This window comes from Pseudorca crassidens, chromosome 10 (assembly GCF_039906515.1).
Source record: "Pseudorca crassidens isolate mPseCra1 chromosome 10, mPseCra1.hap1, whole genome shotgun sequence".
NCBI classification, from domain to species: domain Eukaryota; kingdom Metazoa; phylum Chordata; class Mammalia; order Artiodactyla; family Delphinidae; genus Pseudorca; species Pseudorca crassidens.
This window is the reverse complement of record NC_090305.1, coordinates 22287356-22355859: the sequence shown is the minus strand read 5'-3', so window position 1 is coordinate 22355859 and position 68504 is coordinate 22287356. Positions and strand designations below refer to the sequence as shown.

Here is a 68504-nt window from a genome sequence, read left to right as displayed (position 1 = left end):
TGAAAGCTTCCTGAAAAATCATGGATCCTGCTTTATTTGCCTATTGTCCTTGGCACCTTGATAGGTGTGTGGCATATGTGGGTGGGTCCCCAATAAATATTTGTTGAGTGAATGCATGTTTTGTTTTGTCCCTTCTGACAGCACCTCCTGCCTTTGTCCCATCTTCTCCCACACAGCCTGGGTCCAGATCCTCAAGGTAGATCTCAGAGGCTAAGAATGAAGAAAAGAAACACTGGATGTTATCAATGTCCTCCAGCCAAAGACCCCCAGAAACACACCTGTAGTTGAACAAGTTGGGTTTATTACTCTTGGCATCAAAAGAGAATGCACACCATAGGGAACTGTAGAACATCTCAGTAAGAGAGTGTTAGAACGAAAATCTATGATAGGATTTGGGCTTTGGTTAGGTGATTTGGGGGAGGGTCTGAGGAAGTAGGGATTTGCTCTGGATAGAATGCTGTCAGAAAGCAGGGTAGATTCTATGACTATCTCAGTCAATCCTCTCTACAGGGAGGGGAGACCAGAATGAGGGTAAAGAAGTAGCAGCATTTTTTTTTTTTTTTTTTGGCCAAGGGAAGGTGTGTTTGGTATTTTGTGGGTGGCATAGTGACTGTTTTTTCATCTGTGCTCGGATAGAATTACGAGCTGGGCTTGCTTTGTCTCATATGATTTCAGAGTGAACTTGTCTGAGGTCATTGTTTTGTAAGATAGTTTATGCCTAATAGAAGAATAACATGGTTTACCTGTGAGTGTCAAGCCAGCTTCTAAACGTCAGAGGCGGCTCTTTTGTTCATTCTCCATGTTTAGGTGGGGAATTGGGCAAAGGATGAATTAGTGGGGCTGGGGCATGTGTGTTTATCTTTGCAGAATCCAGTTCAATGCAAGAAACTTTTCAAATAGAGCGAGGCTTGAGTTTATCTCCAGTGTCCAACCCCCAACTCAGCCATATGATCCCACGTCACAGGGCTGACACATTCAGCCCTTACGGTCATCAGCCCCATGGCCATGGGAGGGGACTGGTAACCGCTGGCACTGGTGAAGCTGAGTCCTGATTAGGGAGGGGCCGGCTGCCTTGGCTGGCCTGGGCTGCGACCTCTCCCGACATCCTTCATTCTCCCAGGACAGAGACTCTGCAGTTGTTTCCTTGGCCTGGCTGTTTTTGCTTGTCATCCTGCCTGGTATCACAGCCTCACAGTTACTCCCCTACCTATTCATTTGAGCCCTGAGGAAAACTTATCAGACATGAACTTTTTGTTGGTTTTGTGACAGTGGCCTCTGACCAGACAGGTTGAACTCCCTGGACCCCAAGGGGGCCTTGTTGTCTCTGCTCCCTGCCTTTTGATGATCTCACTCATGCCATCAGTTTCTGGTATCCAGTGACTCACTGCAGATGCCTGGTACCTGAGTTCTCTGGGGATACTCTCTAAGGACAGGCGGGCATGAGGCTGTGACCTTGCCTCCTTCGGTCCACTGCTCCTGTCTGTTAGTGAGTCCTCTTCCCCCACAGAGCCCTTAACATCTCCTTCCAAACAACAGCTACGATGCTGCTGCCTCCCGCCTCCTGCCTTCTTGAGGCCTTTCTGCCAAAGACGGCACCTCTCCCGTTAAATGTTCCCAGCTTTCGCTTTCACTTCCCTTTGTCCTGCTCTGATGCTTGTTCCTTCTCTTCCTTCAGGCTCAGTTCTGGTTTTTACCAGTTGTGCTTGCTTGCTGTAAGACTGAACAGATTAATTAAGTCTCTGGGATTCAGTTTTTGCGTCTGTAAACTGTGGGTAATGATAATTACCTCTTACTATTGTTGTGTGATTTAGTTTTTTTTTTTTTTAACTACACATATAATTAATGTATACATTCACTTGTAAAGAGTTTAAACCAGACCGGTAGAATGAAAGTCTCCTTTAGTCAGTGTCCCCCTAGATCCTAGTTAGCTGTGGTCCTTCAGGACATTTTTCTGTGCATTTACATACATATTTAGGTGAATGTGTGTGTATATATTTTTAAAACAGGTATAAAGTGAGGATGGTGGGGATGGTGAGGATATCTGTTTGTGGACCAAATGAGGTTGATGGTTAAAAAAAAAGCTGTGTCGGGCTTCCCAGGTGGTGCAGTGGTTGAGAGTCCGCCTGCTGATGCAGGGGACACGGGTTCATGCCCCGGTCCGGGAAGATCCCACATGCCGCGGAGCGGCTGGGCCCGTAAGCCATGGCCGCTGAGCCTGCGCGTCCGGAGCCTGTGCTCCGCAGTGGGAGAGGCCACAACAGTGAGAGGCCCGTGTACTGCAAAAAAAAAAAAAAAAAAAAAAGTTGTGTCTTTGTAAAAGCAAATCAAAAGATCATGCCTAAAATGGAAAAAGCATGCAGTAATAATATAATCTTGTTTACAGATATGGAGACAAATACCAAAAAGCAAATCAGCTAAAAGAGTTGAAAGTGGTGGATATGGGTGGGGCTGTGAGTTTTTCTCATTAACTCATTGTTTGCCTTTTCACGTGCAGGTATAACTTCGATCACACTCCCCCAAAATAACCTGTGTTCTGTGTTCCTTGTTTTTTTTTTCCCTCAGACCAGTTCACACACTTCCTTCTTCCTCCTCCTCTCCATTCCCACGCTCCAGCCTTGTACAGCCCTCGTGGTCTCCCTCCCCGCTCTGGTCCATTCTCCACCTGCAGCCAGAACCGCCTCTGTAACGTGCTTCATCAGGGTGTGTTTCTCCCCACTTAAAAATTCTCTGAAAACAAACTAGTGGTTACCAGTGGGGAGTAGGGAAGAGGGAAGGACAAGATAGGGGTAGGGGATTCAGAGGTACAAACTGTTATGTGTAAAATAAATAAGCTACAAGGATACATTGTACAGGGATTGTAGCCAATATTTTATAATAACTATAAATGGAGTATAACCTTTAAACATTGTGAATCACAGTGTTGTTCACCCTTAATTTATATAATATTGTACATCAACTCTATCTCAATTTTTTAAAAAATAAAGAAAAAATGTCTCTGAGACTCACCTAGGAGAGCAGGGTTAATATTAAGCCTTTTGCATGGCAAGCTCCATGTCCCTCTCAGCTCCAGCCCCAGGCACGAAAACATCGGTACCATACACAACATCAAGGTTAACTACCTACCTTTCTCCAGACACACCTTGTTCTCTTGGGCTTCCCTGGCTCTGTACTCCCTGTTCCCTCTGACCAAAACTTCCCTGTGTGTCTTTAGTATGGATCATAACTCATCTTGCACTTTTATATTTTAAATTTTTTAAATTAATTTTTATTGGAGTATAGTTGAGTTACCGTGTTGTGTTAGTTTCTGCTGTACAGCAGAGTGAATCAGTAATACATGTACATATATCCACTCTATTTTAGATTCTATCCCCATATAGGCCATTGCAGAGTATTGAGTAGAGTTCCCTGTGCTAAGCAGTAGGTCTTTATTAGTTATCTATTTTCTATATAGTAGTGTGTATATGTCATTCCCAGTCACCCAATTTATTCCTCCACCCTTTTTCTCCCTGATAACCAGAAGTTTGTTTTCTACATCTGTAACTCTATTTCTGTTTTGTAAATAAGTTCATTTGTACCATTTTCTTTTAGATTCCACATATAAGCGATATCATATATTTGTCTTTCTCTGTATAACTTCATACAGTATGACAATCTCTAGGTCCATCCATGTTGCTGCAAATGTCATTATTTCACTTTTTTTATGGCTGAGTAATATTTTATTGTATATTTGTACCACATCTTCTTTATCCATTCTTCCATCAATGGACATTTAAGTTGCTTCCATGTCCTGGCTATTGCAAATAATGCTGCAATAAATATTGGGGTGCATGTATCTTTTCAAATTATGCTTTTCTCCGGATATATGCCCAAGAGTGGGATTGCTGGATCATATGGTAGCTCTATTTTACCTTGCACTTTTATTTTATTTTATTATTTTATTTTTCTGGCCACACCACATGGCATGTGGGATCTTAGTTCCCAAACTAGGGATTGAACCTATGCCCCCTGCAGTGGAAGCATGGAGTCTTAACCACAAGGCCGCCAGGGAAGTCCCCTGTCTTGCACTTTTAAGCTATGGATCTTAGAGATCTTCACAAGTCACTCCAAAGAGCTCTTCCACATCCTTTTTAATAGCTACATGAATTGCATTAGATAATGTATGCGAAACTGCTTTGCATGCTATCTGGCACATAGAAATTCTCAATGAATGTTTCTTTACTTCACTTAAGTTCCTATTACTCCAGCATAATGGAGCACTCTCACTTTCCCTTAACTGTATAGTTGTGAGATCCCTCATCAACCCTGACAAGAGCTATGCAGTGGTTTTTATTTTTGTCTTTCAGTACCTGGTTTATTTTACTTATCATAATGTCCTCTAGCTTCATTTCTGTTGTCACAAATGGCAAGATTTTCTTCTTTTTTATGGATGAACAACATATATTCTTTATCCATTCATCTATTGACAGACACTTAGGTTGTATCCATATCTTAGCTATTGTGAATAGTGTTGAATGTGATGAAGCTATCTCTTCAAGATATGGATTTCCTTTCCTCTGGATATATAACCAGAAAGGGGATTGCTAGATTGTATGATAGTTCTATTTTCAATTTTTTGAGGAACCTCCATAATATTTTCCATAGTGGCTGTACCAGGTTACATTCCCACCGACAGGGTTCTCTTTTCTCCACATCTTTCCCATCACTTATCTCTTGCCCTTATTTTTTATTTTTTTTTTTTGCCTCACCCTGTGGCTTGCAGGATCTTAATTCCCCCACCAGGGATCGAACCTGGCTCCCCTGCAGTGGAAGCACAGAGTCCTAACCACTGGACTACCAGGGAATTCCCTTGTCTTTTTTGGTTTTCTTTTTAAATTTATTTTATTTATTTACTTTTGGCTGTGTTGGGTCTTCATTGCTGCACGCAGGCTTTCTCTAGTTGCGGTGAGCAGGGGCTACTCTGTTGCGGTGTGCGGGCTTCTCATGTGCAGGCTTCTCATTGCAGTGGCTTCTCTTTGTTTATGCAATGGTTTTAAATAGATCGTGAATTAAAAGTTACTGATCTCCATCCAATTCCCCTCATATCCCTCCTTTGTTCTCTTTTAACCCACTCAACTCCTTGGAGCTCTCCCAGACACTGTGTTGGCTTGCCTATGCCTCAAAGGCCCTCTCCCACCCGCCCTCCCTCCATCCACTGGGGAAATATTTCCCTTCTTTCGAGACCAGACTGTATCACTTCCCCTGTGAAAGCTGCTCTCCCCCAGAGAAGAGCCCTCAGTCATCTGGGCTGCCTTCCTGTCCCATTTGTACTGCTCACATTACTCCTCAAATAGCTCAGCCTTTTAAAAAAATATATTTATTTATTTATTTTTGGCTGCGTTGGGTCTTCGTTGCAGTGTGCAGGCTTCTCATTGCGGTGGCTTCTCTTGCTGTGGAGCACCGGCTCTAGGCTCTCTGGCTTCAGTAGTTGTGGCTTGTGGGCTCTAGAGCGCAGGCTCAGTAGTTGTGGCACACTGGCTTAGTTGCTCCGCAGCATGTGGGATCTTCCCGGACCAGGGCTCCAACCCGTGTCCCCTACATTGTCAGTCAGATTCTTAACCACTGTGCCACCAGGGAAGTCCCTAGCTCAGCCTTTTGAAGGCAGACTGTCTTAGCATCTTCAGGGCTTAGCACATTGCCTGGCACATAAAAAAGTCCCCATAAATATTTGTTGGATAAAAACCTTCAACTTCCTGAAAGTCTAATCTCTCTTTTCTATATAATATGCCACATACAGAAGCAGCAGCACTTTTAGTATAAAGGATAAAGGAGACCGTTCAGAGTCTTAGCTGTGTGATTTGGGGCAAGTCACATGAGCTCTCTGAGCCTCAGTTTCTTCATCTGTAAAATGGGGGTAAAGATATCTGCTTCATGAGGATGAAATAAATTAAAATATATAAAAAGTGCTCTAAAAAGTAACAAGTATTATTATTGTCCCTTCTCCAAACTCATCTCATTTCCAACTTAGTTCTGACAAATCTTCTCCCCAGGTCCAGTCACTTCTGTGAGAACATCTCTCTCCCCTCCATCTCTGTTCCCCATTCATTCCTGGTGCTATTGTTTCACTCTCCAGTCCCCTTCATCTAAGTTGATGGGCCCTGTTCTCCACTAATTCCTCCTGTGACTTCTCTGCAGCCTTTGCCTTTCTCCTCTTACGTGTAAATGAATCTTTACAGCTTCCTCGGAGCCATCCCATGAACTTTGGTGGGGTCATTTTCCTCCACCTCCTGGAAGCCCCTCCCTGTCCTTCCTGCCACACACACCACCCCTGGTGGGGGGCGGTCGGGGGGCCGCCGGGCGTGGCCGGTGGATGCCTCTACCAAGCACTGGTTTCAAGACGCTCGCAAAGGTGCTCAGAGATGGGAGATAAAAGGGTGCGAGATGCCACGCTCTACACAGGGACGGGTTTGATGAGGGAAGCCGCAGAGTCCCCAGATCCCGAAGTCAGTTTTCCTCCCAGGGACGCAGGGCAGGGCAGGGCGGGACTGTGCAGCAGGGGAGTGTTGAGGGAGGGGGAGGAAAAAGGAGTACATCTGAGGCTCTGGAGGAAGTCAGAGGGAGAGGCTCCTGAACTAATTGGCAGGCTGGATGCCAGCAGCATGCCAGTGATGTTTTGGCGACAGGTCACCTGGGAAGAGGAAGGGAGGGAGGGACAGTCCATCATGTGGGTCAAGACCTGAGAGGCACGTGAGGCTCTCTCAACAGCTCTCCATCTCATTAGCCTTTTCTAGGTCACTCCCTGTGTTGCTGTCTCCCTCAAGGGCGCCCCTACTCTGCCTCACGCTTGCTTTCATGTTTCTGACTTGGTCTCTGTGACTCATAATCCATGTCTCTGACTCTCATTGTGTCTCTGTGTCTCTGTCCCTGGGAGTCAGGAATCAGGGTTCTAACACTGGGTTGGGAGAAGAAGCCCTTGAATCCCAGTCTTGACTGGGCACCTCGGCAGCCTTGACCTTGGGCAAGCAAGGCTGGGCCCTGGTTTCATCCCTGTAATTCCCCTGGAGCGGTTAGTGAAATTTTAAAAATAATAAGAAGCTTTAAAGATTATAAATTTCTATATAAACATGAACTATTCTTTTTGGTTCTGTCACTGCTCATAATGTCATACACTTACCTAGGGCTTGATGGAAGAAATGTTCACATGTTGAGGTATGGGGAAGTCACTCTGGCTAATACATGATTTGCTTGGTCATATGTTAACTAGAACAGCCTGTCTTACAGCCTGTCAAGCATGCATCTGCTTTAACCATTAAGGAAAAGAATGCATTTAATAAACAAAAATGGGGCTTCCCTGGTGGCGCAGTGGTTGAGAGTCCGCCTGCCGATGCAGGGGACACGGGTTCGTGCCCCAGTCCAGGAAGATGCCACATGCCGTGGAGCAACTAATCCCGTGCACCACAACTACTGAGCCTGCGCTCTAGAGCCCACGAGCCACAACTACTGACGCCTGCGCGCCTAGAGCCCGTGCTCCGCAAGGAGAGAAGCCACCGCAATGAGAACCCCACGCACCACAGAGAAGAGTAGCCCCCACTGGCCGCAACTAGAGAAAGCCCGCGCACAGCAACGAAGACCCAACACAGCCAAAAATAAATAAATAAATAACAAAAAAAACCTTAAGACTCTGCATATCTAGTCTCTGCCTAAGTTTTTATCCACCTTATACCATCTTTACCCCCCAGCTCCCCATGCACCAGCTTTGGGTTTTTGTTTGTTTGTTTGGCCATGCTGCACAGCTTGTGGGATCTTAGCTCTCCAACCAGGGATTGAACCCATGCCCTTGACGGTGAAAGCGCTGAGACCTAACCACTAGACAGCCAGGGAATTCCCCCAGCTTTGTTTAAATTAGCCCAAATTGTTCTTGCCTTAGAGTCTTTGCAAAGCTGTTTCCTCTGCCTGGAACGCCCTTCCCTCCTCTCTGTGCCTGATGAACTCTTATTCATCTCTCAGGTCTCCTCTTAAATGTCATCTCCTCAGAGAGGCCTTCCTCAGCCCCTCATCTAAATTAGAGCCCCCTGCTGTCAGTCTCTGTGCTGGATCTTTATAAAGTTGCCAGATTTAGCAGGTACAAATACAAGACACCTACTTGAAATCTGAATTTCAGATAAATAATGAATTTTTTTTTTAGGATAAGTATGCCCCCAAACATATTTGGAAGATATTTATATTTTTTTAAAATTAATTATTTACCTGAAATTCAAATTTGCTTGTATTTTACCTGGCAACTCTAGATACGTGGATTGACTTTATTCCCATTCTATCTGGTTGGACAGTAAAAAACTATTTCTCAGAGATTTTTGCAGCTAGGGTTCTGGACATGAATTAAGTTCGGCCAATTAGATGTGTTTGTTCTTTTTTTCCTAATTTTAATTATTTATTTTTTGGCTGCATTGGGTTTTCATCGTTGTGCGCGGGCTTTCTCTAGTTGCAGCCAGCAGGGGCTACTCTTCGTTGTGGTGTGCGGGCTTCTCATTGCGGTGGCTTCTGTTGTTGCAGAGCACGGGCTCTAGGCGTACGGGCTTCAGTAGTTGAAGCATGTGGGCTCAGTAGTTGTGGCTCACGGGCTCTAGAGAGCAGGCTCAGTCGTTGTGGTGCACAGGCTTAGTTGCTCCGCAGCATGTGGGATCTTCCTAGACCAGGGATCGAACCCATGCCCCCTGCACTGGCAGGTGGATTCTTAACCACTGCACCACTGGGGAAGTCCCAGATGTGTTTGTATGAGATTTGAAAGGCAGAAGTGAAGTGGAAGCCATTTTCCTATAGCAGATGGTCAGGTGGACAATCTCCAATAAACATGAGAGGTGCATGGGAGTAGGACACTTGGGGCAGTGGCTGCTATGCTATCAGTAGCTGCAGCATTTCTCGCCTATGGTGATTGACCTTGAAGCCAAGAGTCCAGTTAGGACCTAATGACTTTTAATTCTCCAGGCCTTTCAATGATTTTCTTGTCAATTACTTCCCTGTGTTAAATCTCTTGCTACTTAAAGTACCTAGAGTGATTTCTGCTTCCTGTACTGAGGCCTTCCTGGTACAGTTCTCATCACCCTGTACCTTCCTTCGTATCACTGTTTGTATACATTGTGTGATTATTCAGTATCTCTCACCCTCAGACTCTAAGCTGCCTGAGGGCAGTTGTGTTATGCCCACCATCACACCCCAGTGCGGCTGTGAATGGACCTTGTCATTTGCTCTTCCTATTCCTTGTCGAGCTGGGCCCCAACTCTGGGCATATACTGAGTAGTCAGTTAATACCTTTTTAATTGAAATGAGTGTCTAAGAAACAGGAAGCAGTTTGCTCTTGCGCTCTTGAAGGATGAGGTCCACAAAGGCTTCCCCACTTACCAGTTATCTTGGACAAGTTAGGACACCCCCTCTAGGCCTCAATTTTCTTATCTGCAATATAAGGGTTAAAGCCCCTTTCAACTCTAATATTCTACAAATCTCTGATTCTTTGAACTCTGTAATATAGGCAGGAATCAGAGTCAAATTAGCTACACTTGGTGCACTGTACAGGTTAATACACTGTTTGTTTGGAAGACTCATTCTCCCTGATGGGGAAATGGGCAGGAAATGAGATGCTCATCTTGAATACGTGAAACAGGATGAGAGTTAGAAAAGGAAATGGAAAGAAAAGATGACTAGGACAAAGTGAATGTCTTAAATACATAAATTGGACCATGTAAATTCCCCTCTTAAAGCCCTTCAGTGGCATTGCACTTTGTAGAACAAAACTCAACTTCTTATCCTGGTCCCTAAGGTCCTGCACAGCCTGGCTCTTAGTACCTCTCCAATCTCATTTTAAACCATTCTCATCACACCTCATAGCATGTGATCTTCATCCAGATCTTTCCTACTTCAGGGCCTTTGCACCTGCTGTTCCCATTGCCTGGAAAGCTCTCCCCCAACTCTTTTTACTGCTGGCTCCCTCTTATCAGTCAGGGCTCAGCTCAAATGTCACCTCCTCAGAGAAGCTTTTTCGAACACCCTTTTAAAAGCAGTGTGCACCTCCTACAGTTAATTCCTTGTATATTACCCACTTTATATTCTCCAAAGCACTTATCTTGTTAATTTATTTGTTTACTTGCTTATTAGTTAGTCTTTCTCAATAGGATCTAAATTGCCAGAGGGGGACTTCACTGGTGGCAGTGGTTAAGAATCCACCTGCCAATGCAGGGCACATCGGTTCGATCCCTGGTCCAGGAAGATGCCACATGCCACAGAGCAGCTGAGTCCATGCACCACAACTACTGAGCCTGCACTCTAGAGCCCAGGAGCTATAACTACTGAGCCCAGGTGCCGCAACTACTGAAGCCCGCGCACCTACAGCCCGTGCTCCACAACAAGAGAAGCCACCGCAATGAGAAGCCTGCACACCACAAGGAAGAGTTGCCCCCGCTCGCTGTAACTAGTGAAAGCCCGCACGCAGCAATGAAGACCCAACGAAGCCTAAATAAATAAATAAAATTGCCAGAGGAAAGGGACCATGGCTGGCTTGTTCACCACTGTATCCTAACTCCTAGAACAGTGTTTGACATACAGTAGGTGCTTAGTAAATAGCTCTTGAATGATTAAATGAATGGATGAATAAATGCATGGCTCTTAAAGGAACACTGCTAAAGGACGGGGGAATAAGAAGGCTTAGGGAGCACTGAGAAGAGAAGAATGATTAGCAAATGTTTAAGGGGGAATTTAAAGGATAGATAAAGTAATGTCAGTGACATTGATGGGGGTTGTCAGAAGGAAGGAGAATAAATGAGTATCCAGAATGAACTTGAGGAGGGGCAACATCTTGGAGAAACTGTTAGCCTTAAGCAGGGATTTAAAGGGAGAGGGACAAGGGAGGCTTACAGGAGGGAAAATAAAGTCTCAGAAGAGACGAAGTAATTTTTAAGGGAAAGAGCACAGAATTTGGAGGCAGTAGATCTGCATTTCAGTCCTGGCTCTGCCTCTAACCAGCTGTTTGAGCCCAGGCAAATCCCTTACCGTGCTGGAATCCGACTCCTCACTGTAAAATGGCTGGACTCTCAACCCCGCAGCTGTTAAAAGGTTAAACAAGAGACCAGGCAATAAAGATGACAGTCCTATATAACCTTGGTCACATTTTTGAGCATCAGGATTGTTTGGTTAATCTGGTCAAATCCTCGTCGTCTATCTCTATCTTAAGTTCACCCTTCCTGAAGCTGCCCTGAGCATCAGGGGGTGTTTTACCCAGAGTTCCTGGAGCCCTTGAACAGGAAATATTCCTATTCCTATTCCTAATAGAGCTGTGCTCTATTAGGACTTTCAGTTCTGTTAAAGCACATTGTAAACAGCAGTCTTTTTAAAAAAAGAGTCTTTCTGGAAGCAATCGAATTCGAAGAAAATCTTTGGGAAGGGGAAGAGTAAGTGGGAATTGAGAAAGAGTAATGGTCTCCTTCATTTGTGCTTCTTACCCCTGGGCCTCTTTTCCCACTTCCAGTTTTTTCCCCAAAGATGCTTCACATTCTTTGTTCAGGCTTTTTCATTTGTCTCCTGCTCAACCCAACCCATCCTTCATTTATAAGCCACCTCCTCCAGGAAGTCTTCCTGAAATCGTTTTCACTCATTCTCTGATCTGTAAACATAATCCTCCACTCACTCTTCTCCCCTCAGCACACCTTTGCAATTTGGTAATGACATATCTTGGTTGATGATAGATATACCTTGTTTGCCTCATCCCACTCCCTGATTCAGTAATGGCAGATTTTGGATGATGATGGATACACTTTACCTGCCTTATCATACTTCCTAAGGGCAGGGACCTTGGTTGGCTTGTCATCAGTCTCCCAAACACCTTTTCATATCTACCTCTCCCTCTCCAAGGCTCCCAAAGACTTGTAGGCTCTTTATTATTACCTTTTAAAATATTTATTTATTTGGCTGCGCCGGGTCTTAGTTGCAGCACGCGGGATCTAGTTTCCTGGCCAGGGATAGAACCCAGGCCCCCTGCATTGGGAGCACAGAGGCTTACCCACTGGACCACCAGGGAAGTCCCAAGACTTGTAGGCTGTTTAAAAAGATGGGGATGTGACTGATATGGGGAGAGATAAACTGAAGAATAAACAAAAAGAGAGAAAAAAAGGAAGCGATGGAAAAGAAATGAGGGGATTAGGTAAGGCCTTCGCACCTCTAGCATCTCCAGTGCCATGCATGGGTGTTTAGTTGCAACATTCCACAACACCACAAGCAGACATCCTGGAGAGAGCTGGAAAGAGGTGCGAACAGTTATGTGGGAGACACCTACATTAAGAAGATGTGGTGCTAACAGAGAGGCAGGATCCAGTCACGGTCAACTAGAGCAAGCCAAGCCAAGCCAAGCCAACACACACTAAAAATCACCTCCACCCACCCAGCTCTCCGGAGATAGAATAAACCCAAGGGGGAATTAGAGGATCAAGTGCAGAGTTGATGGAGATTCTGGTGAGGGAGGGAGACAGTCATGAGAAGTGAGACATTTCCTGGCAACGTCTGTTTCCAAATGCCTTTTCCCTGCACTACATGTCCTAAAATCATTAAGTGTGAACTCACAGCAACTACTGCTTAAAAGCTGAGCTAAAGCATTTTTAGCAGGAATCCTCATCATCTGGTTATAGAACGCAAGTTTCAGCTGGATCATGAACTTCTTGAGCCAGACTGAACACCATGTCTCACTTCATATGAGCATCCCCCAGCACTGGGCCTGGCGTCTGCCAGTGAAGAATGACTGTTGATTGAGAAGGGTAAGAATATCTGTGTCTGTAATGGACACCAAGGGGGAAAGAGGTCGGGGGGGGGATGAATTGGGAGATTGGGATTGACATATATACACTAATATGTATAAAATAGATAACTAATAAGAACCTGCTGTATAAAAAACAAATAAAATAAAACTCAAAAATCTAAAAACAATAAAAAGAATATCTGTATCTGGCATTTAGAAGATCTAAGCAGAGTCAGTCAAAAGATCCTTTCGCGTTGCCCTGTTGGTGATGGGCAGTTCAATGACTGGCTATATATTTATGGAGACCGTCTGTGTGCCAGGCACGGTTCCAGGTTCAGGGAAAACAGCAGTGACCAGGCTAGGTTCCTGTTCCTATAAAGCTACCTTCTGTTGGATGGAAACAGATCAAACCAGATAAATAGATCATTTCAGATAGTGATAAATACCATGAATCAATATATCTGGGTAAAGAGACAGTGAGCACTTTGGAGGAAAACTACTTGAGATACAGTGGTGAAAGAAGTCTCTCTGAATATGCTACCTTTGAGCTGAGACCTGAATGAGAAGGTGGAGACAGCCACGGATATTGCTAGAGGAAGGAACATGAGTGCAAAGGCCTGGCGGTAATGTCAGTCTTGTTATGCTCAAGGAACAGAAAATATAAGGCACTGCAGGTAAAGCATAAGGAGCAAAAGGGGGAGGGGAAGGTCCACCTGTAACCTCAACATGTAAGACAGTGGGTCTCCCCTTGGTTAAACATTGGAATCACCTGGAGAGCTTTTAAAACTCCTGATTCCTGGGACCCATCCCCAGAGATTCTGTTTAATTGATCTGAGGTGTCTCCTGGGCATCAGGAGTTTAAAAGTTCCCCCAATGACTTTAATGTGCAACTAAGGATGTGAACCATCGACTAGGACTTGAAGGTCATAGAAAGGCTCTTGGATTGGTGACGATACAAGGTTCCTGATGAGACTCAGAGGCATTTCTCTGATATTCCAGGCCCAGATCCAGAAAGAACCCAATGTCCAAGAGGCCTTGGGGTGGGGATAGAGCCAAGAAAATGAAGCAGTCCAAAAAAAAAAAAAGAAAGAGAGAGAGACAGAGACAGAGAGACAGAAGGGGACAGACAAGAAAGCCCAGAGAGGCAGAGAAATCCGAAAAACGTGACAAATTGGAAGGGGCAAAAACAAGTGCATACAGTCCCAAAGGGCCAGAGACTGAGGGAGAAAGGGAAAGCATGTGTATTAGTTTCCTATTTGCTGCTGTAACAAATTATCACAAACTTTTGTTTGAAATCTGAGAAACAACACACATTTATTATCTTATAGTTCTGTAGTTCAGAAGTCTAAAATAGGATTTACAGGGCTAAAATCAAGCCCTGTCGGCGGGACTGGATTCCATCTGTAATCCATCTCCTAGCCTTCTCCAGCTTCTAGTGGCCACCCACTTCCTTTGCTCATGACCCCCCATCCTCAGTCTTCAAAGCCAGCAATGTCAGGCTGAGAGATAAGCTTCTATCTCTCTGGTTGTCTTCTTCCGCTTCTGTCCTCCACTTTTTTCTTTTTTTTCTTTGGCTCACCACACAGCATGTGGGATCTTATTTCCCCGACCAGGGATCCAACCAGCGCCCCCCTGCAGCGAAAGTGTGGAGTCTTAACTGCTGGACCGCCAGGGAAGTCCCTGTCCTCCACTTTTAAGGACGCTTGGATAATCTAGAATAATCTCCCTGCTTTAAACTCAACTGATTAGCAACCTTAATTCCATCTGCAAGCTTAATTCCCATTTGCCATGTAAGGTAACATGTTCACAGGTTCCAGGAATTAGGACATAGACATCTCTGGGGGACCTTTATTCTACCTATCATTACATGGATGTCCATTTTACAAAATAGACTTTGGTCATATCTGAAGTCTTTTTCTTGGATAGCTGTGTGTTTGATGAGCATGGAGCTGGGAGGTTTTTCCAAGATGAGTGTGTTGATTTGTGTACTTTGTTTATCAGGGTGTCATGTTTGAGTGTCTCCCTGATAAGTAGGGGAGAGAAGGATGCCTGGAGGAGTTGCCTAATAACATGCTGCTGCTTCATAAAGACTTATTGTTGTTGTATTGCTGTTCTAATTGACAATAAAACTAATGACAGAGTGTCTCTTTGCATGTGTTCTTTGAGTACGTCTATCTGTCCCTAAATAATCCTGGATGTCCGTCCCAGTGATATTCAGTGTGTATGAGACTATTTGGGCATATCTGTGATTTTGCATTATATGAAAGTATCTGCCTATTTGTGCATTTTGGGGCATTTAGACATTGCTGGATGCACACGCATGTTTGTACAACAGTGTGTGTGATCATAGTTGTAGACATCTGAATGTTTACTTATTCACAACTGCACAGGGGTACCAGACAGAAAGGCCTAGCGTGAGAGAGGTGGAGGAACTAGGAAGAAGAGGGAGCAAGGAGGAAGGAAGGAAAGGAGGGAAGAGGAGAGGAAAGGAGGAAAGAGACAGAGAGATGGAGGTGAGGGAAGAGGGCATGAGGAAAATTCCGGAAAAAAAAAAATCAGAAAGTAGAAGGGAGTTCTAGGAATCTGAAATTAAAGAGCGGCAGGGTGGAATCACAGCAAGGCCATGAATCAGAAGATCTGGGTATGGTTCCACTTCAGGTCATTCCCCTACTGTGTGACCTTGACAGTGCCAGGTCTCTGGGCCTCAGTTGACCAAAAGAGTGAAAATAGACAACCTTTGGGTACATGCCAAAGAAGGAGAGAAAGAGAAAAGTGGAAATAAAAACATACACAGAGAAAAGAGAGACAGACAACTAGAAAGAGAGACAGAGGAAGAAACAAGGGAGGCCATGGGAGCCAGCCAGAGGTACAGCTGAGAGAACCCTACGCTGACTCCTTGAGGTGGGGGTGTGGGCGCCTGCTCTCCACCACTTACCCCACAGCTTCAGTGTCCTCAAGCCCTTAATAGGTAAGGCAGAAAGATGGAGAGGAGAGAGGCCTCTGGAATGCCAGCCACACACCAACACTCAGAGGCCTGCCAAAGCCGCACAAACCAGGATCCCTGCTTCCTGGCCCCAGGCCCCCAGATGTAGGTGTGCCAGCCACCTAGAATGACATACCCTGGCGATGTGGGCACACATGCCAAAAGCGAGCCGGGGTGCCCTGCCCACCTGCACACAGCAGGCCAAGGGGGAGGTGAGATTCGAGCAATTCGGGGGGCGGTGACGGGGGCTACCCACCCCACACCTTGATACCTTGCCCCCAGAGCGCCCCCTAGCGAACACCTCCTTGGCTCGAGACCTAGATGTCCCTTCCACCCTCCTCCTCCAAACCTCACGGGGAAGCGGGAGAACCAGATGGGGTGTTACGCAAGCCCTGATGTTTACCTCCCGCAGGGGCCTCCTCCCTCCCTATAAAGCCTGACGTAGTGAGGAGATTGGCGGAGACAGACTGGTAGAAGAGAGAGGCGATTCCAGGAGAGCGCCAGAAAGCGTCAGAAAGTTAATGTGGGAGGCGGAGAGAGGGGCAGCGACGCAACCAGCAGCAGAGGCGCTCAGCCACCTGAGTAGCCCGAAGGTGGTCGCGGAAGGGACGGCGCCCGGACGCTGGCTCCCCATGGAGATATCCGAGCCGCTGGGCCGGGGACTGGTGCAGCGCCTGGAGCAGCTAGCGACGTGCCCGCTGTGCGGGAGCCTCTTCGAGGACCCGGTGCTCCTGGCGTGTGAGCACAGCTTCTGCCGCGCGTGCCTGGACCGCCGCTGGGGGACCCCGCCGCCCCCCGGCTCCGAGGCGCCCCCCACCGCCTGCCCGTGCTGCGGCCGGCCGTGCCCCCGCCGCAGCCTGAGGTCTAACGTGCGGCTGGCGGTGGAAGTGCGGATCAGCCGCGAGCTGCGGGAGAAGCTGGCCGAGCCCGGGGCCCGAACTGGGAAACGCCGAGGGGGCCGCATCCCCACCATGGGCTGCCTGGCCCCGCACGGAGAGGTGAGGCAGGGGTGCGCTTCGCGAGTCCGCAGCTGTCGGCCGAAGGGGCCATCCGCGGGCTCCCTGGGGAAGCGGGGAATGTCACCTCCCGAGCTGGGGCCCTTCTCGAAGTTTAGGCAAAAGATGGAGCTGGGGAAAGAAAAGCAGAGGACGGGGGGGCGGCAGCTGTCAAGTGAGAGATGCCGGGAGGGAGTTGACGCTTTGCCCAGAGCGAAGCTGGACGGATGCCTGAGTCTTGGGAGAGGGGCTGGAGGGAAGGGGTTGGGGCACCAGACAGAACAGGAGGAGACCCCTAAGGCCCGGCGAAGAGCGCGGGAACTGGGAGGCTGGGAAAAGACGCCGCTAGGCGCCCCGGAGGCGGAGGCCAGGCGGAGGGGAGGGTGCTGGGTGCCTGGGAGGTTGGTGAGGGAGAGCAGAATTCGCCCAGCGGAGGAGAAGCAGGAGGGAGGATGGACAAAAAGCTGGAGTGGAGGGGCGGGGAAGGAGGCGGCTGTCACAAGTTGGGAAGAAGGGAGGGAGGCAGATCCAAACTCCCCTGCCGTGTCGTGGGGTGGGTCTCCGGGCTCCGGCCTGGGCCTTGCTGTGTTGTTATTGTTATCCTCCGCTCCTCCCAGGGCCCCAGGCAGAGGCGGCCACGGGTGGCGGCAAGGTCCGGGAAAACAGACGTTGGGACCTCTGGCTCCTCTCCACATCCCACCCTGATCACCCACCCACCCAGCCTCCCGCGTCCCTCCTGGGCCCTGACTCTTTGGCCGTCAACCAACCCCATTCCCTTGCCGACCCCCAGGCGCTCCGCATTCCCGCCTGGCTTCTCGCCAGCAGCCGAGCTGGTCTCGAGTCTTGCTTCCACCCTTTGAAGTCTACATATACCTAGTCTAGGTGTAATTGGCATAATTAGGCAAATTGCCTTTCCTCTCTCCCCTTCACCACCCTACGGGTCTGCCCCAGTCTTTCCCACTAGACTGCGAAGCCGGAAGAGGGAATCCTAGTTTTTGGATGGGGAGCATCCAGCGCCCTCTCCTGGCTCTCATGGTACCCTGCAGATCTGCTGGGCCTTCTGGGACACATCCAAGTCCAGCTGCTTCCTTGGTCAGGGTAGAGAGACACAGAACAAAGGGCCCTATAAACGACACTGGGCTTTTATGGCAAGAGGGGAAGCAGCTTTATTATAAGGATTTTATAAATGAACTCTTAGCCTAAGGACTCTAAGTATGTGTTTGGTCTGTGTGATGGAGGAGGCGGGGGATGTTTATCTGGGATACACCCTCAGTAAGGTGGATAAGGATGGGGGCCACTGAGAAAGGGAAGGGGGGCGGGCTGGGAGGAAACAGGGAACGGTGAGGACTCTGGGGGCAAGAAAAAAGCCTGGATGAGGCTGGGGAAGGGGAACTGAGAGGCTTTGCGGCACGGCAAAGGGAGGAGGACGGTAGGGGTGGAGTTAGGAGGATGAGAAAGTGGTGACTGAGAGGAAGGAAAGGTCATGAAAAGGGAAGGGGGAGAATGAGAGGAAAAGGGAGCACAGGGGATAAAGAGGTGAGATCAGTCGGAGATGCAAGGAGGGACCTCACCAAATCAGACCCAGCTACCTGAGGAGGTGGGGGAAGAGCTCCCCACAGTATGAAGCCCAGAGCTCACATCCATGTTTTTTTCTGCCCACCCCAGGATACGAAGAAGACATGGAGAAGGTGAGTTCCATGTTTACTGTTTTTTCTTTTCCACTATCAGCTGCCACGTCCATCTTCTTACAGGAGCCACACCTTTGTCCCCACTCACAGACAGGTTTTGTGGGTGTGGCCTCACCCTTTTCTGCTCCAGAGGTGTGAGTGGGATAGAGGTGGGGACATCAGAGGGCAGAGGGTGTCTACCAATTTCCTGACCCTTCTCCCTCATCTATCCAGGTTTGATGCCCCAACTCCCAAGTCATCTAACTCAGAGGACGATCTCCCTGAAGATTACCCAGTGGTCAAAAACATGCTTCATAGACTGACGGGTAAGGAAGGCACAAGGGAGGGAACTAAATGAGAGGCTGTTTTCAGTTTATTCCCTTTCCTCTCTCAAATATGATCAAGTCCTTTTTGATGTCTGTATTAGTTTCCTAGGACTGCCATAGGAAAGCATTGCACACCGAGTGGCTTAAACAATAGAAATTTATTGTCTCATGGTTCTAGAGGCAGAAGTTAAATGATTCTAGAGGTAGAAGTCAAGGTGTCAACATTGTTGGTTCCTTCTGGGGGCTGAGAGGGAGACTCTGTTCCAGGACTCTCTCCTAGCTTCTGATAGCCTCAGGCGTTCCTTGGCCTGTGGATGGCATCTCCCTGTCTTCACAGCATCTTCTCTCTATACACACTTGTCTTTGGGTCCAAATTTCCCCTTTTTATAAGGACACTGGATATATTGGATTGGGGTCCACCCTAATGACCTCATTTTAACTTGATTACCTCTGTAAAGATTCTATTTCCAAATACAGTCAAATTCTGAGGTATTGGGGGGACTTCACAACTTTCAGGGGGGGGAACACAATTCAACCTATAAGGTCTATCCTTCATTCCTCACATTCCAGCTATTCTCTCCTCTTACCTGTTCATACACTCACACAACAGACCCCTGGGGGTCAGCTGCTTCTGGGGAATCCCTGCTGCCACCACTTCTCATCACTCCCTTCCAGAAGTGTCCCAGGATTCCCGCGTCTCCTTGCCCCTGAGGCTCCGGGCCTTCTCTGCAGCTTCTGGGGAGTTCCTTCCATCACTTCCAAGGCTGCCCTCTGCCCTTCTTTAAACTGCCTAGAGAAGGTACTCTGCCCTCTTGGTCACCCACCATCCCACCCAACCCAGATTGCTTCTAGCACCCCTAATCCAGAAATCTTTCCTCAAAGCATCCCATACACACAAGGCCAATGATTAGTTCTTTCTGGTCCCTTTGGCTATCACCACCTTCTCTCTCCTCTGCCCTGCGCTCCCTATAGAAATAGGCCTGTCTACTCCCACCTGTTCCTGCGGGTGGTGGGCTGGTTTCTCAGGATACTTGGATTTCTCCCTCTGGCCCTCCCCTCTGTCACGTGCGGTACTGGTATCTGGTATCAGTCTTCCTCTTTAGCTCCATCTTCTCCATCCTGTTGACCCAGCTCCCACCCCCCCCACCCCCGCCCCAGATGCTGCAGATTGAGGTATCAGTCCTCACCCTCCCTAGAAGTCAGACGAGCCTCACTCTGCCGCCAAGCCCGCAAACCCGGGCAACCCCTCCTTCAGTCTCTGCGCTGTGCCCCCTGCCCTGGGCCAGCAGGGTCCTTCTCCAAGTCCAATTCTCCAGAAGGAAGTGGCCCATCAGCGCAGGCTGGGTCTTGCCCAAGCCTGCTCTTCGTATGCCTTCACCCTCTTCGGTCCTACAGCAGCCTTTTGAGCTGCTGTGGGCCTCTTGTGTACCCTCCGCACATCCTCTCCATCCTATCCCTCCTCTGATTCGGAAAGCCAGCTCACACGGTCCTCCCTCTGCTTTCTCCTCTCCAGCCGACCTGACCCTGGATCCTGGCACCGCTCACCGCCGCTTGCTGGTCTCCGCGGACCGCCGCAGCGTCCGACTGGCCCCACCGGGGACACCCGCACCCCGCGACGGCCCGGGGCGCTTCAATCAGCTCCCGGCGGTGCTGGGCGCGCAGGGCTTCAGGGCTGGCCGCCACTGCTGGGAGGTGGAGATCGCCGACACCGCCTCCCGCGGAGACTCTTCCGGGGAGGATAAGGACGACGGGGAGAGCCGCTATGCCCTGGGCGTGGCCGGGGAGTCGGTGCGACGCAAGGGCAGAGTAGGCCTACGTCCCGCGGAGGCTGTGTGGGCCGTGGAGGATCGCGGCGGCCGCCTGTGGGCGCTCACGGCCCCGGAGCCCACCCCGCTGGGCGGCGCCGGGCCCCAGCCGCGGCGCATCCGCGTGGACTTGGACTGGGAGCGGGGCCGCGTGGCCTTCTACGACGGCCGTTCCCTGGACTTGCTCTTCGCCTTCCAGGCGCCCGGTCCCCTGGGTGAGCGCGTCTTCCCGCTGCTGTGCACCTGCGACCCCCGCGTCCCCCTCTGCCTCGTGCCAGCGGAAGGCTGGGAAGCTCACCCACAACCCTTATTCTGGCTTGGTCAGAAATAAGGCTGCTTCCTCTTGGGCACGGAAATCCTTACTCATTCCAGGCATCATGTCCACGCCCATTGCCGGTGTATTGATAAGCACCCCTCCACCTACATTGTCTGTTTTCTTCCAGATAGTTAGGACCTCAACTGGCCTCCAGTTTCCGCATCCATGCCCGAAGCTTAATTCATTCCTGCTCCCCCCACCAAATCTTGGGATGCTTCTCTCCCTTGGTTACCCCAGTACTTCCCAAGGGATCTCTCCCCTTCTATCTTTCCCGGGCCTGAATTGGGGAACAGGTCCTGCCCCATCAGTACTGGTAATTGGCCCATGTTTAATACACAGAGGCCCTGCCGGTCAAACATTTACCTCCCACCCCTGCCTCTCCTCCTGGCAAAGAAGGGCCCAGTGCCCTCTCCACAGGTCTGAGGGTTGGGCTTCCCTGCCTCGTCCATTCTGAGGTTTCTCCTCAAGAGAAACAAAAGCCTCCTCCCCCAAAGCAAGAGGCTTGACTCTGGCCTGGGCCTTAGGGCCCTCTTTTTGGGGGAGAAGGGGGCAGGCCAGTTCTACTCCACCATGGCGGCTTTCTATGCTTACAGCCTTTTCCCATTAAGAACCTTCCTAAAACCTCCCCCCTGCACATACAACAAGCAACCAATGGTGCTACCTCTCCTTTCCTCAACCTGGGAATGGCCCAGACACCCCAAATTCACCCTTGTATATAGCCTCACTTCTTTCCCCATATGTATAAATGGGCCCGTATTTAACACATTTTGTGATGTTGGGTTATTTATTTTGTGCATCTGTGGCAATAAATGAGATCTCAGTGGTAGTATGGATTTGACTGATCTCTGCAACTGTGCATGGCAAGAGGCCTGGAAAATGATATCTAGATCCCAGTAAGGGGTGGGGAAGGCCAGGACATCTGGGCTGGCAGAGACATCAAAGCCTAGGAAGGAAGGGGTGAGAGTACATCTCTGCTCCCTCCCTGTTCCTTCCTCTCCCAGGGACGCAGGCCCCTGGGACCGTGTTGGATCTGTCTCCTAAGCTGGAAGACCAAAGGCTGAGGAGATAGTTGGCTCTAAGTGACCAGTCTTGAAGCCAGCTTTGTCAGAAACCCTAAGTCACACGAGAATGGTGAGGGGAGAAGACATGACTATTTCTTTTTCCATTTCCCATTCTCCCAAGGTGAGAATGACAAAGACCTCTCTCTCTCCTAACTCCTCTTAAGGGCATGACGGGAGTGGGCAGGAGAGGAGGGAAAGGGCTAGGAGCCCTGAGGTCTCACATAAGACCTCACATCCCACAGGCAAGGACTAAGAGTTAGGATGACATAAATACATTAGTGGAAAAGCTCTAAGCCAGGATTAACAAGCATAGCTGGGGCAAGATTGCCTGGAATCTGACTAGGACCCTGGCAGTGAAAGCTGGGGCTGTTGGAAACCCAATTTAACTGTTTGGAACTCAAGTAGAGAGTGCAAGGGGCCAAGATAATTAGATCACAGGACAGGTAGTTTGGCAGTGAGAACAAAGGGAAAAGACTGGGACCAAGATGCCTGGATCCCTGAAGAGAGGAGGCAGAAATGAGGGCTGGGGGAACCCAGAAGCCTGGGTTCTGGAATAGCAGCAAGTCAGAATTCCAGGATCTCTGTCCACCCTCCTCCCCCTCTTCCCTCTATCAGGCAGAGGAGAGGGGAGGAGGGGGCTGGAGAAGGGACCAAACCATGGGTTAAGTCCCCGAGTAGCCACATGAATACATTCAGGGCCAGACAGACACAGGAATGGTGGGGCAGAGAGGAATTTAGTGCTGCATTGGCCCTGGAGGGGGCTGGGAGGGGTCAGGAGGCTGGGGAGGGGTGGTGGGGCTTGGTCCCGGGGTTGAATGACGCCGTCCTTTGCGGTGGCCCCGTACACAGTGTGTATGACCACAGCCCTCCTCTTCCTCCTCGTCACTCTCCGTGGAGCTCTCGCCAAAGGCCCGAGGTTTCTCATAAATACAGCAGCCTGGATTTGGAGGGAGGAGCCCAGTTAAAAAGGAGGAAGAGATAAGATGGAGCATCAGTTCCATTCCCATTGGATCTCAGTAAAAATCCCTACTTTCACCATTTTCTCCTCCTACCTTCCAGGAACCAACTTCCCCAGGCCCACACCCTGGGACTCAGACACCCAACTCCCTCGTCCTTTCCAGCCAGGAATCCGAAGCTCCACTTCTCCCACCTCAGATACCTCTTGACTTTAAGCCTTGGCACATCCCAATTCAAGCCTCTCCCTACCTCTGTTCCTCTAACCTTAACCTTCTCTCCCTGATACCGGAGAACCACCAGGACAGCCACAGGATTGTGAGCATCTGGGGGCTTCGGGAAGGTCAGTGAATGTAAGAAGGCAGAAGACATGCTGAGGGGAGCCAGGACTCCAGGGTTACTGTGGGCCAACAATTACTCACATTTTGATGAGCGGCGGCCCATGTGTTCGTTGTCCACAGTGTCACTCGTCCATTCCACCTTTTTCTCTGGTTTCCGTTTCCGAAGTTTGATGGTTAGGCTCCGGTTCTCCTGGAACGTTAAGAAGGATGGCCATATCTAGCTAGTCCCCTCCTATTAACATTTCCCACTTCCTCCCGGGGGCCTCCTCTCTTCCCTTCCCCCACTCAATCAGGATCAGACATAGTGCCAGAGGAGCTGAGGGCTGGGAGAAGATAAAATAGAACAGATTTTTGGCCTCAGGGAGTCCCTTGAGGAATCATGAAGTATTATTTCCTGTTCTTGGTAACCACTAGTATACAGAGAAACCTATTCCCCAGCATCCTGGCATCTCTAGTAACTATTACTCTAAACTCCCTTAGTCCAAGGGTTATTAAACCCAACACAACCTTCTCCCTTTGAAGGCAGCTTAAGTTGTTTTTGCAAAAATACTACATTTTTCTCTATTTATATCTCCTCTGATTTTTCAAAATACTATCTTCATCTCCCTTTTCTTGTTCCCTCATTCCCTCTGCTTCCTTTTACAATCATTCCTTCAACAAATATTTACTGATAAGTATGGTTCTAGTCAAATTCCCCTGCAGCTGGCCTCCAACCATGCTTTCTCACACAGCCCTTCATTTACCCCCAGCACATCCCTTGCTCCTTAATCTCCAAATTCCCGTTTTTTCATTACTTATACACACCACCACTCCAAGAAGCATCACCTATATCCTAACTCTATTGCTGGTCTCTTGACCAGCCTTCTGCACCAACTCTGACACACCCCAAATCTCCCAATACCTTGAGATTCTCCCAACCCCACTTCCTCCCATATCCCCAGGCCCAGCCCCTCCAGCAACTCTCCAAAGCGCTATCCCTTCCCTCCCGGTATCTCCCCAACCCCTAAACAGCACCGCCCCCCGCCTTTCTCACGGGCTCGGTTGTCACGGTAACCGTTGTCTCAGTGACGGTCTCACTCAGCCCGGCCCCTGCCTCCGCCATGGCTAAGGCTGAAGAGAGGGAGGAGGGGAGGAAGGGGGATGAGGCACCCTTCTGTCTTTTCTGTGTCTCTGAGGTCTAAGACAATCGGTATCGGATTCAGATTAGTAGCCAGGATCCTCCACCTTCTTTTTTCCCCCTCTTCCTGGGCCTCCGCTGCCCCACCCCTGGGGATAACCTGTCCAACCCCACTTCCGGATCTCCGCTTCCGGGTGTGTGACGCATTCTGTGGTCCCCCTTTTCCCTTCCTGGCACTAAATGTGTCTAAGCTCAAGGTCGCCGGATTAGTTCCGCCGTAATGCGACAGTGCGCAGGCGCCGCAAGAAGGCTACACAACTTTGGCGGAAGGGGCGTCACTGCGATGTGGAAGCAGGGGCGGAGCGAGCAAGTGCAGCACGCGCATGCGCCACAGAGATTGAGCTGGAACCTGCGGTCAAGGAGGGTAGAGTTGGGCTTGGCGCTGCAGACTGGTTACCGCACGTGGTTCAGATGTCCAGTAGCTGGGTCCATCCCACCCCCATCCCTTGGCTGTGTGGGAGCGCCGAGAAAACAAAGGGGCAATAATAATGGTCCTACCACGGCCTAGCTTCGTTTTCTTATTGTTTCGTTTGGGAATTAAAGAATCGAGACCTGGGAGCAGTTAGAAACACACTTGATTAGGAATCTGGGTTGGGCCCCTCTGGTGGCGCAGTGGTTAAAAATCCGCATTGCCAATGCAGGAGACACGGGTTCGTAGCCCTGGTCCGCGAAGATCCCACATGCCGCGGAGCAACGAAACCTGTGCACCACAACTACTGAGCCTGCACGCCTACTGAGTCTGCATGCCTAGAGCCCGTGCTCCTCAACAAGAGAAGCCACCGCAATGAGAAGCCCATACGCTGCAACGAAGAGTAGCCCCCGCTCGCTGCAACTAAAGAAAGCCCGAGCGCAGCAACGAAGACCAAACGCAGCCAAAAAGAGCAAAACAAATACTGTATGCAGCCAAAAATAAAATTTTAAAAATAAACAAATTTATAAAAAAAAAAGAATCTGGGTTTTAATCCTCGCCCTGTGCCTGTAGGTGTTCGAGCAGGGCGCTTAATGCGTCTTCAACTTGGATTTTTTCCTTTCACTGTGCTGTAACTTGAAGATGGAGGAGCATAAAACACTCACACCCTGCGTTTTAGCTCCCAGTCTAATGGGAAAGACTGGCATAAATACTAACAGAAATATAAGACATTGGAATATTAACATAGATGTAAGTCTCATCTATGAAACTGAATTTAGTTACATACTGCCTACCCTTGCTCTGGGGTGGAGATGAGTAAGATTAAGCACAGAAATTTTCATAAGTTACAATATAGGCCAGTTTATAAGATAAAAATATGTGTTTGTTTCTCAGGGAGCACAAGAGTGGCAAAAAGAGAACAGGAAGGCAGACAAATGGGTTTTTTAGGTAAAGAAAGCAGCTTACGAAGTCGTAGTTGTGCGCACTGAAGGAAATGCAGTTTAATACTGAAGGGATGTAAGGGGAGTTCCAAATGGTGATTGACAGGTGGGCGTGGTTATATAAGACGCCCTGTATGCTTTGCTAAGAAACTTGCACTTTATCCAGTCGGTGAAAGGCTTAAAGCTGGGTAGATACATGAACAGATTTGTTTTAGATTTCAGGAGTGAGGCAGGAGAACTGTTCAAACATACAGTGGAGAAAACTGCCCTGCCCATCCCTCCACGTTGCTGTGGGATCAAACAAGACAGTGTATGTTAGAGAGCTCGCAATATATAAAGGGCCGCACAATTACAAGATGATCGTTACCATCACCTCTTGGTCGCCATTTAAACCAAGGAATGCAGGAATCAGCATTCCCAGACTGAAATTTGAATGTTTATTGTGCCTGGACTAAGCATTTGCTTCCCTTTTAAGTTTCTGGTTTGAACTGAAAAAAGCAAGATACAACTCAGCATGTATAGTAAATCCCATTAAAAAAAAACCCCAAATATCTCTGTGGAATGGGATTCCTTTTGAGTTTTACTTTTTTCTTTCTACCTTTCTATATATGAATCTATTACAATGTAAAATATATATACATATATTACATTTATCTCAAGAGCAATAAAAAAAATTTCCAAAGTGTCCACCTGTATCTCTGAGTGTCAGATTGTTTTATTGTCCAGACTTACATATCAACTGAATCTGGTTAAGTTTTCTGTTGAACCTCCCACTATCCAAACTCCCACTCTTTGTTTCCCTAAACTCAGGAACCAAATAGATTTAGATAATGAGGGAGTACTTATAAATGCCTTTTTATATTAACCTCATTCCTGGCTCCATTTTTATTTCCTTGTTTTTTTGTTTTATTTATTTTTTTCTCTTTTTCTTTTTGTTGTACTAATTTATATTCGCTTTTTGTAGCTGATATATTTGTTGAAAGGAAAAATATATCTCTCTAAGCTAACAAAAATTTCTTTTGGAAGAAGACAGATTATAAATAACATACATACGTCTGGCTCTTATAGAAAACTATAACTTTAATAAAGGAAACTCAACTAGGGTAGGAGTACTCTGGGGACAACGGTAATCCCCACATGATGATCTGCTTTTCCTCTGGGAGCAAAACACCGCAATCAGGAGATGGACAAAGGATCTAAGAACCCAGTATCTTTCACCTTCCAAGGAAGAGAAGGAGAGATTGTTGAGTCGCTCAGAAAAAAATCAAGAGTCTTCCTTCTCCTGGAACCTATAGAGAAAGAAAGGACTTGTTATATTGACCCAACGAAGAAGTTCTAGCAGTGTAAGATAAGACAATCAATTAAATAATCAAGAAAGACTTTCATTTATGACCGTGGAGGACTAGTTCCCCTAAACAACCCTCCACAAATTCAAGACAACTAAAAATGTTGGGATTAAAAATATATCTTGCAAATTATGAAGTATGCCAAGATTTCTTAGGAAAACAAAAAGCACTAGCCATAAAAGAAAAAAGGATAAACTAGAACTCATAAAAATTAAAAACTTCTGGTCATTAAAAAAAATAAAAAGTTAAGAAAACAAATAGGTCAGACTGGGAAAAAAATATTTGCAAAAGGCACATCTAACTATAAATATTTTTAATCCATTGGTGAGAAGGCAAGAAAGTAAAGGCAACCTTCACACTGGCTGAAATGATATAAAACCAGGAATCTAGACAGGTAAGTTAAAACTGAAGCCCCTGCTACCATGGTGCCCTTGCTGTTTTGATAGCCACATGGGTGAACTAGAGACAAACCTACAATGTCTGATAGGAGATACTCTGAATAAGTTTGAGACCCCCAAAGGGCTACCTCTTTGTATAAAAGGGAACAAGAAAAAAAAAAAATCCAACTCTTCAGAAGAGGAATTTGACTGTCTCACTAGGTAGAGGGAGAAAAAAAAAATCTCCCCTGAGAATTTCTAACCAAAAGCTGGCCTTTACATTGGATTTGCAGTCCAAATTCATACTACCTGTGTGCTCCAAAAAACATGAAGCTGAAAATTTATTTAAAGTGATTCTAGCTTGTTAGCACCTCAAGACACCTGAACAGGAAACACAAATGCTAAGAATACAGCTTTCACCCCAGGCCTCAAAGAATTCCATAGTCCAAATTCTAAAAAATCTGAGCTTATCATCAAAAATCACAAAAGAAAAGAAGCACCATGAGAGTCAGTAGAAATAACAGATGGCAGCATCAGACCCACAAAAACTGTGGGTATGAGAATTAGCAGACAGAATATAAATATCATGTTTAGTATATTTAAATGTAATATATATTTTAAGAATAAAAGGAACAATTTAAAATATGATTAAATAAGTGTGAATTATTAAAATGAGGAGGGAATTTGAAAAATAATGAAGTAGAACTCAAAAAAATTTTTTTAAGTAACAATAATTGAAATAAACTGAAGACAGAATTAGTGAACCGGAAGAAAGACCAGAAGAATTTACCCAGAGGCAGAATAAAAAGAGATGGAAAATATAAAAGACAGGGTGAGAGAAATGGAGGATAGAAGATAAGGTCTAATAAACAACTAATTAATTAGAGCTCCAGAATGTGAGAATTGAGAACATAGGGGAAAGGCAATACTCGATAAGATATGGCTGATAATTTTCCAAGGTTGCTGGAAAAAAAAATCAATCCTTACTTTCAGAAAGCCCAACAAATCCCAAACACAATAAATAAAAGGAAGCCACATCTTGATATATTGTAGTGAAACTGCAGAACACCAAAGAGAAAGAGGAGTTCTTAAAACTATTCCGTGTTCTTTAAATCACTCAAGAGTAATTCTCACCAAAGTAAAACTAAGTTGAGTGCAGTGGAAGATTCCAACATAACACACTGATCACCAAGCAATACTTGCCTTCTGTATTTTTTTCTTTCCTTTTAAATATCTTAAAAGCTTTAATTCACTGGGTATAAAAAGGATAAAAAAAGTGTAATTAAAAAAAAAACAAGACCACAAATCTCCCTATTACTTGAACTGTACAGAAATGAGGGATGGGACCAAAGGAAACAACTGTTTATCAGTACAAAAGGTAAATCGCTGGATTTGTTTAGGTAGCAAACAGACTGAGAAAGGGCGGAGGGGAGGGAAAGGATACGCACTTGCAGTTGGTACAGGTGTAGAAGACGGTCTGCCCTTCATCAGCGGAGCGCATCTGTCTGGTGTGGTATGCCATTCCCTCGTGCCCACATCGAGAGCAGCGCCTGTCAACCTGGGAAGCAACTGGTGGGTTAATAATTCCCCCTACTGACCACAGACATCAGGCTATCACACTCCTCAGACACTGCTGTTTTAAAGACCCCTCTTCCCTCTTAGAATTGGGTACAAAACACTCCAGATCTGTGCAATACCCCCTTCGTTTCTTTCCCACCCTCCTAACGGGGCCAGTCCTCCATGTCACTCACTTACCACGGGTCCCTGGAACTCAGGTCCTTCCTCCATCGACACGGGCATGGCTGTTCCCAGTTTGTGGAACACAAATGAGGTCTTCACAACCTTCGCCTCAAAGTCTGCGCAGGCAGTAAGAGTTGGTTTGGAGAGGGCTGACACCCACAACTCCCTCTCGGTTTGGCCAGGAGGCCTTATATTCTTCCCTTCAGATTTCGACCCAAGACCAAAAGTGCCTGATACCCTGCTTTAGGGTCCCCCTCTTCAATCCAACCGATCTTGAGGTCCTAAAGCCTCTGACCCTTCCACGCTGGGCCCTCTGCCGGGGCCGCTGCGTACGAGCCCCCCTCACCTCGCACGTTGATGGAGAAGCCACAGCGAGTACACGCGACCGTATCCTGAGCTCCGGGAAGAGGCAGGACCGAGCCGCAATCCGGACAGAAATCCAGGTCAGACTGAAAGCTGGAGCAGGTGCTGGCGAGGTCCATGATGGACGGGAGGTCGAGGGCTGGGAAGGGGACGAGAGTATTAATAAAAGAAAGAGAGTAACTCCCTCCCCACTGAAGGGTCCTTCCTATTCTGTCCCTGGACCTAAGCATACAGAACCCGAGCCCTTCTCCCACGCACGCCTTGTGCCTCTGCAACCAAGGAGCCCAAATATCCGGAATTCCAAGCCCGGGTCCGGTACTTCGACTTGGGGGCTTATCTGGGGCTGGCGTGAGCGGCCTGCCAGCTCCGCGGGCTAGAGGACCTGCTCTACGCGGCAGCGGAGCAGTGAGAGCACGGCGGGCTAGAGCGTCGATGCGTCCCGCCTGACGATTGGCTGTGACGTCATAATTAATCGCAAACGTGGTCCCGAGAACCTGGAGACGAGGAGGAACTTCTCTGAAGGAAAGTTTTAGCGCCGCCTTCAGCCTGGTTCTGTGACGTCGGCTAAGGAAACAGGTGATCGAAGATGTGCCTCCGGTTATTTTTCCCCTCAGGACCCAGTACTGGGGTGTTTATTTTATTGGTCTCGAATTTTAAAGGGACGCAGTCGCGGGGAGCGTTTCTCCTGAAAAATCGTACTAACCTTACTGAATACTAATTTCTTTGGACGAGAAAACTACTACTTCCTCCGTTCCTGAGTTGATATTTTTCTTTAGCTGCCGGGCAGTGGTTAGAAACAAAGCGAAACATTCTGGGAGTTACATTTCTAGCGCTCCTTGGACCTCGCGGTCTAAGCAAGGGCTCTCTGCAGAGCCCCTCCTGGCTGGCGTGCTGTGGGGGCTGTTCTGGGCCGTTGGAAGGGGTGAGTCGACTTCTTACGGTGCAGGAAGTGGAGAGGGTGAAGGCGGAGGAGGAACATCTAGTCCTTAGGCACGATAGGAAACAGGGATGAGGGATGAAGTAGGACACTTGGGAAGGGGCTCAGGACCTTGGAGGTGGCGGAGCAGAAGAGGTTGGGACTCCTTCCTCTTTAGATGCCTGCCAGATGAGGGAGGTTAACATTAGTCAAGGGAGCAACCTTGGGTAGGATTTCAGTAAGACTTGGTCGAGTTTGGCTTTCAGTTGCGGACCCCCTTCCACCTTGTCCCCCGCCTCCCATGGACCAACTCTACTTCATCATCGTCATCCCTTAGGTGGACAGCTGACATTCCCCTGAACTTTTATAAAGCATGAGGACATGTATTTTTTAAATCTTGCTATTTTAATTCATCTGTAACCTACCATCTAAAGTATAGAATCTGGGCTTCCCTGATGGCGCAGTGGTTAAGAATCCGCCTGCCAATGCAGGGCACACGGGTTCGAGCCCTTGTCGGGGAAGATCCCACATGCCGTGGAGCAACTAAGCCCGTGTGCCACAACTACTGAAGCCTGCATGCTTAGAGCCCGTGCTCCGCAACAAGAGAAGCCACCGCAATGAGAAGCCCACACACCACATTAAAGTGTAGCCCCCCGCTCTCCGCAACTAGAGAAAGCTCGCGTGCAGCAATGAAGACCCAATGCAGCCAAAAATAAATAAAGAATAGAATCTTTTTTAAAAAAATAAATTTATTTATTTATTTATGGCTGAGTTGGGTCTTCGTTGCTGTGTGCGGGCTTTCTCTAGTTACAGCAAGCAGGGGCTACTCTTCGTTGTGGTGCCTTCTCTTGTTGCAGAGCACAGGCTCTAGGCGCGCCGGCTTCAGTAGTTGTGACGCTCGGGCGTAGCTGCTCCGCGGCATGTGGGATCTTCCCAGACCAGGGATCCAATCCGTATCCCCTGCATTGGCAGGTGGATTCTTAACCACTGCACCACCAGGGAAGTCCCTAAAGTATAGAATCTTGTTGTCCTGAAGGGACAGCTTCTAAATGAATTTCCTAGTTCGCTTTCAGTCCATCCAACCCCGCTCAACCTGATAGTTGTGCTAAGCTCCTTACATATAAAGGTTTTGGAGCCATCACTATTTTCTCCTTTGAAAGAGACAAGCTGTGATCTCTCCTAGAGAGAGGCTTTGATCTACTTCTCTGTGCAATAATGGAAACACTCACAGTAGTGAGGGGATTAAAACTCTGAGCAAGCTACTGGAGAGTGACAAGCCTCATAATAATTTGTCCTACAAGGAGAGGTCTGTTGCTGAGCCCGTGATGGTAGGCAAGTTTTTATTCTCTCTTCTCTGTGTGTCTTTCTCCTTTGAAAATGGAAATTGAAATCAGCCATCTTTTCTCGCCAACTTTCCCTTTAAAGTTTGACAAAATTCAGTGAAGATCCACCATGAGTTGAATACTGTCCTAATGCAGTAAAGGAACTAAGCATTATAAGACATGGCCCTTTCCCAACAAAAGTTTACAATCTGTTCAGTTCGTATTTATTAAGCACCTATGTCAGTCTTGGAGCTGAAGTTGGGGCTGCAAAGCTGAAAACTATGGTCTCTGACCTTAAGGAGTACAAATGAATAATTAGAATGCAATGAAAGTACACTTATAGGACAAAATGTGAGAGCCCAGGATAGGCATATAAAACAAATAGGCCTGTATACTACAAAGAGGACTGGTAAATGTTTTAATAAAAAGATACAGTGTCATGGGGAATGTAAGAGAGAAAGATACTCAGATATTATGTGATGAGGATAATCACCAATCAACAAATCATTAATTTTGAGAATTTGGGATTACAGACTCTAATGTTAAGTACTGTGCTAGATACTATGTACAGAGAAATAAAAGTAAGGTGGTCATATTTTTAAAATCTCAAAATAGGTATATGTAGTCAGGCAAATAAGAATATGCCCAAGAGGTCAGTGAGATCCAGTATTTGTTATCAGATCCTTTCTGATATGATAGATAGATCATTGTATTTGTAGATTGAAAAATTATAGTTCCAACTCTTTATGAGTCTGAATTTCATCATCAAAATGTTAAAAGTGATATATGGATGCAGATAGCACAGTGGAAACCATGATTGATTTTCAAATGAGTTGTAGAAATAAAAAATGTTGTGCTCATATTCATAGCGTGGCAAAAATCACTGTTACATAGAGTAGACTGGAAAGACTTTATAGTCAGGGCTTGACCTGTGGAGATGGATACTATTTATTTTTTAATTTTTAAAATTTTTATTTTATTTTTTTGGCTGCATTAGGTCTTTGTTGCTGCACGTGGGCTTTCTCTAGTTGTGGTGAGCGGAGCGTTACTCTTTGTTGCAGTGCGCGGGCTTCTCATTGTGGTGCCCTCCTTGTTGCGGAGCACAGGCTCTAGGCACACGGGCTTCAGTAGTTGTGGCAGTGGGCTCAGTATTTGTGGCTCATGGACTCTAGAGCGCAGGCTCAGTAGTTGTGGCACATGGGCTTAGTTGCTCCGTGGCATGTGGGATCTTCCCAGGCCAGGGCTCGAACCCATGTCCCCTGCATTGGCAGGCAGATTCTTAACCACTGTGCCACCAGGGAAGCCCCAACTGCCATTTATTGAGAACTTACTGTATATCAAGCATTTTGCCAGGCTCTTTAATCTAATTCTCATTTGTTCTTTATAACTCCAAGAGGCAAATTTTGGTCTTATATCTCCATTTTGTAGATGAGGAAACTGATTTAGAGAGAGATTAAGTTACTTGCCCTGAGTCACACCCTGGGAAGTGGTGGAATTAGGATTCAAGCATAGCCCTGTAAGGCTTCAAAGCCCATGCTCTAAACCATAAATGGTGTAAATAAAGGCATAGAGATGAGATGCCAGGCATCCTCAGTGGCTTAAATATGACCTCACAGTGAGCTCAGATTAGACCAGGGATGACACACAAAAAGTTGGTAGTCTTCACTTGTGTTGCCATCAGACTGTCCCTATAAATAAACCCAGAGTAACCACAGAGTCTCATCCCAAGCGGATCAACAGGGAATGGTTTCATAATGGATTTAGGGTGAAGGATGATGGGCAGAATAAGGCAGGCAAGCAGAGGGGTGGGCGATCAAATAAGAACAGAATTTCAGAACGAAAGATTATAGGGCAGAAATGCTGTATGTGGTGATAGAGGCAGAGAGGGCCTGGATCAAGAAACTGCACAAAGAGAATGAACTGATAACACTGAAGTCTAGAATTATCTCAGAAGACAAAGGAGGCAGTGGGACTGAGCAATCTGTCATAGATGTGCTTGGGCAAAGCTTCACCAAGGAGCCTGTCTCTTCCCTTGCCCAGTCCCTGGTACAAGATTCAGAATGGTTCATGTTGAGTCCACAGGAGAAGTATGTTTTAAGTTTATATGAAAGGATTATGGTTGGTCCTCTATATCTGAGGGTTCCCCATCTGCAGATTCAACTAACTGTGGGTGGAAAATATTTGAAAAAAAAAAAAAATTCCCGAAAGTTCCCAAAAGTAAAACTTGAATTTGCCACTTACTGGCAACTATTTACATAGTGTTTACATTGTACTTACGACTATTTACATTGTATTTACAACTATTTACATAATATTTACATTGTAGTAGGTATTACAAGTAATTGAAAGATAATTTAAGGTGTACAGGAGAATGTGCCCAGGTTGTATACAAATACTGTGCCATTTTATATAAGGGACTAGGGCATGGATTTTAGTATCTGGGGTGGGGGTGGTGAGTCCCGGAACCAAGGGACCTTGCGGGGGGGTGTCCGTGGATACCGAGGGATGACTGTATGTGCTCTTATTTATATGATCTTATTAAAAGAGCATTCATTATTCGTTACCATAGGAATGTAGTGGTTTCCCATTGGGAAATGGCCCTGCTGTAGTCCTACCTATTACCAGGTTTTTTCTTTCTGAGGGAAATACCCTTGACCATGACCAAAACAATTGGGTTTTTTGGTTTAGTCAGTATGAGAGCAGATTTGTTCTGACATCTCCCGCATTCTAATCTACCTTTGCTTTTTTGTCTTACAGATTGTCCTGGGCTAAAGTATCTAAAGACCCTAGGATTGCTGCAGGTCAACTGTCCCCACTGGAGAAAAAAATCTTGGTAAATAAATTATCTTAACATCATACAGTTTGAAATGACTAGGAGAAGGAAAGTTAAGTTTAAAATCCTTCTGTCCAAGTGACACTTTCCAGTAGTGTGTCCACAGTGGCAAATGTTTTCCAGTTAAATCTTTACTTGCAAAACAAAGTATTATTTTTAGAACTCCAACCCTATGTTTTTAAAAAACTAATTACTGATTTTGGTGGTGAGAACTCCAACTTTCAGAGCTCACAAGCTCACCTAGGAATGATGGAAGTAAAATCACTATTGCTCCGAAATTAATGAAAGACCATGGTCATTTCTTGGTGTCAATAGTGAGCGTAAGCTGCTGTTTAAATATGTTCAAAGTAAAAAGATGGTCATATTATAAAATTCTGTACCTCACTTTGACAGAATCTAGGTGGCGTGCATACAACAGCAGCAAGACAACTGATGATTCAAAAATATCAGGAGGAATATGAAACACTCAGTAGAGAGCAAGTTCTTTCTCTTGACTACAGGCTTGCCAAAGCGGAGCCTTATTATAATAAAAGAATAATGGAAATGATGAAAGAACAAGAGACAGGCAATGAAATCAAGAAGAGATTGGAGGGGAAAACAACCCAAAGCATAGAAGGACAAAAACAATATTATTTGGTACCTGAGAGAGAAGTGAAACATGTAGAAATGCACATACATCGACCTGAACAGGTCGGAGAGTTTAAGAATAAAACATTTAGACAATTACCACCATGCCCTAGTGAAATAAAATTGCCCAAAATTGTGCCAGAAGTACATGGCATCCATGACGCACAGAGGAGAAAGCAGGTAAATGAGAGGGAACAGATGCAAATTAAAGCTCACCAGGAACGCATGATTCGAGGGAGAGAACTTGTACAGCAAAAACTCAAGGAAGGAGTCTTGAGAAAAGACCAGAGCCAGCCTCCTATACGTGAGAAGCATGAGAGTGTAAAGAAAGAGATAAAAGAGTATGAAAGCGTTATTGCATATCCACTCTTCCAGCCATGCAGTAGCAGTCGGATTAAAGTGAATATTCTTATGGAAAAATCTCAGAATAGAGAAGACAGTACAATTATCAAGCCATATCAAAGAAGATTCTTAACTATACCACCCTTTATGAGAAGTCAAATAGGAAAAATAAAAGATGCAGTGATTTCATGATAAAGTCATGTCTCTTAAATTAACCTTTTTTTTTTTTTTGCGGTACGCGGGCCTCTCACTGTTGTGGCCTCTCCTGTTGCGGAGCACAGGCTCCGGTCGCACAGGCTCAGCGGCCATGGCTTACGGGCCCAGCCGCTCTGCGGCATGTGGGATCTTACCAGACCAGGGCACGAACCCGTGTCCCCTGCATCTGCATCAGCAGGCGGACTCTCAACCACTGTGCCACCAGGGAAGCCCCTTTTTTTTTTTTTTTTTAATGCTAGTTCTCTTCTACAGGGTTCAGTGACTATTTTCCCATTTATATCTGATACAGAAGTGTCAGTTCTGGATTTTAAAACTAGCTTGGCTATTTTTAGTTGCCTTGTGTTTGTTCAAGTTGCTTATCCTTTTTGATGCTCATTCCTAATCTGTAGAGTGGGAAAATAATAGTTCATAGCATTTATAGGAGAATTTCATTTTTGTGAAGCATTAGCATATATTAGATGTTTCATAAATGCTGGGTTTCCCAGTTGGAAAGACCTGGGTTGGACAAAGATGATGAATAAGGAGTTGTTCTAATCTGCCTCTTCCAGTCCCCCTGCCTGCAACCTCAAAGGTTATCTTGATGAGACTGCTATAGGTCACTATGTGGTCTTTTATCTTCCATTCATACCTTTATCAGGGAACTGCTAACCAGGCTATAAAAGTCTAAATGTACCGTACAATTTCTCTGTATGAGAAACTTAAGCTTGAGAACCTCCTATGTACCAGGTATTGTTAGTTACTGAGATGAATAAAGAGATATCCCTGCCCTTGGCTAGTTTACAACTAGTGGCATAGATCACTCTAAAAACAGATAATAAAATAGGGTTATGATAGAGGTATGCACAGGTATGTACAGAGGAGGGACATCTAACCTGGCCTAGGTGAGCAGGGTGAGGAGGAAGGAGGTCAGAGAATGGAGTGTAGTAATCTCTCATGTTACTTCCAGCTCCATATTTTGTCACTTTCAGTCACCCACTTAAGCAAGACCTTCCCAATGTTTGGATTCGCTCATAGGTAACCAAACTCACCTTCTCTCAAATAGATGTCCTCCAAAAGTTGGGAAATTTGGGGTTCAGAATTGGTGAGTAGAGAATCAGAGAAATGGAAACTGGATGACCTAAGGAATATTATACTTAAGTTGTGATAATCCTTTGCCCACCCTTTTGTATTAACAGGACACCCTTTACCAAGGATATTGCTAGATCAGCACTGTCCCATAGACCTTTATGCGATAATATAACTGTTCTATAGGTTTTCTCTTCAATACAGTAGCCATTTCCCACATGTGGCTACTGAGCATTTGAAATGTGGCTGGTACACCTGAGGAACTGAATTTTTAATTTTACTTAATTTGAATTAATTTTAAATTGCTACATGTGGCAAGTGACTGCTGTATTGTATAGCATGGCACTAGATAAATATAACTCCTGTGTTCTAGACTTCAACCCCACAATCTGTTTTCTGTCTTTCACAATATTTGCAGGTATAATAGATCACTGCTCACTTACATTAGTATAAGTTTAGTTTCCTGTATATTTGAGATGCTCCTTAATCCCATGAAAAGATTCAAAAAGCACTGTAGGCAAATTCTGTGTGGAAATGAGGTGGCTGAAGTTGCTTAAATTGGGTTCAGAAACTAGCCCTCCCTTTGCTCCTTCTGGAATTTGACCAGGACACATACGAAAATCTCATTCCTACCCACCTGATTTGCCTCATGCAGACTCTTTTGTCCTATCTGTTCTCTGGTCTTCCATCGTCATGTTGCAGCTTTAGATTTTATACCTTGCAAAGATGTGCTTCCTCAGGATGCAGAGGCAAAAGACTTAGAAATTCAAATCAATAGGGTAATGATACAGCCTTTGAGTTGAGTGGGATTGAAAAGTAACCTAATATATAACTGTTGGTAATTGTTTACCATGAAGATATTCACTGCTGGACCATCCTTTTGACCTATAAATGTACTCAAATCTCTCCCATCTAAATAAGCTACTATGTGGGAATTCCCTGATGGTCCAGTGGTTAAGACTCTGTGCTCTCACTGCTGAGGGCCCAGGTTCAATCCCTGGTCAGGGAAAAATCCCACAAACTGAGCGGTGCAGCCAAAAAAATTTGAAAAAAGAATAAATAAGCTACTATGCTATTTCTTTGCACTCCTTTAAAGCCACGTCCCTTAGAAAGTCTATACCAGCTCCCTGCATTCTAGTTTCAGTGCCCATCAATCCACCAAATCCCTTTTTACGGAGTCATCAGCAAAGAGCTCCGTGTGGCTAAATCCAATGGACAGTTAAGGGTGGAACGAAAAGGAGAAGGTGCCAACAACAGGCAGAAGACCTGATAGGCATTTGGCAGCAAGAGGGATCAACAATTCAAGTGTAAGAACGCATGACACAGAAAACAAGAGGCCAAGGAAGAGTAACAGTCCTTAGAAGTTGGAGATCAGTCAAGGGAACCAATGGAACCCATTTAAGGAACTGGAGTAGGGTACCAAAGGAATAAGATAAACAAACAGTTATAAGACTCAGGATAAAACACAAGAATAGGAATAGAAGCACTGACAAATCCAGGACGTAGAACTATTGAATTGGGTTCCACTAGGGATGGGACAAGTCTGAGTCTTAGGCTGAGTTGAACCAATAGTGGAGGATTAAGAAAGTCCAAAATAGAAACAGAGCTTATCAGGTCACAGGGGCAGGAGACAAAGCAGATAATTACTATAACCCTCATACTGAGTCAGTTACATGAGATAAGAATTTGAACTCATTGAAGCATGCCTGATATTATCTTTAAACATGGAAGTCATAGGGGCTTGAAAATTGAGCCTCAGGATATAAGGTGTATAAGGTTGGTGTGTTGTTTTAAATAGAACTGATTATAAAGTCTTTCATTGGAGTAGCACTACAAATTACAGTAAGGTTGAACAGGAGTACATTTTATCCTTCAAGGGGGATGGTAAGCAGATCAGCAAGGCCATTTAGCATAGGCAAATAAAAGGCAAACCATTGCTGTGTTTTCTGGGAGGCATGGCACAGATTAGTTTCAAGGGGCACAATGGTATGGATGGAGAAGGCTGGGCTAGAATAGCAGCACTGTACCCTACAGTGTCAACAGTGGTGAGGCTCCACTGATAGCCCTTGAGGGGGTCAAAGAGCCAATGAAGTCCATCTGCCAGGAGCACATGAGGACAATGGCCCTTGCTATGTGGCCTCCCTCATCGTAAGACAAGTCAACTTTTGGCAGTAATTGCAAGTCCAAATCAGAAACTGAGTTCTTTACTTTGTGCCCAGTCTATGATGGTGAATGTCTTGCCATGTCTAGTATGATGATCAACTCAGGCAGCAGTGGGGACTGTCTTCACAAAACATGTTTCCATCAGCAGCTTGATTCCAGTCAATTCCATCAGCAACCACGCTCTTCTTGTGGGCATTCACCTGAGTGACTCAGATGGTTAGATAAGCAGTTATGGTTTATTTCCACAGTTTGCAGCTCCAAAGACAGATGTCTCACCAGTCTAGTTTTTCAAGTGGCATACCACATAGGTAGGCAACAGCACAAGAGTCAGTAAAATTATAGGAAGGTTGATCAAAGAGGTTATTGGCGAGAGCTATGAAATGGCCTTGTGTTCTGCCCACCAAGAGGAGCGACAGCATCCATTTTTGGCTCTGCATCACTGGCAATGAGGTTGAATGGCTGCATCAGCCAGGGACAGCGCTGGGTTTCAGCCTAGCCGAACCACAGTGAACCAGGGCCAGGCATTTAGGGGAATCTCTGTGAACTGAGAGCCCCATGGAACCAGCAGCTTTGCTTCAGTTGGCAGAGTAGGGGATAAAGTTTTTCCCAGAGGGATATCTGCCACTTTTCCATGTAAAGTAGAGATGTTGAAGCCAGGCCACATCCTTAAATATACCATTTCCAAATGAGGATTATTGGGTCCTTCCCACTTTGTTAGAAGTTGAGTCCAAGTTGACCTACCCCCAAATGTGAGCATTAAGCTAGAGTGTCAGAAGGCCTCCATGGGTCGGGTGTTTAGTTTCGATAGGAGCCCAGTAGCAAGCTGATGCTGCTTTTCAAGATGAGTGTACCCAGTAACCATGTTAGGAAGGTGGCAGGTCCAGAACCCTAAGGGGTGCCACTGAGCACAGGCTGCCTCCATCACCATCTCCACCAGACTACTGTCTCCATCTGACCCTGTGGGAGCCTCCTCAGCCCACCCACATGAATGGTCTGTCCACAAGGGCAGATCACAGGGTCAGGTACCTTGGGAACACTAAGAGATTTAAAACCTGCATCTGCCAGCCATCCAGTACTAACCATGGATCCAAGACTCCAGTGTACAGACTTGAAAGCAGGGGATCTGGTTTCCTGTCCCAGTACAGCCAGATGCGGGCTTTGGCAAGGCTCAACATCTCTGAGCCTGTTTCCTCATCTGTGAAGGCAGAATAACAAATTCCTACCTCACAAGATGTTTGTGGGGATTTAATGGAGGCTATGTTTACAAGGTTTTTTTTTTGTAAATTGCAAAACCCCATGCCAATGTGAAATATAAAATATGATCATAGGGGCTTCCCTGGTGGCACAGTGGTTGAGAGTCTTCCTGCCGATGCAGGGGACACGGGTTCGTGCCCCGGTCCGGGAAGATTCCACATGCCGCGGAGCAGCTGGGCCCATGAGCCATGGCCGTTGAGCCTGCGGGTCCGGAGCCTGTGCTCCGCAACGGGAGAGGCCACAACAGTGAGAGGCCTGCGTACCGCAAAAAAAAAAAAAAAAAAAAGTATGATCATGATACAAAATGGTATATGGTAAATGCTAATCAAGTGGAAAGGAAATAAATGTGATTTCCGTTGAGCTGATTTAAAAAAAAAAAAAGGCATTACTGATAAAGGTCAAACTGGGTTTGGGTAAGTGGCCAAGGTAAGTAGAACTTGACCTGAACATATCCTCTCTGCTCTCCTACCTCTGTCTGCTGTCACCATTTAAGTCGCAGTGGTTTGCCTTCACTTTTCTTTCTTTCCCTCTTTTTAAAATTATTTTATTTTATTTTATTTATTTATGGCTGCATTGGGTCTTCCTTGCTGCTTACAAGCTTTCTCTAGTTGCAGCAAGCAGGGGCTTCTCTTCCTTGTGGTGCCTTCTCTTGTTGTAGAGCACGGGCTGTAGGCGCGCGGGCTTCAATAGTTGTGGCGCACAGGCTCAGTAGCTGTGGCTCGCGGGCTCAGTAGTTGTGGCTTGTGGGCTCTAGAGCACAGGCTCAATAGTTGTGGCTCGCAGGCTCTAGAGCGCAGGCTCAGTAGTCATGGCCCCCGGGCTTAGTTGTTCCGTGGCATGTGGGATCTTCCTGGACCACAGCTCGAACCCCTGTGCCCTGCATTGGCAGGCGGATTCTTAACCACTGTGCCACCAGTGCAGTCCTGCCTTTGCTTTTTTTTTTGCCGTACGCGGGTCTCTCACCGTTGTGGCCTCTCCCGTTGTGGAGCACAGGCTCCGGACGCGCAGGCTCAGCGGCCATGGCTCACGGGCCCAACCGCTCCGCGGCACTTGGGATCTTCCCGGACCGGGGCACGAACCCGCGTCCCCTGCATCGGCAGGCGGACTCTCAACCACTGTGCCACCAGAAACCCCTGCTTTGCTTTTTTAAGGTGCTTTGTGCCTCCAAGTCTCTTTCTGGGAGCGCGTAAAGGTCTCATTTTTCTCCTTTGGGCTCTAGGTGATGGTGGTTGGTGATTATGTGTTTTAATCAGAGGTAATTTAATTCTTTTTACCCCCCAAGACTAAATTAAGACTGGGAATGAGATCCGAGCGCTAGGTGGGACCAGCGGCTGCAATTGGTAGGAGGAATGGGCTAGTGGGGCGGGGCGAGTCCTCTTCCTTTTAAGCTTCCTAGACTGTGAACTCTTGACCTTGGCGGTCCCACAAGCTTAACCCGACAGGGTGCACGGTGGCCTTGCGGAAACCGGCGAGGAGAGCGAGGCCGGTGCCAGGCACTGGTGGGGCCGGGACGGGGTCTTGGGCAGCCGGTAGACGTGCGCTGGAGTGGAGCGGGCTCGCCGCTGGCCCCTCGGAAACCCTACGTCCCAAAGTCCCGGTCCTCGGCAGCGGCGGGTGAGTAGGACAGAGGGTAGTTGAGCTCGCGGTGGTGGAAGTTAGTGAAGGGTCTTTGTGCCGCAACCTTCCGCCCCTGACCTCGGCAGGCGAGGGGAGCATCGCGCCCCGCATCTTGGGGGAGCTTCCAACCCCTGGGGCCCATGGGGAAACCTGGGTTAGGGTATGGCCCAGGGCGCCGACCACTCCGGCCGCGTGGGGGACTCGGCGAAGAGGACGGGCTCCTGGCACGTGCTGAAAAAGTCGGGATCCCAGCAACGAAGTTTCGGGGCAGACAGGCATCGGGCAGTGCCGTCCCAGTCAACGGGACCAGTTCAGCGCACAGAAACCCCAACCAGTGGGTATTAACGAGCGTGCCACGCAGTGGTGAGCGAAACTCTCCGTCCCTGCCCGCGGGAGGCCCCGAGACCGGAGTGTGGGGCTGGGCGCGCAGTGACGGGAGGTACGCCCTGTGGGCTCGCGATCTGGTCCGGCAGAGCTGGGCAGGAGCTGCAAAGGGTCCTTGAGGACAGAGCAGAGACCCGAAGACCGGGTGAGAAGGGCTAATGCCCGAGGGTCTTTTTGCTTGGCCGAAAGGCAGAAAACAATAGTGGCTGGAACACCACGGTGGGGGGAGGCGAGGGCGCACCCCACGAAGCCTGGCAGGTGTGGTGGGGATTTCGGTCGTTCTCAGAATTGCTATGGGAAACCATGGACGGGTTTGGGGTTAGAGAGAGATTGGGTGGACTCAGAGAACTGGAAAATGGCGACACATTCCCTCGAGGAATTTACATTCTGGAAGGGCAGGGACGGGCCGGGAACAGATAAACCGGTCTGCGCCGAAAGTCTGTTGAGTTATATCCAGCCTCTTTCCATCGTGGCCCAGCCGGCTTGAGCTCTGGGGCGTGTGGATGTAGAAAGTACTATCGAGATAAAAGTGCCAGAGGCAGGCAGCAGCTGCCAGAAATTTCAGTCTCCATAGTCATGCTCCCTTCCCAAACCAGAGAAGCAGCTTAGAATCTGGACCGAGGGCCTCAGGCTACCACCTGCAGCAAATGCTTTTTGAGAATGACTGACAGGGGTGGGTCTTTCCTGCGGGAGAACGGGAAAGCCAGGACCTTGAGGATACTATTACTGAGACTGTTTTGAAGTGTTACTTTCATTGTGTTTGGCTGGAGAGTAGGAGAATAATCCAGACCTGCCCCTCTCACGCGGATGATTGTGGATGGTCTTGAAAGAAAGGAAGGGAGGGAGGGAAGGAGGGACTCAACTTCACCTCCCAGGAATGCACCTTTCCTGTCAGCTTTCTTTTTAGCTATCCCACTAACTCCCTTGTTGAATGCCCTTTTCCTTGCTGGCATTTTCAATTCTACCACCTTTCAAAGAAGTGAAAGGAAGAAAGTCAACAGGTTTTTATGTCTTCATTCTTTTCATTCCATCTGGAGGGAGGAGAAGCGGGGTGAGTGGCTGTCAGTAGGAGGAGGTGGGAGTTCAGCCACGTGTGGGCAGAGCAGGAACTTCCTGGGCTGGGCAGGCAGCCCAGCGCCGGGCTCCTTGGGAGCCCTGCAGAAGCATTTGCTGTTGGGTTGTTACCATTATCATTCTTTTTTTTTTTTTTGGCCATGCCTCAAGGCATGTGGGATCTTAGTTCCTGGACCGGGGATCAAACCTATGCCCCCTGCAGTGAGAGCTAAGACTCTTAACCACTGGACCACCAGGGAAGTCCCTCCATTATCATTCTTTACAAGTATCTGTATGTATTAAAAATCCACAGAATCGTATATTTTTGGGTCCTGGATGGGATCTTAGAGAGTCTCCTTTAATCTTACTTTCCAATAAAACCAGATCAGAATGAAGAAACTTGTACAAGGTGGTTTGTGACAGATCCAGGGCTGGTTACCTCAGGCACATGCTTTCTTTCCAGAATACCGTGATGTTGCTCTAGAGAGGGCTTTGGGACAGTGGAAATCATGTCCTCAGTGGCAGAGTCAAGGCTTTGAACACAAACTCTGCTGTGGACCGGGAGTATCCTTGAGCACATTACTTAGCATCTCTACTTTAGGTTCCTTAAAATGGGGTCATTAATTGTTACCTCATGTGGCAGTGCTGAGGGGTTTTAGGTACAAAGCAGGAGTTCAGTAACTCTTGGTGTTCCCTGACCAAATTAGGAAACTGCTGTTCCTCACTCACTCCCCCTCTTGCTGATACCATTTCTCTCTGACCTCAGGTTCCTAGAGGTGGGCACCAGCCAGCGGCTAGAAACAGGTGAAGCAGAAGGCAGACGACGCCTTCCGAGCCCCAAGCTGGCATTACTGAACAGCGGCTGCTGAGCCGAGGGTGACCAGGTTCCTGAACTCTGTGGCCTAGGCTTGGAGAGAATCAAAGATGTTCTCAGCTGTGAAAGAGGAGAATTTGGACAGCAGGACAAAAAAGGAAGACAGCCCCCTGGAGCAGATACCTTTGCCACTGGAGGCCACATCAAACCCTGGGGCCTTTTCAAAGTCTCTCCATCTGCTCAGTCACTGGGAGGTAGATAGCCCCAGGAAGGAGCCCAGTCAGCCTTGGGGGCCAGACCAGGAGTGGATAAAGCTAGAAAGAGACATCAGGGAAGAGGTGGTGTTTGACCTGCTGAAGCCAACTGAACCTGTACAGAAGCTGCTCCCTCAGGTGGATGAGGAGGCCCTGCAGGAAGCCGTGAAGGGAGAATGCTGGTGGAAGGCATGGGTGAAGGTGAGGACACCTAGCGAGAGACAGAGGGAGGGGCTGGGTCCTGGACTCCAGGAGCTCTTTCATCCATTATCCTGTCTACAGAACAAATGGAATCTCAAGAGTGTTCCAAGATAAACAGCACTCAGGAGAAGGGGTTTCAAGGACTTTTTTTCAGACTCCACACCACCCTGGCATCCTTCAAGGAGTCCTTGCTGAAATTCATCAGAGTGGCAGCCTTTTTCCTTTGCGTTCTTCCTACTTATATTCAGTATATACCCCTCCTTTCTCCCCCCACATTGTTCTTCCCTCCTCTCCATCCTTCCTTTCCTGTCTGTACATTAAAGTTGCTGGCTTTGTACTTGTCTTTTCCTATTTCTCCCTTCCTTCCATGTTTTTCTTTTTCTGTTAGTTGTCTGAATCTTGAGACAGGATGTCTGTCTGTCTATATACAGACTCTCTGAATCTCTCCTGTTCTTCCAGAAGCCAGTCACCTCTGAGGATGTGGCAGTGAATTTCAACCAGGAAGAGTGGGAATGTCTAGATGCCAGTCAGAGGGTCCTCTACCAGGACGTTATGTCAGAGACCTTCAGAAACCTGATGTCTGTGGGTAAGAGGCTGGGGTTCCTCACAAGCCCTCTGTCCCAGGCCTCTGGGACATCTTGTTTCCCTGGGCAGGTAGATCAGCTCACAATTAGCTTCACTGATCCTTGGTTCTATACGTTCCAGGTATGCAAGATCTGGGTTACTAGGCTCAGGGTGAAAGAAGAAATGAAAGCTTGCATGAAGGCAAAGATAAGGCTTGTGACATGACGATAATGTTCTCAAAGTATGCAAATCTGCCTATTCATCCAACTAGTATTTACTGAGTCACTCCTATTATATACCAGGCACTTTGTTAAGAGCTGGCCTTTTGCGTGTCTCCTCCCTGCACCTAAGTGTCCCAGATTATGGCTCTTAAACCAAAGATAACGGAAGAAGGTAGCCTGTTATCCCCATCAGGTGTGAAGGGGCCGAGCCTGGGACTCCAACTCTTCCTCTCCTTCCCACTCCCCAGTCAGAATCTTTCTGTCTAATCCAGACCTGATCGCCAAGTTTGAACAAGAAGAGAAACAGTGGAGAGCAGGTCTCCGTCCCCCAAACGGAGAAGGCCTTCATTCAGGTAAGAATTGCAAAGGAGAGAGGAGGGTGAAAAGGACCCAGGACATGCCTTGGGAGGATAGAAATGACTAAGAGGATCGGGGTCTGCATACCCACCCCGAGCCTGCATCCTTCCTGCCTGGTCAGACGTGGAGCTGGAAGAAACCTTGACATCATCTGCTCAAGTCCCCTGGCTTCAAGAAGATGAGTATCTAAAGCATTCAGGACAAATGAATATCTTCAGTTTCTAGAGATGGAGAGATTCCATGTCAGTTGCTTATGTCAGCGATACCGCCTTGATTAAAAAGTCCTTTCCGGGACTTCCCTGGTGGTCCAGTGGGTAAGACTCCATGCTTCCAATGCAGGGGTCCCGGGTTTGATCCCTGGGTGGGGAGCTAGATCCCACACGTGTGCCGCAACTAAAAGATCCCATATGCTGCAACTAAGGTCTGGCGCAGCCAAAATAAATAAGTAAATAAATTTTTCTTTTTTTTTTTTTAGAGTCTTTTCCAAAAGAAAAGAAAGGGAAGGGAGATGAGCTTGATGCTGAGTTGGAGCAGGGGAGACTTGTTCTTAAGAGTAGAATAAAGACTTGAGAGAAATTTAAGTCTGAGCTGACCACACTCCTGGTTTGCCAGGACAGTCCTGGTTTATGCTTCTCATCCTAGCTTGATTGTTAATAGCACCTCCCGTCATTCAAGCGTCCCAATTTGCATGATATATTATGAGGTCACCTATAGGTATCTGGGGTGTCTGGGAGTATGAACAAAATTGAAAATGAGAGGAATTAACACACATGGTAAATCAACTGTACTTCAATTTTAAAAAAAAATGAAATGGATTTCAAGAAATGTTAAAATTTTGATCTCTGATATTTTTGGAAGATTCCAGTTAAATTTTTATTTGCTTTTAATTGGAAAACCCCAAAGTTTATTCTTATCTCTGGCCTCTGAGGTCTAAGAGTGAGCGTGAATGTGGGGGGGGGGAGAGGGAGGGCAGAAAGAGGGGAAGTAGCTTGGACTGAGAGCTTGTGTCGGGGTTGTCATGGTGAATCTCGCTATTCTTCCTCATTCCCTACAGGAGACAAGAGAGAGGAACTTCAAGAACAGAGTCAGAGTTTGGGAGATGAGGGAAATAGCGATGACAAGAAGGTCTCCCTTGCTTGCAGAAGAGCAGGCCCATCCTCTGCTCCAGCTGGGTCCCTGGACAGGACACCAGTGTCCCCAGCATCCTGGGCTGGGCCACCCTTTACCTGCCATACCTGTGGCAGGTGCTTCAGCAAGCGCTCCAGCCTCTACAACCACCAGTTTGTTCACAGCTGCGGCCAGTGCGGGAAGTCCTTCCTGAACCCCAAGGACCTCAGCTACCACCGGCGCAAGCACCTTGGGGAGAGGCCCTTCTGCTGCTCGCTCTGTGACAAGACCTACTGTGATGCTTCTGGACTGAGCCGTCACCGCCGTGTCCATCTGGGTTACCGGCCCCACTCGTGTCCCTTCTGTGGGAAGTGCTTTCGGGACCAGTCTGAGCTCAAACGCCACCAGAAGATACACCAAGGCCAGGAGCTGGGGGCTGGAAACCAGAAGCATATCCTGAAGATTCCAGACAACACAGCTGGATTCCAGGGGCTGGCAACTGCAAACAATGCACCAGTGGCCGGGACCAAAGGACCCTCATTTAAAACCACCGGTCCCGAGGCTCAGACCCAGCCATCTATAGACAGGAGCCCGGCACCTGCAACCAAGAACCAGGTAGTCACTGGGAAGGCTCAGCGCCCAGTCGTTACAACTGCAGAGCCTGTGACCAGGACCCAGGCAGCCAACACGAGAACCGCCTGCCTGGATACCAAGTCCAGCTCTCACCCAGGAAAGCCTTCAAGACTCAAAGTCTTCTCTTGCCCTCATTGTCCCTTGACTTTTAGCAAGAAAAGCTGTCTCTCCAGCCACCAGAAGGCCCACTTCACAGAGCAGTCCAACTGCTGCTTCCACTGTGGCAAGTCCTTCACTTTATTCTCTGGGCTGGTCAGGCACCAGCAGACTCACTGGAAGCAGAAGCTCTACTGTTGCCCTATCTGCGACGTCTGCTTTGGGGAGAAAGAGGACCTTTTGGGTCACTGGGGGGGCTACAGGGGCAAGGGGCTCTGCCTGGGCAGTCCCCATAAATGCTGGGCGATCCTGGGTCAGTCGCTTGGCTTCTTTCCCGATGCGCCCACTGTGGCAGGGGAGGAGACGGATCTTTCTCCTGGATCCATACCCTCAGGAGAGGGAAGGAAGGGAGGGGAGAAGGCAGCAGAGGAAAGAAAGCAGATAAGGCAGTGAAGATCTGGGAATGTAAATAAATGGCCTTTCCACCCAAGGTCTTTCTCTGTTTGGTTTTCCTGAGGGCTAACCTCCAGGGTAAGGAGACTGGGGTAGAGGAAGAGAGAGGTGAAGGAATAATGAAGGAAGTACAGAAAGGAAAAGGGACAAGAGGTGGCACATGGAAACTTGTAGTATTATTAATTAGCACCCAGCTTGTTTCTTTGTGTCTGACAGACCATCAAGTAGTAGTTGTTGAAGACAACAGTGGACACTCCAATAGATATGAAGATGGGAGAAAAAAGATGAGTGGGGGAGAGAGTGTGAGGGACCCATCTGGGCCAGATGTAGAAGGGAGGCGTTTTAAAGCAGGTGTGTGGCCCAGTTCTCACCCCTTGCTCCCCTGGCACCTCGGTAGGCTGCCTGGGGCAAGATGGAGCTCTGGCCAGTGTTTTGCGGGTTTCTCCCCATCTCCTGTTTTTGGTTAGGGCTCCCCATGTCCTCACTCTGCAGGTCACTTGGCGCTGTCTTGGATGTTTTGGACTTTTCCTGCTCCTTCCCAGCAGGGCTGAGATCTTGGAAGAAACGACCACCATTTGCAAAGTTGGTGTGCTATAATTTGCAGTGAGGAGGTTCCTGGTCTCCAGTTCATGGCAGAGACCCTCTTGTCTGTGTTACTCTGCAGCACAGGTGCCCTCTGATGGAGAAAAGAGCAGCTGCCTGGCTGTAACCAGAGAGGGCTTCCAGATGGAAGATAGACCAAGGAGTAGAAATATGTGGGCAGCATAAAGGGGGAGAGGAAGGAAGGAGCTGGGGAAAGGGAGAGACAAAGTAGATGACAGAAGAGAAGTTGATCCTATTTGGAATTCAGAGCGTTCCTGCAAGTGCAGATTGGAATGTCCCCACAGCAAAGAGGCCAGTGAGTGCAACTTGATGGATGTGACATCCCCGAGGACCAGTCTTTGGGCCAACCAGGCTCTTCTCCACCCTGCCAAGATGCGACATCATTCAGAAGGGGTTTCCTAGAAGGAGGAGAAAATGACTTGAAAAAGCTGTCAACAGTTTCTGTCATGAAACTGTCACACCAGGGAGAAGAAAGCCCTGTGGAGTCATCTGGCCTTGGAGGGGAGGCCCAGGGCACCTGCTGTAGGGAACAATTGAGAAAGGAGGCCAGCTGGAGTGGGATTCTTGCTTTGGAGCACGAAGGTGGAGGAGGAATCCTCCCTCCAGCCAGGCTCACTAGCCCTTCCTTTCCTTTGGGATTTTGATCCCTCAATAGCCCCCTCTTCCCCTTGCTGCTTTCCTTGTTTTTTTTGCTCTCAGCTTATAAGAAAGAGAAGAAAACTTACTTAGCTCTTCAAGAAATTGCCCTGAAAACAAAGAGAAATAGGTGATGAGTGGAAGATGACTAGCTCCTCCCACATCCTCCCTGTGGAATTCATAGTCACCCCCCCCCCTTTCCACTAAGGGACCCCACAGATCTCAGTAAGTGGCTCTCTTTATGGATTCTCTGAGGAGCCTGGAGTTGGCCATGTGGACAGAGCAGGAAGGAAATTCCAGCTCTGAATCTTGAGCCCTGGTTCCATCCACCCTCTTTATGTTTCCCACTCAGGGCTGGCTTGATCCCCTGCTGCCCAGTGGTCCTGTTTGCTGCCCCAGCACTGCACCTGCTAGTCGTCCGTGTAGCCAGTTGTAGCAGATGATCAAGGCCACCAGGGGTCCGAGAAATGGCACGATTACAAACAGGGTTATCTTCCAGCAGGGCACCCTCAGGAAGTGGGGATCTGAATCGTTTGCCACAGAACAAACAGGATTAACATGTGTTCCCCCTTGTGTCCCACCCACCCCTCTCCATTTATTATTGGGTTTATTTTGGGTGGTGGAGGGGGGAGGTTCTTAACCTGGGTTCCAAAATAGTTTGTGGATAGAGTCCAGGGAGTTCATGAATTTGGATGAGAAAAGCATTCCATTTTTATTTTCACTAACTTCAAACTGAATTTAGCATTTTCTTACACTAAAAATGTAGCTAACAAACCAGTTATCGGCAGTACCTGTGACTTTATCACCAATGGAAACCACATGCCCTTCAGAGTTGTTGCAGAAATCTCAGAATACTGTTTATCAATATTTTGAAATTACCAAATTATTAGACCTGCTGCTACATTTTATTATTTAATGTATATTTTGTATTTAGTGTATATTATTTAATGTACATTTGTTACTTTATCACAAATTGGTTTATATTTCGAAAACTATTTCAAAACAATGGTTTTCTTTGTAATCCTATGTGTTATATTTTATGTGTACAGTTCAAAACATTCTGGGAAGGGAGGGGTCCATGAGGCTTCATCAGATTGCCAAAGAGTACAAAAAGTTAAGACCTTTGTGTTTTTTTTTGTTCGTTTGTTTTTTTTTTGTTTTTTTTTGTTTTGTTTTTTTTTAAGACCTTTGTTTTTTTGAATCCTGTAAAACAAAGATCCTGTTCCTTCCCTTTGAGTTGCAGACTATGTGTGTTGTTTTTCCTGCACACTGATTAAATGCTAGCGTGGAAGCCAGGGGCACCTCCAGCCTCAGGAGGAGAGGCTGTTCAGGAAGGCTGCTCAGAGCAGGGACCATCTTATAATTTCTGCAACACCCATTCAACAAATATTTGGGTGCCCTTCTATTGTAGGCATTGTCGTTAGGCACTGGACAATCTGCAGTGAATAAAAAGGACAGAGACCATGTCCTAGGGCCAACATTCTTTTTTTTTTTTTTTCTTTTTGCTGCATGGCATTCGGGATCTTAGTTCTCCCACCAGGGATTGAACCCTCACCCCCTGCAGTGGAAGTGCAGAGTCTTAACCAGTGGACCACCAGGAAGTCCAGGCCAACATTCTAGTGGGGTTTGATGTCTTCACTCTTCCCCCAAGTCGCCTTCCCTGAGGAGTCACATGTAGTTACTCATTCTGTACTGTGAAAACTCCTTCCTCTGTGAGTTGTCGGTGATGTATATGTACTTTGTTCTCCAGTAATTTATGTATATGTATCACCTCCCCAACTAGACATCAAGTTGATGTGCAAAGGATCTGTTTACCTCCCCTTTGTAATTCCTGAAAAAAGAAGTAATGTACATAAAGTACTTGTAATTGCTAGAACATTAACATTCGGGAAGCTGTTACAGTGCCAGGTACATGAAAGCGTAATGTGTTTGCTATTATCTAACCCATCCTAGGTGCAGATGATGACATTCAAAGAAAGAACAAGAGAGGGAGGAAACCAACCAGAAGCCAGGGGTCCTTACGTCCCCAGGTAACAGGAGCCGAGTGAAGCACCAAGCTGACCTGGGGGGCTGGGTACCCCAGGACTTACCAAAAGTCCGGTGGAGATTCTCTGAAAGAACAAATGGAAAGGGATTATTAGTATGGCACTCGAAACAATCTTTTCTCCTCTGAGCCTTTGTTATTTAGTCACTTTATTTTATTTTATTTTATTTTTTTATTTAGTCACTTTAAATTATAAGTGATGCACGATGGAGGAAAGGAAGCTGTAGGATTTTACTTCTACTCTGGCTGAAGGCAGGGAAGAGGAATGAGACTCTATGACCGGTTATAGGAGTTTTAATAGTGAAGTTCCCGCCTGAAGGGAGCACAGGGTATTGGGACAGAGGCAGAGATGGTCTGAGAAAATGACCATTTCAGTTACACCAGAAGACCTGGAGGGAGGCATGGGGAGGGAAGGTGCCTGGAACTCACCCATCTCTGCTGGAAGTTTTCCTAAAATAGAAAAAGGCGACATTTTTAGTTCCAGCTCAGGCACTAGATGGGGCCCCTCCACACCCATTGCCTTGGGCCTTTGTGCAGGTTGTTTCTCAGTAGCCCATGAACTCCCTTAGAGTGAGAAGAGCACCAGATTTGAAAGCAGGAGTTCAGGCTCATTCCCTGGCTATTGCCTGGGTTAAATATTGGGTTAAAGAAAGTGGAGAAGCTCAGTAGACAGCGATGTTCACCAATGCCCCAAACGAATCTAAGGTTTTATTACCGCCCCCACTGCTCTCTGCTCCTTTTCTTGCTGGTTCTCAGTTCACAAGGTCACTCCGCCCCGCTGGGTTGTCACTTAGTAAATCTAAAGCTACTTCACATCTGAATGAGGAAGGAAGGAACTAAGTTTTTAGTTGAGCAGCTGCTTTGTGACCGGCTCTGTACTAGATGCTTTACATAACACTATCCCCTTTAATCCTCCCATAACTTGTAGGAGGGAGGATGTTATCTCTACTTGACTCAGACTAGGCAACTGAGGCTTGGAGAGTTCCGTCATTGTCTGAACTGGATCTAAACCCAGGCTGGGCAACTCCACTGATCAGGTTCTTTCTGCTCAGCCATGTGGGCTGAAGACCTTTCTCATGTGGGAGAAGAGGTAACTGAGTATCTGGGATGAGGTCAAGGGAAGAGAAGATCCCACCAATATCCCCCTTCATATACTCCAAGCCATCCTTGCTGCTTTATCCTCTCAGGAATGGGAGGCGGAGGAGAATTGGAGGCCCTGAGGGCTTTGGCTTTGAGAATGCTTGGTGGCGGGGAGAAGTCTCAAAATGAAAGCTCTTGGGCACAAGAGAGGAGCTTCAGACGGTTGAACCCATGTCCTCAGTGTTGGATGGAAAAGGAGGAAACAACACCTACTATGTGGTAGGGACTTTTACTTACAGTATCTTTATTTAAACCTAGTAGCACAGAGTTGCCTGATTCTGAAGCTCACACTCCCCCAGTTGCATAAGCTGCTGTGTATGTTTCAGGGGCCAGAAGATAGGGGTTTAGGCCTGAGCTCTGCCACTTATAAGCTGTGCCAGCTTGAGTAAATCTCTGAACCACTCCAGGCCTCAGTTGCTTCCTCTCTAAAATGGGGCTATTATATATCAGCCCTACCTCATAGGGAAATGAAAGGCCCTATTATCTAAATGATATTTACATTCGGTAGGATGTAAAACTTGTCGTTATGGAGTTCTGAACCCAGAAGTCCCTCAAAAATAAACGTTAGCTGACCAAGCTCCAAGAGACCAGGGACTTCAGGGAAGGGTCCCCAGCCAGCCACCCTCCAGCCTGTACCTCTGAGTCTGCGCTGCAGGCAGAGGAAGGCAAGGCCCACAGTGATCTGCAGGAGGAGCACAGGCAGAACCGCGATGAGCGCCAGCACTCCAGGGTTGATCCAGTAGAAGGGATCTGAAAGGCAGAACCGGGGGGCCCAGCACTGCGTCATCAACACCCAGCACAGTGCCCACAGCTCCATGAGTCAGGATCAAAGAAGATGACTCAGAACTAACACCTAAGCTTAGGTTTAAAGGAAAAGTAAGTGGTTGTTTCTGGGAAGGGCCAGTGGTTTAGAATGACAGGAGTCGAGGCTGTATACTGGGCCAGTCTTGGAGAGTTCTGAGAACCACGAAAAGGACTTAGATCTGATCCTCAAGGTCACGGGGTACACTGAAGCATTTCATGCTGAGGAGTGACAAGGTCTGATTTATTGACTGCAGGACTGGAGGAGGGGGTCGAAGGCAGTCAATTAAGAGGCCATGGTAATGGTGAAAGTAAAACACATGAGCCTAGGACAGTGGTGGCAGTGTAGGAAGTCAAGGTGAACTTAAATAGGAAAAAAATACATATTTTCAGTAAACTTTAAGCTGAAATTAATGTTTCTTTCAATTATGTTTGTAGGAAACACTCCACAACAATATGAACAGAACCTGAGACTTTGTCATCCCTAAAAATCACAAATATTTTCATATCACGGTACAGAAATCTCAAAATGTCACTTATGTTCATTTTGAAATGACACTATTATTAGGGCCACCCCATATCTTACTTTAATATTTTGATAACTGTATTTCAGTACAAGTATGTTTTATGCATTTCAAATATCCTTCTGAGAAGGGGTTCATCGACTTTACCGGTCCGACAAAAGGGTGCATGACACAAAGAAGAGTTATGAACCTTTCTTCTGGAGCTTTTGAGAAAGTAAGATCCGCCGGATTTGGTAACTGAGCGGACATGGAGTGGGAAAGATAGACAGGGGATGACCTTTGGCTCTCTGGCGCCATCTATTGCCCATTCTCGAGTCGGCTCAGTGCCCCAAAGCTTTCCCTGTATAATCTCAATGTTCAGGGCCGGCCCTTGACATCTTGTTCTCTGCGTTAGGGGGCTAGATAAAGATACTGCCATCAGGGTAGGCATTAAGTCACAGCAAACAACATCAAACTGGTTTCTTAGGTATAAATACCATCCTTCAAGCTGCGGTTTCAGGCTCTTGTCTGTTACTGTGTTCCCCAGAAGAAAACACAGCCAGCTCTACTTTCAAAGTTCTCATTGGAAGTTACCTGGAGCAACATGTTTAATAATTACATATTTTAGTTCCTTTTTTTGTACACCTTTTATATTTTAACAAAGGGTTAGGCTCACAAAAAGAGAGAAAAAGAGATATTATGAGACTTCTGATGTAAAGTGATATGAACGAAGTATATAGCATCACCTATGAAATATGCTTGACAAAATAAATCGAACCTGAATCTGATTGTTCATATCCTAATCTATAAGTTTACAGAAAATAAAAGGTATGGAACACTGTATTAAACAACGTGGGAATGAAATCAGCAAAATCTAGATCGTGGGAAACTCTACAGGGCGAATACCAACCTGTGGATCTTGTTTGGGTTGGATTCAAGCAAACCAACTGTAAAAATATATTTATAAAACAATCATAAAAATGTGAACACAGACTGAGTATTGTTAAGAATTTTTGTTAAATTTTAAAGTTGTAATAATAGTATTTTGGTTATGATTTTGTTTTGTTTTTGAGTTTTTCTATTCGAGACATACGGTTTTGAGGATTTAGCAATGACACAATAATGCTGCCTAGGATTTGCCGGAGGAATTCATTTGGGGAGGATGGTGATGAGTGGGGTCTAGTGAAACAGGTGGCCTGTCCTTGGGTCATAACTGTTGCAGTCAGGTGGTGGGAACTTGGAGGCTCATTATAATAATCTCTCTACTTCTGTATATGTTTTAAAGTTTCATAATGAAGAGTTTTAAGAAAGGTTTAGAGACAACTAGTAATAAAATCACAAAACTGACAAGAAAAATACAAAGTTAGAAGGAGAGATTAGAAACTCTTTAGAGAAAGAGGTGAGGTAATTACACCTGAAACCTGGCAATCACATAGTTACTGCATTTCAGTCCTAAATTTGTCTCAGCTTCCTCACGCTAGGTGGGTGGTCCATCATTAAACTCTCTTTTTTAAAAGACTCTTAGGCATGCAGATTATGAGAAAGGAGAAGAGGGTGGGAATGTGGAAATCCACCGAAAGGAAAACTTTCTCCCCAGGCAGTTCATTTGTTTGTTTGTTTGCTTGTTGGGGTGGGGTGGGGATGTACTTGGGGAGGCAGTTACTGAGCCTGGAAGCTACTGAACAGGAATGAGGAAAATCGGAAAACCAGAGAGATCCTCACTATCAGACTTCCTTGCAGGTAAAAATCCCCCAGTGTAAACAGCTGTATGAAGAACATTCTGTGACACACAAAGCTGTTTTCACATCCCTGAGATCCGTCTCTAGAAATAGTGCTTTGTTATCCTGCATACAATGCCGTCTTCTGGTCCCAGTACTGCAACAGTGGCCCTTGAGATACAAAAGTGATCAATTGTCTGATGTTTGCCCAGCAGGTGGGGAGGAGGGAAGGGAAATGACCTGAGGCCCAGGCCTCAGAATATTTTTGTTCCTCAATTAAATAGCAATTAACTTTCAAATCTCCCCCTCCTTGTCCGTGTCTTAACCCCTCGGGGATAAAACAAAAAAATAAATTTCAAAGTCATCCCTCACATAAAGCATACCACAGGGCTTCCCTGGTGGCGCAGTGGTTGAGAGTCCGCCTGCCGATGCAGGGGATGCGGGTTCGTGCCCCGGTCCGGGAAGATCCCACATGCCGCGGAGCGGCTGGGCCCGTGAGCCAAGGCCGCTGAGCTTGCGCGTCTAGAGCCTGTGCTCCGCAACGGGAGAGGCCACACCAGTGAGAGGCCCGCGTACGGCAAAAAACCCCCAAACAAACAAAAAGCCAAACATACCACAAATGAAATTCTGGAGAAAGGAATCAGTGGAGGTAAAATCTATAGGTAACATCTCTTTTTATGATTATATTCAGACATTAGTTCTACTTGTTTAATTCCTTGCAACGATGTTTACCAGGAATATATTGTTTAATAATGTTCCTCATCTAATAAAACACCACAAACACATCAAATGAGGAATTCACTGTAATAGGGTTTGACTCCTTAGGAATAAGGCCCTTGTTTATAACAAATAAATGAAAAGACAATCCAAAGCAAAACAAGAAAGGAGAAGGTCCACTTGGATACTTTGATTATCTTTCAGATAAGTAATATTCCCCTCTAGTAGCACAAAATAATCACAAATGGATTATTTTGGGTTTTGCTGCCTACATTTTTCATTTTTTCTATTTAAAAAGTTTTAAAAGTTCTCTATACGTACCCACAAATGTGCATGTTATATACACACTTTTATATAAATGGATAAATTTTTTGTTCCCTAGATTCTGTAGCTTGCTTTTATCACTCAACAATACCTTGTAAAATGCCTCCAAGCTGTCTGGAATGGCCCTACAACAATCTTTTAAATGGCTGCATGATATTCACTGTATGGGTAACAGTGTTTACTCAGTCACTTCCCTGCTCATGGGCACGGACTCTGATTCTGGCTTCCTTACATCATTACAGAATAATGATGTAACGGACAACGTGAGCATATGAATTCCCAGAGATACTGATGTGCGTATCTCTATGGAGTTAATTCCCAGGAATGAGCTGTTTGGGTTGAAGGATCTCATCTCAATTGAGAGAATGACTGAAGGCTCAAAGGGAGGTCCTGGCCACCCAACAGACAATACCTACTATTATAGACACTACTCACCTTCCACTTTCAATTCTATTGCTGCCTCCTCTTGGTAAGAATGATCTCGGAAGAAGCAGGTGAAACCTCCTTCATCTGAGAACCTTACATTCCGGATCCTGAGGGTCACCTTTCCCTCCCCAATAGTCTCTTTCAGCAGCTCCGTGCGGCCCCGGTATTCAGGCGCCTGTTCTTCATCTTGGTCCTTGCCATTTCGGTAGAGATGAACCACCCTGGAGAAGGGGGGTCGGTACCATCCCACCTCCATGCCTGTAGCGTTCTTTCCTGGAGATATGCGACAGGGCAATTCCGCTTCATCCCCCACCAGCACCCGGATGGGCTGCCCTGGTCCCATTACTCTGAACTGTCCTATCCAAGACACAAAAGAAAAGAAACTGAGCATCAGAGGGAACCTTGACAAACAAACCCTTCATGGGAAGGGCTGCTTCTAAACAGGGAAAGAAGACACTTGATTTTTAAATAGAATTCTAGAGCCAGGGAGAAGCTCAATTTTTCTTAAAGGTCTCTGGTTATAGAGATACCGTGAGTTCCCTGGACAGAACATTCTAGCATGTGGTCATCCCAGCCTTTAGGTCCCATCTTGGAATGTGGTCCAGCATCTTGCAGCTTAACTGTCCCATGGGCCTCCCTGTTCAGTCTTGGCCAACTTGATCCTTCTTCTCCCCTTAGAGGTTTTGCTTTGGTCGTTCCTCCACCACCACCTCTCCATCACTTCTCAGCCCTCTGTATTTGTTCACACCCTGGTCCCAAATTCTACTCCTCTGAGATCTTCCACCCTAGAAGTGGAGGATCTTCTTTCCTTCTTTCCTCCTTCTTCTTTTCCTCTGTATCTTCAGCCCTCTCTACAGCTCCTGGACCCTGCCCTTACATGTTCCCAGTCTTTTTTCCTCCGTGGGATATATCTCCTTGTCAGCCTTGTAGCTACTAGAAGATGAAGCTAGTTTCTCCATTAGACCTGCAGCCATTTCCCGAGGGAGTATATGTTCTGAGCCTTCTCTGTTAGGCAGCTCCCTGAGATTGGGAATCTGTCTTCGGAGAGCAGGGATCCTCTGTAAAAACTTATTGGTGCCTGATAGTGTGAGACAGAACTCTCAAACATGATGAGACGCTACAACTCAACAAACATTTATCATGATTTACCGTGGGATAGGCACAACTAAGCATATTATATATACCTTATCTAATTGAACCCTGACAGCAACTCTAAGAGGCTGTTATTATGATATTCCCCATTTGATAGGTGAGAAAGCAAAGTTGGAAAGATAGGTAAGACCAAGTTCAAGGAGAGCCCTGAGTTAAGGTCGCATGATGGATTTGGGTCTCCTTCTGAAGGCTGTAGGGAGGCACTGGCGGTATCTGAGGGGAACCATGTCAGCACATCTATGTTTCGAAAAGATAACTTGCATGGCAACTTGAGGGTGAGTTGAAGGAGGTGAGCCCAGGGAACTAGCCTTCCTGTTCTCAGGGTCTCCCCAGGGCAGGAATAAAGAGAAATCTTACCTGCAGAGCTGGAAGACAGCTGGAGGAGGAAGAGGAGGGAGGGGAGGCAGCTGGGCAGAAAGGAGCTCAAAAAACTGGCCATCTCCACTGTCAGTGGGGAAAGAGAGCCCCTGCAGCAGGGTCAGGCCAACAGAGGCCCTCGGGGTGCGTGTCCCCACGGCTGAAGAAGCCCCAGGGGAGGATCGGGGAGGGCAGAGCTGCCCTGGCCCTGCTTCCTCCCCAGCAGAGTCGCAGCTGTGCTCCCAGGCACAGCCCCACGTTACCCTTGCCAGGCACTTACACAAAAGGGCTACAGAGCCAGGGGATGACCAGGGTTTGCCTTCCCCACCCCCTCAGAGCTACGGAGCAGAGGCTGCCTGGTACTAGGCCTTCCTCCCCCACTCTCTCCCGGTGGCCAGCCTTTGAGGGGGCTTCTAGGATCTGACCTGTTGGGATGGATCACTCACTGGCCCGCAGGCTACAGCTTGTCAGTGCAATCTGCAAGGTCCCTTCAATCCCTCTCCTCCAGGTATTAGCCAAAAGATAGGGATCTGTGTTGGATTTTTAAAAAGGAAGGAACATTTAGACTTGGTTTCCTATTTCTATGGTCTCATAACTGTCATTACCAGGGCATTCTTTCCTCTTGATGTCTGACCTTTCTCTCTCCCACCGCAAATCCAAACGCCCTTCCTTATGTTCAGATGTGTTGCTTGGACTTAGTTAGCTTCTCCCTCCCAAAGAATACATTTCAGAGAGTCACGGGGTTGGGACTTCCTTGGTGGCGCAGTGGATGAGACTCCATGCTCCCAATGCAGGGGGCCTGCGTTCGATCCCTGGTCAGGGAACTAGATCCCACATGCATGCTGCAACTAAGAGTTCTCATGCCACAACTAAGGAGCCTGCCTACCACAACTGGGACCTGGTGCAACCAAATATATATATATATAAAGTAATGCATTTAAAAAAATAATAAAGTCACAAGTCAAGTGTCAGGAGTTGATGGTCACCTGTGCTCCAAGAAGCAGGCATGAAGAAAGCAAGATCTGCAAAGTCAGCGGCTGTCAATCAATACAGGCACTGAGGACAGATCAGCAGTCAGGACACAGCCCCCAGCCTGGGCATCACTCTCCAATTTCCTCTGTCACAGGGGAAAGTGAGATCTGGGATGGGAATATGATCTTTGTCCTTATCCCCAGACTTGGCTGATCACTAAAGAGTGAGGCCAGTATCAGCACCAAGTTTGAAAAATATATTTTCCAATCTTAAGGATGTCTCATCAAAAAAAAGTCAGGATGGACAATCTAAAGCCATGCTGTCCAATACTGTAATCACTAGTCACAAGTGCCCATTTAAATTAAATAAAATTAAAGATTCAGTTCCTTGATTGCACTAGCCATGTTTCAAACGCTCAGTAGCACATATAGCTAGTGGTTACTGCATCGGACAGCACAAATATAGACCAGATCCATCATCACAAAAAATTATATTGGGCAGCACCGTTCAAGGGCTAGGAACAGAACAGGGACAGCCATTTTCTGCTCTTGTCTGAGATGAGCATGAGGGGCTAGAAGGATGGACTCCAGTCAGCTGAGTCTGGGAGTGGTGTATTCTTTTATTCTGCAAGGCGGCTGTAGTTTGGGCACAAGCAGGCTGGCTATTCTGAAGCCGTGAGGGTGAAAGTCAAGGTCTGGAGGGATGAATGAGGTGGGAAGAGGAGTCTCTGTGCTTGCCTGACTTCCTCTCACGTGGGGATTCTCTCCTTCTAGAACCTAACATATCCTGTGATGCTCTTCCTCCAAGATACAAGTTCAGGTTCAGGTAAGAAAGTTATGCATAAGATGCTTTCCTGGACAGGGTTTGGGGGTCGTAAGGTGCTTGAATTTGTCTGGCACTCGTCCAGTTGTCAAAAGCTGGATAGGAGGGCTTCCCTGGTGGCGCAGTGGTTGAGAGTCCGCCTGCCAATGCAGGGGACACAGGTTCGTGCCCCGGTCCAGGAAGATCCCACATGCCGCGGAGCGGCTGGGCCCGTGAGCCATGGCCGCTGAGCCTGCGCGTCCGGAGCCTGTGCTCCGCAATGGGGGAGGCCACAGCAGTGAGAGGCCTGCGTACCACAAAAAAAAAAAAAAAAAGCTGGATAGGAGATCAGGGTGGAGTGGAGGGTTAAAAGATCAGAGAGGGTCAGGAGTTAACCAACCAAAACCACTTATAACTACTACACCCCCTACCTCTGAAGAGCTCACCTCACTTGCCTCCACGTCCTCGACTGCCTCACATCTTTGGAAAGGGGGTGGATTTCTGGAGCTGGGGTGAGCAGTCCCTTGGATGACATGGTCTCTGGACAAGGGAAAGGGGCAGGGCTACCAGCAAAACAAAGCCAGTGGAGTTGCCATTTACAGAAATCTGGGTATAGGAACATCTGGGTTTTGCTGGGCATGGTGCATGGTGTGGACGTGTCTAACAACCCTGTGTTGTTGGTCAGGCTGGTCATTTCCTTCAGCTCTTAAAAGTTACTTTAATTTTGTGTGGTGTATGTTATATGATCTTGCAAATATTCTTGGGTTGTTTCTTACTCTCCTCAGTAATTTCCATTTGATCTACACCTCTCACCAGGACTGATAACAGGCCGTGTACACAGTCATGTATGCAAAGTGACATACTATAAATATGTTCACGTGTATATTAACACACTATCCGTATGTAAAATAGTAAGCACTCAATAAATGGGAGCTTACCTAGATGTTACCCAATAGCAGTACTGCGTAAGCTTTTCCAGAGAATGTGTAAAATATATATCATGCCCTGTTCTGCTTCTTGTGTTCTTCTTGTGGTGTTTACTTAATAATGCATAATTCCATATTAATACATAATATAGCCCTCTTGAACTTTTGAAAATGGGTTCTTATTTATTTGTTTATTTGGGTGTTCATTTGCTTCTGTTTCCAAATCCAAAAGGTATAAAATGACATACTTTGAAAATCGCCCAGCCATCCTGGGCCAACTTGTTTTCTCTGAATCCTTCCACATATGTGCCACTAGAGGGAGCCCCACAAGAAAGTTTCTTCGTGTGAGAACTAATCTACCCTCCCTCCCTTTTTAACATAAATGGTAACAACAATTTATCTTGGAGACAATCTATATTAGTACCTAAAGAACATCCTTGTTATTTTACACAGCTACACAATATTTTATGGCATGAATGTATCATACTTATTTAACTAGTTTCCCAGGACATTTAGATTGTTTCAATTTTTAAAATATCCATTTTACTAGGTTAAATAAAAATGTATTCAATTAATTTACATCAATAAATATTTAACAGAAACGATGTGTGTCAAGCTTTATATTAGGCTCTGATTGTAAAAGTTTCAGTAAGATGAAGAAAAAAGCATTTTTTTTTGGCCGCCCTGTGCTGCAGCTTGTGGGATCTTAGCTTCCCGAACCCCGGCCCCCTGCAGTGGAAGCCCGGAAAGCCAGGGAATTCCCAAGAATGTTCTTGCTTTCTTTGTGGTTTCACTCTTGACCTGTCATGGTGGCTTTGTTTTTGTTTTTGCTATTTAATATCACATTCCTTCAGGCACTGGGATACTTAGGGGGGTGAATGCAGGCCTTCCCATGTGCCTGGGGTCCTGCCTCTCAACTTGGCAAGACAGGTATATATGTCTGACTCCACCTCTCCCCTGTGCCCAGGCTCCTGCTGGGAGAGGGCAGCACAGAGAGTGGCAATGGTTCCTGGGGGGAGTTGAAGGCAACTAAAAACCAGTCCTGGGGAGGCTGAGAAGTGAGATCAAGCTTGAACCTTGGCTCCAAGCCCTCAGCACATGTTCTATTACCCCATCAGACTTCACTTACAAAACACAAATTGAAAGAAAATTATTAAGAATTTCAAGATAGTGACACAGAGCATCATGGCCCAAACATAGTGTCCCTTCCTAAGCATGGGCCCTGTGTGACTGCCTGTCAAATGCCCATGAAGTTCACTGCCTTCTACACAGGTGAAGTTGTTGGCTCAAAGTGCATGTGCAATTGCAGTTTTAATAAATGTTGATAAATTACCCAGCACAAAGTTGTATACTTTGTACAGGTGGACACACTATACCTCTCAGCTTTCTCCTCTGTAAATGGGGGATACTGACATCCACCTCATTAGGGCTGTGAACAGAATTACATGAATGACCCATGGGAACTGTGAATGGTACACAGTAAACATTCTGTAAGTGCCGTTATTAGCTCTCACTTGCAGTGATTTTTCTTCTGGAACTCCCTCTAGTGGTATAAATCTCAGGAGGAGATTGATATTTTCTTTTCCACTTTTGTGGTCTTATTTTCATAGTATATGTGTGTTTAAACTGGTCTGCAAATTCCATGGAGACTCAGTGACCGATAGGCTGTAAAATGTCTAATTTATATCTGTTTAGCCCAGTGTTTCATGGGTCTGCAGGAAAAATGAGAACACTGATCTGAATCAAGCTGATGCAGGTACCCAGCAAGTGAGTTCTTGTACCCAAAGGTTTACATTTTATCTATTAACATTTTCCCCCATTTTGGTGTCTTTTTTGTTATTATTCTGAAAATTTTTCATTTTTTCAAAAAGAAAAACATTCAGCTTGTTATGAATCAGGTGAGTCAAACACTTAAGCTTACTTACCCGCGCCCCCCAGTAAATGGGAATGAATTTGTGCTGATTTTGAGCAAAATGTTATGAGTTGTCCTATGGAAGAGGCATTAAACTGTTCTGCAGGTCTTCGTGGGGTAAAACAATTAGGTGCAAGTCCTCGAACGTAGATTTCAGTTCAATACAAAGGAGAATCTTCTCTCCATCAGAATCGTCCAGCCCTGGCAGAGACTGAGGGAGCGAGCTTCCCATCCCTGGACATCCAGCCAACATAGAATGGGAAGTTAGGCTAGGTAACTCTAAGGTTTTTCCCTAGCTATAAGACCCTACGAGAATATACCTTTTCCTTTCTCGTCTTTTTTTCCCGCTCCTGCCGCCTCCTTACAATCTCCCCAACGCCTTCACTCTCCACCAACATTCCCTAAGGATCTTGCAGGGGAAGGCCTAGGAGGAGCTCCCAGTCTGCCTCGCAACAGCTGACGTACTCAACTTCCCGCCGATAATTGGTTGCCAGGAGCCCTTGGGGGCGGAGAATAAGGCGGTGACTACACATATTCCGGCAAAAGCGAGGCGCCTGCGGACCGTGCAGTGACATCCAGTTCCAAAGGGCAAACCTTTTCTTGCCCTGTCACTTCAGACCCACCGCCCTTGGTTACCTGCCTTCCTCCCCTGTCCGCTTCGTTCCTCTGCTTTTGTCCATCCTGGATTATGGAAGCCTAAAATGTTGCGGGGCGAATAGCTTAGGAGAGGGAAGACCCAGGTGGCCATTTTGGCATCTGGCCCAGTTCCTGAGAGCACCCACCAGTGATGGCCCTTCAGTCACTACACGATTGCTCCGATAGAAGGAAAACACAGTGGTGGCCATTTTGGAGCTGGGCGACTGTCATTTTGGCCATCATCTTAAAGCCTGGCCACTACAGCACCCCGCCGGCCTCCCAGCAGAGAAAACTATATGGAGAGAGAATTCTGTAGTATGGAAATCTTAAAGCTCTTTCAGGACTCCTTATATCCCTATTCCAGAATATGGCGGACCTGCGTCTCCATATATATATGGATATATATAATATATATAATATGGATATATAATATATATATAATATATATTATATATATATATATAATATATATCTATATAAACCTGGATGCTCAGATGCAAATTTCAGCTCCATGCAGCTGATTGATGTCAGACTCCAGTTTACTGTCCTGGGGGAGGACTTGTTACCTTGGAAAGTAAAGAAACTTCCGTGTTTCTTTACTTCCGTGTAGGATTGAATATAAGGTACGCAAAGTACTTAGGTCTGTGTCTGGCTCTCAAAAACCGTAATAACACCTTTTGTGCAGGGCCTGGGCATAGAAAGTCAAGCCATGAGGGCAGGACTTTATCTTGTTTTCCCTGTATCCTCCTTGGCTAGAAGAGTGAGGGATACATAATAGAATAGGTTTGTGGAAAGAATGAACAGCAAAGTGGAATCCTAACCTTCTGATCTCCAGCCTTTGTATTCTCCTGGCTTTGTAGTCTCCTCCCTTTCAGGCTGTGGGTTCCCCCTTCATGCACCTTCTTGCATTGTAATCCCTCTAGGTCAATATTTACACTCTTACTTAATCTAGATCACACCAACTTGTTAACTCAAAGGTTAGTTTTTGTGTGTGTGTGTGTGGTTGCACTGGGTCTTAGATGAGACATGCGGGCTCCTTAGTTCTGGCATGCGAACTCTTAGTTGTGGCGTGCGTGTGGGATCTAGTTCCCTGACCAAGGATTGAACCTCGGTCCCCTGCATTGGGATCGCGGAGTCTTAACCACTGCGCCACCAGGGAAGTCCCCAGAGGTTAGTAGTTTTGACTTTTGACCTTGAATCCTGGATTAAGGGCTTTGTGTGATGAGGAACTTCAGGTGTCTGCTAGCCTGGAGGGAGCTATTTTGAGGGGTAAGGATGACCAATGATAAATGACTTTGGTTGATTTTCAGGGGCCAAAGGTGGTTTAGCCGGAGCCAGCATCTCCTCTCCCTTCCCCCTCACCTTTCCCTTCTCTTAATGTTATTCCCCACGGCCACTTCCACCGCTTCCAAGACTCTCACAGGACCCAAGTCTTCCTCTCTGTGTCATCTTCCCTGCTGCTCCAGGAAAGGAAGACATTAGTTTTACCCACCAGCAGCAATCCCATTTCTGTGTATATTTCAGGGGACATTGAGGCTTCTGGAGCCACAGCACCCAGCTGCTCAAGAATCCTTCAAGTGTCAGATGAGAAAACCGATGTCCAGATTTTTTAATCAATCAAGTTGACTCAAACTTAGTCTTTCTTGTTGAATGAGCTTTAGGACAGCCATTTTGACCAACTGGAGCAAGTTGATTCCCATTTACCCTTGGTTCTCAGCAGCATTCCAAATGGTTGGTGTTGCCAAGTCATCTGATAAAGGAGGCATGTTAGGTATAGTTTTATCTCAGAAAAAAATGTTATAGAGGAGGAAAAAAACCTATTATGTTAATATCTTTGACTGTAGGATTTTAAATACGCTTCCTGAAACCGTTGATTCAGGTACTGACTTACTAACAAACCACAGAAGTTCAACCAGCTCAGTTAGTCTGGTGAAGCTATTCCCTCAAAGAAGGACAAGGATTTTGAAAGGAGATGGTAAACTATAAAGGGGACTGGGGCCTTAAAATTAGTGAGAGTGGAGTTGAATGTGGAGACATGTGTGTCTGGAGGCGGGCGGGGCGGGGGGAGATAGTCCTGGGTACAGTGGTTTTGTGTTGGGTATGGCTATACCTCTGGTGTGGCCTTGAGATATTATGGTGATAGCCATATTAGCCCAGCACAGCTTTCTGCCTAACTGGGGTTAATCAGGGCTACACACTATTGTATTCAAATCAAGGCTAGGAAACTGCCAGAATTGAGGCATTTCCTTTTTATTTCATACACTGTTTGATATAGTTTCACAGTGAGCATATGGCCTTTATAATTATCATTTTTTTAAAAGTTACAAAACAAACAAACCTGGAAATTCTCCTTAGTTGGGAAAAATACTGTTTCTGGAGGGAATCTAAGGTTGCCTTGTAACTAGTGCCATCTAGTGGTCAGGTTAAGTTATTGCTCTGAGGTTGGACACAAAGCTAGCGCTGGGAAGACACTGAGTGGAGTTCAGTCGGGATCTGCCCCAGTGAGAGTACTTAGTGGACGACATACCATAGTCGTTTGACAAAGTTGTACAGAGCTTATACTTACTGAAATATTAATGCATCAATGAACTCACATTTACTCAGGACTTAGAATCGAGAAAAATGGTTGTAGGTGCTCAGCCCATGCTAGTCGTGCTTCTATTTGGAGCCATTTCATCCTCCTTCCTGACCACCATCCTGCTCTTCCCACTTTAATCTCCAGTTTACTTTGTGCTCTTCCATCATGGGCCCCTAGAGTTAGAGGCTACATTGTTACCCTCAATCCCTTTAGTAACATGTTGGTAAGAAGCTAGCAAATTCAGGGATACTTGCTTGGTACATTCCTGCTATTTAAAAAGTTCCCCACAATAGCTTCAGTTGGGTTGGATTTAGGGAGGGAGACTTCAAAGGGCATTGGTTCTAGGATTTAGGACAGTGAGTACAGAAGGAAGATGAAAGAAGACACCCTGTCTTGCCTGCTGGCTGTTTTACAGCAACCAGGGACAAGAGGGTCACCTGTTCTCCTAAGGTCTACTGGGTCTTGGTCTCCCTCTTCTTTTTATTTGTCCCCTTCTTCTGTCCTACTTGTAATTATCAAGACAGAATGAAAGTTTGCTCCAGATACAGTTGGAAATTCTCCACCTTTGTCCCTATTTCACAGCAGGATCTTGGAATAAGACCAAGAAGGCTGATCTTTGGAAGGGCACTTCCTTAAGAGCAGCAGGAAAGGCAGCAGGACCATCTTCCTGGTAGCATCTTGCTGTACTAGTAGAGTGGTCTGACTTGGGCCACCATTAGAGCTGCCATGTGGGTGTAAACTTATGCATGCACCAGAAATTATACCCGTAATGCCATTAGAGGACTTGTGAGTGGTGGGAGATGAGCAGCGGTCCTGCCAGGCCTAATGCCGGTGAGGGAGCTTCAGTCTGCTAACCGTAAGGGCTACTGGGCAGTAAGGGAAGGGTACTGGGAAGCAAGGGAAGGGTATGGGCATCCCAGCATTGTGGACAGCTAAATAACAGCACCTGCAAATAAGGCAAGTAAGTAGAGATATTGCTAAAAGGGAACATACAGAAAAACACTGGAGAAGTCTTCTTGGAGAGGGACCCTGCCTGTGTCCCCACCAAGCTCCCTGCTCTGTGGCAGGGTGAATCTACTCCTAACAGAAATCTTACCCACATAATGATTGCCCCGTCGGTTTTATCCACATTAGCAATGCTGATGTGCAGATAACTCTCAGACAGACCCCTAGGTGCCTTGGGGATGCTTCCCACAGCTGGTCATCAGGATGAGCAGGGTCTTTAAAGTCAGATAAATGTTCACATCTTGGCTTATTATGTGTGAGACATTGGGCAAATTATTACATTTATTTGCATTTCATTTTCCCCATTTACAAAATGGAAATAAAGATATCTATGTCAGAGAATGTTATAAGGAGCAAGTGAGACAATCCAAGTAAAGTACACAACCCCAAACTGTTTATAATAAATGCTATTATTATGACCCTGTAACTCACAGAGTGGAAAGACCTAAACGTGTGGAGGGTGTATCACCATTATGGCCTGTGGAATAAAGTACCCATTTCACCAATAACTAGAAGGTCTTTGACAAACAACAAAGACCACCAAGAGGGTAATAGGCTTGGAAAATGGTGTGATAATTCTGTACAGTGGAGTGAATACTGATCTTTGAGTCAGAAGATGTTTTTATTGATTGATCTTTTATCAAACTTCTAACCAAATAGCAGGCACTGTGCAGCTCTCGTAGGAGGGAAAAAATGGGCACCATAAGTCCCTGCCCTCATGGAGCTTAAGATCTGGTCAGGAAGGCAGATGTTAAGTAAATGATTCCACAATTAAGTTAATTACCAATGAGATAAGTGCTTTGAATGATGAATACAGTGTGTCAAGAGAGCACTTAGCAGGGTGGGGAGGGGGTTTAGGTTAGTCTGAGGAATTCAGGGAAGGTTTCCTTGAGGAGGTGATATTTAAGCTGTTAATGAAGTGAAGATGGTATGGGGTGGGGAGGGGGAGGAGGAGGAGGGCATCTCCAGGCAGAGGAGACTGGTGTCTCCTGATTTGAAAGTACTGTATTTGAGCAGCTTAAAAAATGTAATCAGGCCAGCATGGCTGGAGCACTGTGAGTGAGGAGGGAGGACCTGAGACCTGGGTTTTTTGCCCAGCTCTGCTATTTATTGCCTGTGTGACCTTGGGCAGGTCATTTAAACTTTCTGAGCAGCAGTTTTCTCATGTGACAAATGGAGATATTACCACACTGAAGCAGTTGAAAGGAT

At 46.7% G+C, this 68504-nt stretch overlaps 5 protein-coding genes and 1 non-coding gene across 10 annotated transcripts; 3 read left to right on the top strand and 3 right to left on the bottom strand.

The window, feature by feature from the left end:
• The first annotated feature begins 16296 nt into the window (after positions 1–16296).
• RNF39 (ring finger protein 39) lies at positions 16297–21672 on the top strand. Its single transcript, XM_067752328.1, has 4 exons — positions 16297–16732; positions 18395–18417; positions 18631–18722; positions 20236–21672. The coding sequence occupies exons 1-4, from the start codon at positions 16367–16369 to the stop codon at positions 20856–20858; spliced, it is 1104 nt and encodes a 367-aa protein (XP_067608429.1). The 5' UTR covers positions 16297–16366; the 3' UTR covers positions 20859–21672.
• Positions 21609–24548, bottom strand: PPP1R11 (protein phosphatase 1 regulatory inhibitor subunit 11). The gene is made up of 3 exons (XM_067752329.1): positions 24233–24548; positions 23281–23389; positions 21609–22841 (listed from the first exon to the last, which is right to left on the bottom strand). Exons 1-3 carry the CDS (start codon positions 24299–24301, stop codon positions 22639–22641), a joined length of 381 nt encoding a protein of 126 aa, XP_067608430.1. The 5' UTR covers positions 24302–24548; the 3' UTR covers positions 21609–22638.
• Positions 24549–26786: 2238 nt separating this feature from the next.
• POLR1H (RNA polymerase I subunit H) lies at positions 26787–30051 on the bottom strand. 2 transcript variants are annotated; one of them, XM_067752331.1, is made up of 5 exons: positions 29935–30051; positions 29536–29691; positions 29205–29305; positions 28898–29007; positions 26787–27015 (listed from the first exon to the last, which is right to left on the bottom strand). In XM_067752331.1, the coding sequence occupies exons 2-5, from the start codon at positions 29669–29671 to the stop codon at positions 26991–26993; spliced, it is 372 nt and encodes a 123-aa protein (XP_067608432.1). In that variant the 5' UTR covers positions 29672–29691; positions 29935–30051; the 3' UTR covers positions 26787–26990. The 2 variants fall into 2 exon arrangements, with proteins under 2 accessions (XP_067608432.1, XP_067608431.1); XM_067752330.1 differs by having other exon boundaries at positions 29811–29988.
• ZFP57 (ZFP57 zinc finger protein) lies at positions 30032–48049 on the top strand. 3 transcript variants are annotated; one of them, XM_067752324.1, is made up of 6 exons: positions 30032–30128; positions 34548–34623; positions 44111–44613; positions 45076–45199; positions 45671–45751; positions 46810–48049. In XM_067752324.1, exons 3-6 carry the CDS (start codon positions 44269–44271, stop codon positions 48042–48044), a joined length of 1785 nt encoding a protein of 594 aa, XP_067608425.1. In that variant the 5' UTR covers positions 30032–30128; positions 34548–34623; positions 44111–44268; the 3' UTR covers positions 48045–48049. The 3 variants fall into 3 exon arrangements, with proteins under 3 accessions (XP_067608425.1, XP_067608423.1, XP_067608424.1); XM_067752322.1 differs by having other exon boundaries at positions 45073–45199; XM_067752323.1 differs by having other exon boundaries at positions 30045–30474; positions 45073–45199.
• TRNAE-CUC (transfer RNA glutamic acid (anticodon CUC)) lies at positions 37810–37882 on the top strand. Its single transcript has one exon. It is a non-coding gene; the product is annotated as a tRNA-Glu (tRNA).
• Positions 48050–48200: 151 nt separating the features above from the next.
• On the bottom strand, positions 48201–58747 carry MOG (myelin oligodendrocyte glycoprotein). Of its 2 annotated transcripts, XM_067752325.1 has the most exons (8): positions 58466–58747; positions 56966–57313; positions 53104–53217; positions 51757–51777; positions 51374–51394; positions 49691–49807; positions 49373–49393; positions 48201–49045 (listed from the first exon to the last, which is right to left on the bottom strand). In XM_067752325.1, the coding sequence occupies exons 1-8, from the start codon at positions 58545–58547 to the stop codon at positions 49032–49034; spliced, it is 738 nt and encodes a 245-aa protein (XP_067608426.1). In that variant the 5' UTR covers positions 58548–58747; the 3' UTR covers positions 48201–49031. The 2 variants fall into 2 exon arrangements, with proteins under 2 accessions (XP_067608426.1, XP_067608427.1); XM_067752326.1 differs by lacking the exon at positions 48201–49045 and having other exon boundaries at positions 49291–49393; positions 58466–58581.
• Between the last annotated feature and the right edge of the window lie 9757 nt (positions 58748–68504).

Excerpts from the sequence above, each read along its gene's own strand:
- RNF39 (XM_067752328.1), top strand. The coding sequence starts at position 16,367 with ATGGAGATATCCGAGCCGCTGGGCCGGGGACTGGTGCAGCGCCTGGAG. Across the intron at positions 16,733-18,394 it reads GCCTGGCCCCGCACGGAGAG|GATACGAAGAAGACATGGAG; the intron begins GTGAGGCAGGGG and ends TGCCCACCCCAG. Across the intron at positions 18,723-20,235 it reads CATGCTTCATAGACTGACGG|CCGACCTGACCCTGGATCCT; the intron begins GTAAGGAAGGCA and ends TCTCCTCTCCAG.
- PPP1R11 (XM_067752329.1), bottom strand. The coding sequence starts at position 24,301 with ATGGCGGAGGCAGGGGCCGGGCTGAGTGAGACCGTCACTGAGACAACG. Across the intron at positions 23,390-24,232 it reads TTACCGTGACAACCGAGCCC|GAGAACCGGAGCCTAACCAT; the intron begins GTGAGAAAGGCG and ends TTAACGTTCCAG. Across the intron at positions 22,842-23,280 it reads GGGCCGCCGCTCATCAAAAT|GCTGCTGTATTTATGAGAAA; the intron begins GTGAGTAATTGT and ends CTCCAAATCCAG.
- POLR1H (XM_067752331.1), bottom strand. The coding sequence starts at position 29,671 with ATGGACCTCGCCAGCACCTGCTCCAGCTTTCAGTCTGACCTGGATTTC. Across the intron at positions 29,008-29,204 it reads CTGAGTTCCAGGGACCCGTG|GTTGACAGGCGCTGCTCTCG; the intron begins GTAAGTGAGTGA and ends GTTGCTTCCCAG. Across the intron at positions 27,016-28,897 it reads TACACCTGTACCAACTGCAA|GTTCCAGGAGAAGGAAGACT; the intron begins GTGCGTATCCTT and ends CTTTCTCTATAG.
- ZFP57 (XM_067752322.1), top strand. The coding sequence starts at position 44,269 with ATGTTCTCAGCTGTGAAAGAGGAGAATTTGGACAGCAGGACAAAAAAG. Across the intron at positions 45,200-45,670 it reads CAGAAACCTGATGTCTGTGG|ACCTGATCGCCAAGTTTGAA; the intron begins GTAAGAGGCTGG and ends TGTCTAATCCAG. Across the intron at positions 45,752-46,809 it reads CGGAGAAGGCCTTCATTCAG|GAGACAAGAGAGAGGAACTT; the intron begins GTAAGAATTGCA and ends CATTCCCTACAG.
- MOG (XM_067752326.1), bottom strand. The coding sequence starts at position 58,547 with ATGGCCAGTTTTTTGAGCTCCTTTCTGCCCAGCTGCCTCCCCTCCCTC. Across the intron at positions 51,778-53,103 it reads CCTGCAGCGCAGACTCAGAG|GAAAACTTCCAGCAGAGATG; the intron begins GTACAGGCTGGA and ends TTTCTATTTTAG. Across the intron at positions 49,808-51,373 it reads GAATCTCCACCGGACTTTTG|ATCCCCACTTCCTGAGGGTG; the intron begins GTAAGTCCTGGG and ends CAAACGATTCAG.